This window comes from Mizuhopecten yessoensis, unplaced genomic scaffold (genome assembly GCF_002113885.1).
Source record: "Mizuhopecten yessoensis strain PY_sf001 unplaced genomic scaffold, ASM211388v2 scaffold10757, whole genome shotgun sequence".
Taxonomy (NCBI): domain Eukaryota; kingdom Metazoa; phylum Mollusca; class Bivalvia; order Pectinida; family Pectinidae; genus Mizuhopecten; species Mizuhopecten yessoensis.
The window spans coordinates 68555-140643 of NW_018408706.1; the positions used below are offsets into that span (position 1 = coordinate 68555).

At 35.5% G+C, this 72089-nt stretch overlaps 5 protein-coding genes across 5 annotated transcripts in view; 4 read left to right on the plus strand and 1 right to left on the minus strand.

Annotated features, from left to right (window-relative positions):
* Positions 1-11455, plus strand: part of LOC110462176 (protein artemis-like) — a 19683-nt gene extending 8228 nt beyond the window's left edge. Inside the window, exons 7-12 of the mRNA XM_021516015.1 lie at positions 2042-2255; positions 2681-2788; positions 3619-3894; positions 4638-4761; positions 5904-6186; positions 6376-11455. Coding sequence (XP_021371690.1) covers positions 2042-2255; positions 2681-2788; positions 3619-3894; positions 4638-4761; positions 5904-6186; positions 6376-8326 — 2956 coding nt within the window. The 3' untranslated portion in view covers positions 8327-11455. The remainder of the gene's footprint in view (positions 1-2041; positions 2256-2680; positions 2789-3618; positions 3895-4637; positions 4762-5903; positions 6187-6375) is intronic.
* An 11555-nt stretch (positions 11456-23010) lies between these two features.
* On the minus strand, positions 23011-43465 carry LOC110462177 (beta-TrCP-like). Its single transcript, XM_021516016.1, has 14 exons — positions 43364-43465; positions 39933-41107; positions 38041-38106; positions 32208-32352; positions 30803-30963; positions 30357-30447; positions 29835-29899; positions 28981-29106; positions 28092-28181; positions 27615-27703; positions 26851-26929; positions 25619-25812; positions 25124-25181; positions 23011-24239 (listed from the first exon to the last, which is right to left on the minus strand). Exons 2-14 carry the CDS (start codon positions 40770-40772, stop codon positions 24096-24098), a joined length of 2148 nt encoding a protein of 715 aa, XP_021371691.1. The 5' UTR covers positions 40773-41107; positions 43364-43465; the 3' UTR covers positions 23011-24095.
* Positions 43466-43486: 21 nt separating this feature from the next.
* LOC110462178 (ragulator complex protein LAMTOR5 homolog) lies at positions 43487-48975 on the plus strand. The gene is made up of 4 exons (XM_021516017.1): positions 43487-43599; positions 45376-45437; positions 46375-46489; positions 48581-48975. The coding sequence occupies exons 1-4, from the start codon at positions 43565-43567 to the stop codon at positions 48642-48644; spliced, it is 276 nt and encodes a 91-aa protein (XP_021371692.1). The 5' UTR covers positions 43487-43564; the 3' UTR covers positions 48645-48975.
* Positions 48976-56244: 7269 nt separating this feature from the next.
* Positions 56245-72089, plus strand: part of LOC110462183 (glycine-rich domain-containing protein 1-like) — a 19861-nt gene continuing 4016 nt past the window's right edge. Inside the window, exons 1-3 of the mRNA XM_021516023.1 lie at positions 56245-56342; positions 67690-69220; positions 69792-69945. Coding sequence (XP_021371698.1) covers positions 67746-69220; positions 69792-69945 — 1629 coding nt within the window. The 5' untranslated portion in view covers positions 56245-56342; positions 67690-67745. The remainder of the gene's footprint in view (positions 56343-67689; positions 69221-69791; positions 69946-72089) is intronic.
* On the plus strand, positions 57781-60659 carry LOC110462184. The gene is made up of 3 exons (XM_021516024.1): positions 57781-57995; positions 59701-59886; positions 60356-60659. The coding sequence occupies exons 1-3, from the start codon at positions 57917-57919 to the stop codon at positions 60520-60522; spliced, it is 432 nt and encodes a 143-aa protein (XP_021371699.1). The 5' UTR covers positions 57781-57916; the 3' UTR covers positions 60523-60659.

A 72089-nucleotide genomic window follows, 5' to 3' on the forward strand; every position in this document is an offset into this window, starting at 1 on the left:
ATGGTGACTACCTATAATATATATATCTGTTGTCACTGCCCTTCACAATGAGGACAGGTAAGGGACATGGTGACTACCTATAATATATATATCTGTTGTCACTGCCCTTCACAATGAGGACAGGTAAGGGACATGGTGACTACCTATAATATATATATCTGTTGTCACTGCCCTTCACAATGAGGACAGGTAAGGGACATGGTGACTACCTATAATATATATATCTGTTGTCACTGCCCTTCACAATGAGGACAGGTAAGGGACATGGTGACTACCTATAATATATATATCTGTTGTCACTGCCCTTCACAATGAGGACAGGTAAGGGACATGGTGACTACCTATAATATATATATCTGTTGTCACTGCCCTTCACAATGAGGACAGGTAAGGGACATGGTGACTACCTATAATATATATATCTGTTGTCACTGCCCTTCACAATGAGGACAGGTAAGGGACATGGTGACTACCTATAATATATATATCTGTTGTCACTGCCCTTCACAATGAGGACAGGTAAGGGACATGGTGACTACCTATAATATATATATCTGTTGTCACTGCCCTTCACAATGAGGACAGGTAAGGGACATGGTGACTACCTATAATATATATATCTGTTGTCACTGCCCTTCACAATGAGGACAGGTAAGGGACATGGTGACTACCTATAATATATATATCTGTTGTCACTGCCCTTCACAATGAGGACAGGTAAGGGACATGGTGACTACCTATAATATATATATCTGTTGTCACTGCCCTTCACAATGAGGACAGGTAAGGGACATGGTGACTACCTATAATATATATATCTGTTGTCACTGCCCTTCACAATGAGGACAGGTAAGGGACATGGTGACTACCTATAATATATATATCTGTTGTCACTGCCCTTCACAATGAGGACAGGTAAGGGACATGGTGACTACCTATAATATATATATCTGTTGTCACTGCCCTTCACAATGAGGACAGGTAAGGGACATGGTGACTACCTATAATATATATATCTGTTGTCACTGCCCTTCACAATGAGGACAGGTAAGGGACATGGTGACTACCTATAATATATATATCTGTTGTCACTGCCCTTCACAATGAGGACAGGTAAGGGACATGGTGACTACCTATAATATATATATCTGTTGTCACTGCCCTTCACAATGAGGACAGGTAAGGGACATGGTGACTACCTATAATATATATATCTGTTGTCACTGCCCTTCACAATGAGGACAGGTAAGGGACATGGTGACTACCTATAATATATATATCTGTTGTCACTGCCCTTCACAATGAGGACAGGTAAGGGACATGGTGACTACCTATAATATATATATCTGTTGTCACTGCCCTTCACAATGAGGACAGGTAAGGGACATGGTGACTACCTATAATATATATATCTGTTGTCACTGCCCTTCACAACGGGGACAGATAATTAGGGACAGTCAAGTTGACTGTCTATATTATAAATCTGGCCTCCCCCATCCCCCCAAAGCAATTACAGGTAGGAATAGTCAGGATACCTGCCTAATATATCTCTTTGCTACTCTCTATCACACAGTAGAGATCAGTCAAGACACACACTTCAAATTACTACAATCACCCACTCACCACAACAGGGACAGGTTGTTACAGTCAAATTTGCTTTACCTGGTATGTCGACTTTAAAAAAATGTAATATTATGAATTATATCAACTTTCTGGCTATATGCACTTTCTGTATATTCATGTAACTGTCAGAACACAGGTGGTATTTAATGACCGTATAGTAATAGACTTCTCTATAAGGTAATAAACAATACAATATAATCATGCAGTTCAGATATGAACTCGGAGAGTTCATTTTCTGAGTTCATGTAGTTCATATTTATACATAGTGATCACTGATGGAATGCATTTTTTATGCTCATAAGGAAATACTTTGTTAGGGGAATGCATAAATTCAAAAATCAGTGTCATATGGAATTTCATCAAATAAATAGTATTATAACTTATTTGTAACTTATCGAAAGTCCAACACCTCTTGCAGTGTGAAGCCCATCCAAAGCCTGTATGTGGACACAACCTTTTGTCATCCAGACTGTTTCCACATCCCTAGCCGGCAGGACTGCGTCGAGGCTGTCAGTGGATTGGTCAAAGAGTGGATAGCCAAGGGTCAAGGTCATGTAGTGCATTTTACTCCGCGGTCACAGTACGGCCATGAGCACCTCCTGAAGGAAATTTCCACCAGAACTCAACTTAAGGTATTGGGCCCGTAGAAATCTTAATCAGTAAAATGAATCTAAAATATATTGTATTTCAGGATAATTTTATATAAGGTTTATCTTGTTCATTCCCAACATGTCACTGTTGTCAGTCACAGGATTTGAAAGTTTTGTCTAACCCTTTTTGCTGTTTTAGTATCCCTATAAAAGCAATTGTGTATAGAAACTTCCCCTCAGTTAAACTTTTGCCCTATGCCAGTTGAAATTGTTATTTGCCCACTGTAGTTAGGCTGATCTTCACATTCAATCAATATTTTTATTAAAAGTATTTCTTATGTTTTCTGTGATAATAAATCTGCCCTCATTATGGAGGGCAAACAATGCATGAGCCAAATATTTTGAAAATAATTACCCTGCAACTTATAAAACAGGAAAATATTTATCTGTTTTTACTTTTGTTACAGGTCCATGTGTCAAAATCCAAAGTAAGAATATATGAACAGATTTCAGACCTGAAAGGTATCTTCACCTCTGACCCCGACGAGACACCAATCCACGCCTGTCTAGGGGAGGTTAGCAGTTAACATTATAAGTTTTAATGACTTGTTCTCCTTGTATTAACTACATCAGCCAAATGTTCAAAGTCTGTTATCATTTTATGAATAATACATTGTAAACCTGCAGTCTTTCATGAAATTTATTTCAGTGCTTTAATACATAAGAATTTCAATACATGCAGAATTAATTCCAAATTGTTTTATTGTATGTAGACTGCTTGTTGTTTGCACCAAAGTGTTTTTCAATTGTTTATCTGTAACATGTACATACTGACATTATTGTTTTTTTACTGCAATACTATTGTGCTCTCTATATCACCAGACTAGTGTAATAAAGCACTTGTATTGTGAAGTCAGGCCAATGACAGCACTCTTGGTCCTGATGTAAGATTTATTGATACCTTAAAGTGTGCTTTCAATATTTTCAAATGTAGTCAAGTAACAGATATTTCAGTGGGTTTTTTCATTAAACGTTATATTAATTCTGTTTTTCTTGTAAGGAATTATTCACCTATATATTGTGTGTATTCTCATTCATGCATCATACTCATGCAAATGTAAAAGTCACCCCATGCTTATAAGATATATCTTTTTGGTATGAAAAAAATATTGATATTTTCCTATAAACTAAAAACTTGAATCAGTAATATGTAATACGAAGCAGACATAACCTGTTTAGAAGAGAAGCAACACATTTATCTGCTGTATTTTAAGAGGACTTCTGTGTACCGCTAGGTATCCTCCTGACACCTAGAAGGGGAGTGTAAACATTCCTCTAAATTAACTTACCGGACGTTGGTTCCTTCCTCCTAATCATGAGTTATCATTTACTTTGTTGGTTACAGATGTTTGCAAGAGGTGACCGTGACTCTTTACCCTGCGGCTACCAACCTCCCAAACATTCCAAGTTCAACAAGATGGTGATCTTACCCTCAACCATGTACTTCACCAAGAAGATGCGTTTGAACTTGGCAAACATAGTGGAGAGGACGCACGGGATCTACCGCGCCTGTTATTCCTTCCACTCATCCTACAGTGAGGTGCGCAGCCTTGTCACCTATCTCAGACCAGGAAAGGTCCGTCCCAACGTTAAGCCGCCACCAGACTCATCTTTAGGCGAGGTAAACAGGATGATATCTTGCTATTTTCATTGACCAACTTACATTTGTCTGTTTCTGAACAGATTATGATACGCAACAGTAGTTTTTATAGTAGTTTTTTCCTTTAAAAGTTTTTTAAAGGAAACTTGAATTGGATGTTAATTTGGCCCTGTCTGTCTGTCATGTTTTAGTTTCAATGTATTAACTGAACTAATGATGGTCAAATTTCAATGGTATGCACATACATATTAACATGTTTGAGACTGAATTTGATAGTCAGTGTGATGGATGCATATTTATACATGTACATTCTGATTGGATAATTGGTTTCCATGCAATAATTGCCTTGCTAATGTGTCAATGAAATTTGTTATGTAAGACATGTTGACATATCTCAGGCTGAGTTAGATTGTGAATCACAGGGGGATATATGAATTCCACAAATTTGTTGTATAGAAAAAAATCTGTTTTCCAAACCATGTGATTACATTGGATAAAGAAATAATGCAAACCTTTCTTTTCATCAGACATGTACTATTATTGTGTATATTTTTCAATCTAATCAAAATTAGATCATTGCTTTGCTCCCGTTTACTGATATGTTGTGTGACATATCATTAAACGGGAGTGATGCAAAGTTCTAACTTCAATTATATTGTATACTTTTTAACTGATATTTCCTTTTCTTCATCATTATCCATGGTTTGTCCATTAAACGATATAAAAAAAATGGTCCAAATGTCTTCTTTTCTTCCTTTGAACAGGTTCAGAAGAGGCTTAACCATTTCCTGAAGTTAGAACATGACGAGCAGAAATATGAAACGGTCAATAAAACGTTTGGTACCCTTAAAAAAAGGAAATTTCGGAAAAGAAAATTATCAAGATTGGGTGAGTTCCTTTTAACATTATACAATATCAAAACTGCTTTAAATTTAATTTAATGGTACACACAGTAGGTATGCAGTACAATGAAGTATAGTTATTCAATGGATTTGTCAATATTTGCTTTCAATACCAAGTAAAAAGTATCACTTTGTGAAAAATACGTTTATTGGGTTCAAATAAAATATATTTTGTCTGTACATTTAAGGTCATGATCGGCGGTAAATGGGGATTATAACTACCACATGGTCCACTTGTTCCATCGCTTTACTTTTAGGCAATTATCGAGCGGGTGGATATTTTACTGTTTACATCACACTGTAGTGATTGATACTTTTCTGCAGTAAAAATGAATTGTCATGGCCTGGTGAACCCATTGCTCAGCAACATCAAACGTGTGATACATTGATGACGAGACCTTAGTTACAATTCGTAAGGTGGTGATGTTTTCTGAAAAATAGCATGTAGGAGCTGGCTTTCTCTACAGTAGGTAGGTAAAGAGTAAGACAGGATGCAGTTTTTGTCTCGCTGCCACGAAGTAATGGAAGCGAGGCTAAGGTGTTGCTCTTCCGGCGGTGGTGGCGGCAGCGTCAACATTAAGTTTTTGCGTTTAACTTAGTTTCACTGAAAGTAAAAGTGCTATACCAACCAAACTTGCACCATAGATGCATCTTAGGTCGTAGTACATCTCAACCCATGCATCAAATGCTGGATGCGGCCTACCTTTCATGGTCCACTGACATTGTCAGCATCTCCATCACCATTGAGTTTTTGCGTTTAAGTTAGTTTCTCTGATATGTGCATTGATGGCCAAAGCGAGACACAGACGAGACATACCAATCCGAATGGCTTGTATAAGATTTTAAGTTGGGGGAGGGGAGTGTTCCAGGTTGAAAGCTCAGCGAGAGTTACATACAGTGAAGCATGGCATGTGAAATCCTGTTGAATATTCATTGAGTTATCAGTTATAGTGAGGCCAGTAGACAGTTGGGATGGACGGTAGTCTATAAAAAAACAGTAAGGCTGCAAATTCAATGTGTATCATTTAACAAAAAGTTTTCTCAACTTTTATATCATTTGCATCCACTAGGCAGTAAAAGTGATAACCAGTTATACATCCTTTCTGTAAAAGTGTCCTCTTTTTCCAGGTTCAAGTGACTCGGATGACCTTGTGTTTGGATCTCCCGACCTCAAGCGTATCAGGAGTGTGGAAGGAAACATAACCCCTGTGAAAAATCAAAGAGGGACTGGCCCGGAAGGGGACAGAGAGGGAGTGAATGTGCCCCCAATGTCTCCACAGGAAGCTGTCACCCCCATGAAGAGTGAGATATCTGATGTGCACAGTTCCTACGCTGGCAGTAACCATGACGATAGTGAGATGAGCGATACTGGACTGCTGTGTGAATCAAGTGATGACCAGCAGGAAAACAGGTGAGAAATCACTTAAAATTTGTAAGAGATACTACTACAATGACCAAAATTAAAAATAATGAATTAATATTTCTAAAGTTTGGTGAAAAGTCTAGTTTACCTCATCATTAAGTTCTCAAAATTTATTATACAGATCACAATTCAAATTTTAATGCAATTCAATGTTATTTGTTTTATTTTTCCTTGCAGTGGCTTTAAGGGAGATGACCTTTCAACTCCACCACAGAGCCTGTTAGATGCCATAGATTCACAGAGTTCCTCACAGGAAGTTAACTCTTTCCGAGTTACCTTCCTTGAAGATGAGGAGCAGACAGTCGGACAGCAGGCATGGGAGTCACCCGACATTCCAGATTTTGGCGAGGAAACAACAAACTCAAAAACACAGATCAGGGAGGAATCCATGCTAACTGACAGAGACAGTGAGGAGAAATCTGAGGTTGTGAATAAAGACAGTATTGGAGATAAATCTAGTCAAAAGGTAGACAATAGTGTCACAAATGGAAGAGAAGCAAACACGACAGCCAATTCTTGCGAAAGTTTGAAGTTGCAGGGTTATCAGGGAGATGTAGATAGTTCACTGGAAGAGACGGATTCAAGTCAAAAGTTTTTAAAGAAGGATGTGAGTGATTTTGAAACATCGGGGAATGATCATCATTCAATGGAAACAAGCAATGACGCTAAGGAAGACAAAGAAAACTTGGATAAAGATGTGGAAGTATCAGTAATTGAGTCTCTCACCATGTCTTACTCCGATGATGAACTGTTGGAGCAGACCTCAAACAAACACTTAAACTCAGAGTCTGAACTTAATCACAAGGATAAGTCTAGTTCTGAGTGTAGCAGAAATGAAATAGTGGACATTTCTCAAAATTGCAATGAGAATTCTAGAACTGTATCTTCTTCTATTAAACAACAACCCAAAGATACTGATTCTACTCATTCTAAAGACTTGAAGAAAAATGGCAGCTATGATTTGTTTGAGGAAAGTAATGATGGATTCTGTGTGGGTGAGATGGAAGGAGAATGTCAAATAGTCTCAGTCACAAGTATTCAGGGCCCATCTGAAACGGACAGGAAAGTTGACAGTGAAGGTAAAAAAAGTGACAGTTTTGATTGTGAGAGCAGTGAAATAAAGTTACTAAAGGACAAACAAGAAAATCAAATCGATACAGGTGTACAAGTATGTGAAGGAAATCAGACAGATACGAAAAAGCAGAAACTGTCTCAGGAGATGTCTGAAAAATCGGAAGGTTTTGAGGTTACAGACTTAACAGAAAACTATGATGAACAATCTTATATCAGTGACAAAGGAAAACAGGATGTTCAGCTGGTACCTACGTCACATGCATGCCAGACAACCAATGAGAAAATTGTGTCGGACAAGAAACATCCTAGTATGTCAAGGAAGGGAGTACACCGACTGTCATCGTGTGACACTCCGGGAACCTCTCGTAGTGTTTGTCAGTGTGTACTTGATGCTAATCCTCAGCCAGAGACCATTCTGGTGGAGATTCAGGAAGACAATGTCGGAGAGCAGGGGGTCAAACAAAAAAGGCAGCAAAATAAACGATCCCCTCAAAAACCCTCGTCAAAACTTCTCACCAACACACAAACAAACAATATTGTTATAGCGATTTTAGATTCTGATTCAGAATCTGACGAGCAAGAACCATGTGGTCATAAGGGGGATGTCACAAATGTCCATGGCAACGAGTCAGACAGTGACATGACCTTACCTCCAAGTCAGGAGGTCAATAAGGTCACAAAGAAGGCCAGGGAAATGTTTGATTCAACAGATGGTAAGGATGAGGATGTCATGATTATAGACGATGATGATGACACAGAGGATGATTCTGATGATAGCACATCAGTGTCTTCAAGTAACAGCGATGAAAGTCTGAAGAAGATATGCCCAAGGTCAAGACTGGACAAAATCCAGCAAGCACTGTACAAAAGAAACAATGAGAAAATGCCAGAAGATATCACCATGTACCTTGCGAATAATACAGCAGACAGTGACAGTCTGCAGTCTGACGACAGTGACTGTGCCGTCATAGACCTTACACAGAGCGATAGTGAAGAGGACAGCAAGGAGGAGGAAATCTCCCACTCAATATCCCATCCAAAAGAGGAGTCCTAGAGGAAGATTGTCATTGGTTGATATTGAGTGCTTTGGTTTTATCCTTACCGGTGTCCTTGATGCAAATTTTAGTAATAGTGTCAAATTATTGATTATTTATTGTTTGAGATATTTCATGTACAGTGAACATTAAATTCTATACTGTTAATGTTGTGCTACAAAAGTTAAAGTATTACTAATGAATTTATTATGAAAACATACCGCCACAAATATATTGACACACTAGAGCTGCATTTGGCATCAGGAATCGGAGGATCATCCACCCAAAAATTCCACTCTGTCATTGGTTTGAAAAAACTCCGCACTCAAAATGTTTGGCTCATTGGCCATCTGACCTGAACATTTTTTCCTTTTAACAAGTTCTTCTAATGTATTTGTACAGAATGCCAAACAAGGTAAAATGCTATACTGGTGATATTCTTATAATGTGGTCTATGATATATTATTGATATGCAGATGGATAAATCTTTGGAAGATATTAAAAAAAAAGGATAAATATGTGTCAATCATTTTCAAGTGGTTTATTAAAAGTATTTTGTTTGATTAACTCTGAAATAGTGTACATTCTAATAATGTATTTGCTGCAGAAACCTTAATGAATCACCAGAAATAGGTATACAAATGAGTTTGCTTAATTTATATCCTGCATTTTTATAATGAACTAGCATCTATTTATTTTCATATTCATTTTCATATTCTGTCAAATTTTGTTTAGAATTTTATCATAGTGCAAAAATGTTTTTTTTTTTTTTTTTTTTAAATGCATTATTATCATAATGAAATTATATTTACCTAAAGTTTTATTGAGAAAATGACATAAAATTGTGTATTTTTACCCTGATGAAATTATGCCTAACTGTAAACTTCATTGAGGGGAACAACGTTCTGTATCTTCATGTCCTGTTAAATACTGAATGTTTTATTTTGATGTGTCAGATGCTGATATTATATATTTCAATTCAAAAAGGACAAAATCAGCTTCATAGAGTGTACCGGGAAATTGTCATGGCAGTTTAATTTTCGTCTTTTCTACGCTTTGAAGTGAGAGCAAGTAGATGATGACAGTGAATATTAGTAGACTGTAGCATACCTATTTATTACATGTGATACGCAAATTAACATATGTATTACAAAATCCACATGCACACACTGGGTAAACATGGAATGTATCGATAAAGGACGAATATTGGACTTAGAAAATGTTTCCCGGTATACAGTGATATATAAGTACATGAACTGGAAACTCATTTACATCAAGATCAATTATGAAAATCAGTTATTAAAAGATTTTTAACTTCATCTTGATTAATCTGTTCTGTTGTTCTGTTTTGTTGATATTTTCTGTCATCAATGTCTCTGGACAATTTACACTGCCCTGATTTTTGTTAAAAATGATGTTGCTTGTATTTCACATTTATTATATTTACATCAGATTTTGTGTGATACATGAATTTGTAGCGTATGAATTATAGATTTTTTCCCCAGTGCTGTGTATACAATATACACATGTTCCATGTCAGGAACACCCATATGGGATCTCTCTCATGCATGGGTGCATCTCACCTGGTGACCCCCAGTTGAATTATTTTTAAAGGAGTGCATCAAAACAAAACTTTTAGTTCAAAACATCCAGTTCCATATATCGGCCGACATTCTGAAATGTGATATCATTTAGATGTAATAAGTGATGTCATTCAATTGACACTTTGAATTGGTCTGTGGAAGAATATCTACTAGCTGCCAAAGCAGAGTCGACATCTGACATCGCCTCATGGAAATAAACAAGTACTTAAACAAACTTGATGTGCAGCTTTTGCAAACTGCTTTACTTTTAAGGGTAAACCCTGGTGTATTTTAGATTTGTAGTGGTATATCATGGTTATACTGTCATAAATTGAGTTTTACTGGCAATGCAAATCTCAAAATACTGGTGGGTTATCCCTATTCTAATTCATAACAGCTAAAATTAAGGAAAGAAACAACGATTCTAAGATTTTTTGGTGCGTTTTCTCCAATATCTGGGTTTCTTTATCTGCCGTGGTTGGTGAAGTCAGAAATATTCAAAATAAGACAGAATTATACATTGATCTTTAATTTCTGGCTCGCACTAGTGTTTGTCACATCATTAACCCATTCACCCCTGAAACTTCAGAATGAACTATTCCAACCTTTGAGTTGGAAAGGTTCAAATGTGTGTTCAGGGTTGAATGAGTTAAAAGTCAACTTCATGATCTTTCGGGATCATTGACATCATAAACAATCGCCATCTGGAATTCATATGCAAAAGAGAAATTTGTAGACAGTATATCTTGGTTATACCTGAAGTTTGCAAATATTTTCGATTGCCTTGTTACATCTTAAATGAATTAGAATTAAAGTTTACCTGCATTAAACCATACATTTTCCTCTTCTTTTCAAATTTGTTCTTGAGGTTTACTTATACAGTATTTGCCATGTTGATTTTTAACCTATTCCAGGGTAGGAGGTTGGAGGAAAAGATTCAATCATTATGTAGTATCGGATATAGGGGAAATTCTACCCTTTGGTGTCATCACTACACATACACGTAGTTATATATGATAGACTCCTTTAATTATCTTCAATACTGGGTTCTGATCATGAATTGAGCCCCACTGAACCTAAGAGGTTAGTTACATATTGTATGAGAATGTTTTGTTACAGAGTTTGGGACGTTGCTATGCCGTTTCCCTGTCATGGAACACACTGTGACTTTGTTATCAGGAAGAATTTGCAATAAGCTTGTTTTATTGTATCGATTTGCTGACATTGCCTCGTTATTTGACATGAGATATTTTCCCTTTATTTTTAACAGTATGATCTCGTTTACCTCCATTTGTATGAAATGTACAAAAATATACCTGAATTTGAATACATGTTTATAAAATGTTGAAAATTTTTAACTGAATGATATGAAATTCAATTACACTGTTAAAGCTAGTAATTGTATATTTTCTGAAAAACAGTTGTTGATTCAAAGAACTTCAAATTATATATAAGGCAATCATTAATCAGTTGAAGTTCTAATATACATGTAATTTTGATGAAATTGTGTTTGAACCCATTGCAAAATTTTGTTGAAATTTACAAAATTCATTTGAGTATTTACAATGGAATAAAATTGTTTTGAATAATTTATTGTTGTTTTTGTCTTGTTTTGTTAATTAAAAGACTTGTCATAATCATCAAAACATTGTGATTGATTGAGGTACAGTTCGTAAACAAGAGGTCTAGATTGGCTGTATTACTCACCTGGATATCTGAGCATACATTGCAAAAAAGAAGATCCCAAGAAGGGCGATTTTGTAAATGTTTCCACATTTTGTGATCTGCCTTTGCGCATTCGGGGTACAACTCTTTTCCATATATGATATATTAGATTTCCTGGCCAATGTTGCTTCTTGGCAAATATATTAATAAATTTTGACAATAGCCTTGAGGGAAGATTTTTAACACTGTGATTCCCAAATTCTTTTCATTCATAGCAAGTTAGGGAGTTCAACTTTTTTCACATTATGATTCATGGCTGAAGTCCCCGGGAGCCAGCAGGATCCTGGGTCAATCATGGTAGCATGAGTGTATCTGTCTCTTCATGCTTAAAAGTTGCATTCATGATTTGGAATCTCAACTTCTTTCATATTATGACCGAGTAACTGCTCGGTGACATGGCCAAGCTATAATTGATCTTGTCTTTTAGTTCAAAACATCCAGTTCCATATATCGGCCGACATTCTGAAATGTGATATCATTTAGATGTAATAAGTGATGTCATTCAATTGACACTTTGAATTGGTCTGTGGAAGAATATCTACTAGCTGCCAAAGCAGAGTCGACATCTGACATCGCCTCATGGAAATAAACAAGTACTTAAACAAACTTGAAGGGCATGTGTATGCAGTAGTCCCCACCTTGTAACCATAAACACCATTACTGAGCATAAAGAGATGAATACATTATGCTTCCCAAGATAGATCTGGGGTCTGGCCCACCCCTGCAGACTTAGTCCCTGAGCCATAACTTAGAAATGGTTGAGATTCCCACCCTATTTATACACTAGTTGGTACTCCTATAACATAAGAGGCCGCTGGTAGGCGCCTGTCAAAAGTATCTCGCCGTGTAGACCTCTAACACTGTTGGAGTACACTAGTTGGGTGTTCATATGGCATGAGCTTACCTTGGTCTGACAAGGCTAATAAAAAACAACAAAACACTCATTACTGTTGGGGATTTTATATGGAAAAATTGTAAAACATATAAAACATGGTCATAACCATAATGTCTTGTTCCATCTCTTTTTAAAGAGCAAAAAGAACAAAATACGACAGACACAATGTACAACTTATAACGACAAAGAAAAATAACATCTTCAGACCTTCTTACTGAAGTCATACAGTCAACTGGCCTGTATATAGTGTCACAGGAGAGGGTTTAAAATAATACAATGATAATCACCAACACACAATACACTGTAACCATACATTACTGATACACTGTATTGATTGTTACACTACACTTTCTTGTATACTTTTAATATATCATAGGTATAATGGATACACCAAATACTATAGACACACCATATATACACTATGGGTAAACCATTAACACATCAGATACACTATGGGTAAACCATTGATACATTATAGATGCACTATAGGTAAACCATTGATACATTATAGATGCACTATGGGTAAACTATTGATACATCATAGATACACTATGGGTAAACCATTGACACATCACAGATGCACTATGGGTAAACCATTGACACATCGTATATGCACTATGGATAAACCATTGACACATCATAGATACACTATGGATAAACCATTGACACATCATAGATGCACTATGGGTAAACCATTGATACATCATAGATGCACAGCACTATAGGTAAACCATTGATACATCATAGATGCACTATGGGTAAACCATTTATAAATCATAGATGAACAGCACTATGGGTAAACCATTTATACATCATAGATGCACTATGGGTAAACCATTGAGACATCATAGATGCACTATGGGTAAACTATTGATACATCATAGATACACTATGGGTAAACCATTTATACATCATAGGTGCACAGCACTATGGGGAAACCATTTGTACGTCATAGATGCACTATGGGTAAACCATTTATACATCATAGATGCACTATGGGTAAACCATTGACACATCATAGATGCACTATGGGTAAACCATTTATACATCATAGATGCACAGCACTATGGGTAAACCATTTATACATCATAGATGCACTATGGGTAAACCATTGATACATCATAGATGCACTATGGGTAAACCATTGACACATCATAGATGCACTATGGGTAAACCATTGACACATCATAGATGCACTATGGGTAAACCATTGATACATCATAGATGCACTATGGGTAAACCATTGATACATCATAGATGCACTATGGGTAAACCATTGACACATCATAGATGCACTATGGGTAAACCATTGATACATCATATATACACTAAGGGTAAACCATTGACATATCATAGATACACAATGGATGACACCCTGGAAACACTACAGACATAACGTTAACATAGATAAACCATAGACACACCATAGATATACCATGGATACATTGGATTAATCATGGGCACTAAGTAAGTACTCCATAGACACACCATACATACACCATGGATATATCTCTGTAACCATTAATCCACAAAGGATAAACAGTAAGACATAAATATCAAAAGTTACCACAGATCCAGTATGGGATACCATCAATAAAACACTATAACCTACAGCTATGGACAAATCATTGATACCATGGATAAGCCGGGATACACCATGGATTAACTGGTCCCCTATGGACACATCCTTGTCACCATGGATATCTATGGATACATCATATTGATACACAATGGAATTCTATGGACACATCATTGATATCAAAGAGATACAGCATATAGGTAACCATAGATAAACAATAAGATATATCACACACAGTTCATGTAGATGCCAAGAGATATGTCTAAAGCATGGGATATTGGACAGCTTAAACATGGAAACTAAGGAAAATGAGTCCAAAACATTAAGAAAATTTTGTACTATAATGATGCAGAAATGATTTACCACCAACTTGATACATTTAAGTCAGCACTTGCTCTGAAGGGGCATGGTAGAATTATAATGAATAGCAATGTCAATGCCAAAAGCAAAAATGAAATCTCTAAAATTGACTTAAATAAGTCCAGTCACCTAAAATTAGGTCAGTCCACTAAAATAAGGCAGAATTAGTCAAAAGGCTTCATTTAAATGAGTCAGTGTGACTTTCAATACCTTTTACTCTTCAGGATTTAAGCTGGATTAATTATCTTAGTTCACCTTGGATGTGGAAAATACAGGTTTTTGAACACATTGCAACCGTATAACTAATCCCATATACAGAAGATTGGAATTCATTTCTTTCTGGTGTATTGATGTATCCATATCAAAGTCATATCTTTCTTGTGATTTTTCAAATTGTGTTTAGTTAATGAGGCATTTTTTTTCTGCAGCTTCTTAGCAATTTCAAATGTATGAAAGTAAAACAAAACTTTTATGACATCAACGGATTGAAATGAAAGAAACATGCATGTATACATGTAACTCTATACTGACATTTAGAGATAGTCTTACATGTACAGATAACTCTGTATGGACATGGATACAGATAACCATGGCCATATACTGACATGCTCAGGGAAACCTATACTGACTTAATATATATAGGTTACAATTATTGACATGTATACAGGTAACTCTATACTGACATTTAGAGATAGTCTTACATGTCCAGATAACCATGGCCATATACTGACATGATTAGGGAAACTTATACATGTTTACAGGTAACTCTACATTAACATGTATACAGATAATAACCCTATACTGACATTTAGAGATAGTCTTACATGTACAGATAACTCTGTATGGACATGGATACAGATAACCATGGCTATATACTGACATGCTTAGGGAAACTTATGCATGTTTACAGGTAACTCTACATTAACATGTATAGAGATAATAACCCTATACTGACATTTAGAGATAGTTTTACATGTACAGATAACCATGGCCATATACTGACATGCTTTGGGAAACTTATACATGTTTACAGGTAACTCTACATTAACATGTATACAGATAATAACCCTATACTGACACATATACATGTAGCTCTATATTTACATGTATACAGGTATAACCCTATACTGACACATATACAGATAACTCCATACTGACACATATACAGGTAACTCTATATTGACATGTATACAGGTAACCCTATACTGACATATATACAGATAACTCTATACTGACACATATACAGGTAACTCTATATTGACATGTAAACAGGTAACAATATGCTGACATGTGAACAGGTAACAATATGCTGACGTGTGTGAACAGGTAACTTTATACTGACACATAAACAGGTAACTCTATACTGACACTTATACAGGTAACCCTATACTGACATGTATACAGGAAACTTTATACTGACTCATGAACAGGTAACTCTATACTGACACTTATATACAGGTAACCCTATACTGACATGTATACAGGAAACCCTATACTGACATGTATACTGTAGCCCTATATCAACCTGACATTGACATGCATACAGGTAACCTTATACTGCCATGCCTACAGGTAACCCTATTATGACATGTACAGATAACCTTATTCAGCAGGAACAGGTTACCATGTGCTGTCATATTTGTGTTACCCTATACTGATCAGTATACAGGTTACCCTATAACTCCATGTATCAGTCATTGTAAGGTTATCTGCACATGTAATTATAGGGTAACCTGTATTCTGCTCAGTAGAGGGTAACAAATATGTCAGTACAGGGTTACCTGCATCAGTCATTGTAAGGTTCTCTGTACATGGAGTTATAGGTTAACCTGTATACTGATCCGTATAGGGAAACACAAATATGACAGCCCATGGTAACCTGTTCCTGCTGAATAAGGTTATCTGTACATTGAGTTATAGGGTAAACTGCATACTGATCAGTATAGGGAAACAAATATGTCAGTACAGGTAACCATGTACTGACATATTTGTGTTACCCTATACTGATCAGTATGCAGTTTACCCTATAACTCCATGTACAGATAACCTTACAATGACTGATACAGGTAACCATGTACTGACATATTTGTTACCCTATACTGATCAGTATACAGGTTACCCTATAACTCCATGTACAGATAACCTTACAATGACTGATACATGGAGTTATAGGGTAACCTGTATACTGATCAGTATAGGGAAACAAATATGTCAGTACATGGTTACCTGTATCAGTCATTGTAAGGTTATATGTACATGGAGTTATAGGGTAACCTGTATACTGATCAGTATAGGGTAACAATGTACTGACATATTTGTGTTACCCTATACTGATCAGTATACAGGTTACCCTATAACTCCATGTACAGATCTAGATAACCTTACAATGACTGATACAGGTAACCCTGTACAGGATATGTGACCCTCTATATATACATTGCTGAACTGACAAGCAGGTCAGGTTACAGTTATACCTGCTGTGGTACATAACAACATAAAAAATCACAACCACTGAAGACAAATGCTTAAACACATGAACAAAAATACACTTACACAATTAAAATTTAGGTTTTCTCATCATAAATACTTGTAAGTTAAAATATACAATTTGTTTACATAATAATACATAATATTATATGGTTATTATAGAACTAGGGTATCTATCATTTGACATAAATATCATAGTTACAGACAACAACGAGATGCCAATGTTATGGTGATGATGAAGTGACAACATCGCTGTAAATATGTGTGATGAAGTGACAATATCGCTGTAAATATATGTGATGAAGTGACAATATCGCTGTAAATATATGTGATGAAGTGACTATATCGCTGTAAATATGTGTGATGAAGTGACTATATCGCTGTTAATATGTGTGATGATGAATGACAATATCGCTGTAAATATGTGTGATGAAGTGACAACATCGCTGTATATATGTGACGGTGAAGGAACAATATCGCTGTAATTACGTGATGATGAATAGACAATATCGCTGTAAACATGTTACAAAGGTTAAACTAATGTAACAGTGCTCTAACTGAAATGATGTCTTTCCTGTAACATGATGGAAGATAAAATCGTAGAAGGATAATTAAAGTAAAGAGTACCATCAGATATGAATTTATTATTTATTGTCATTATTAGGAAATTAGGAAATATTTGTTCAAGATGTTTTACTGCAGATGCATTCAATACAAATTACATCCTATGATATATTTCACAGATTTACAGATGTTCGAAATTTGAGCATACAGAAATAAAAAAAAAACGATAATTGATAAAGAAAGTGCAAGATTTAAGAATAAAACACTTTCTACACAATTCAACTGGAGAGGTTAGAACCTATAATTGATAAGGGAATGTTGAATGTATTCATAATTACTATACCCTACAGTGTGGTTTGTAAGGTAACATTATCTTTTTGAATTTTGTAAATTAATCACGTAAGTGATAACTAGTACTATAATCATCAGCAGTATTAAACTTAATATAGGGCTTCACTGCATACTGCAAAATGGCTTAAATTATAAAATTAAATGTACCATTTTTTGCCTTCAGAGCAGCAAAGCATAATTTGCACATTGTTGAATTTACAGTATTTAACTTTTTTGGGAGTGGAATTGATGAGAAAGAACATACCGGGCAAGTCTTGTTTTTCTTTCGTTATCTAAAGCTTTGTAAACACTAAGACAAGATCTGTCTTACAGTATCTGGACCATTAGTATTCTGATGTTGTCATATCTGACATCAGTTGTAATGGCCCCTTGACTATAAAAAGAGATACCTAAGATTTTTTTTAATTGTAATCCTGTAGGTTTTAGATTCAAATTAGACAGGTTTCACTGAATAGAAATTTCTGAAGTTTTGAATCTGCAAAGAATTTAGAATCACAGTGAAGATCAAAAGTTACACAGTATGAACCCTGTGTAGCTCATTTCTAGAAAACATAATCAGTATGTCATAAACATATAAAGGAAAAACTACAATTATCATGACAGTTGAAAATATGGGTATGATATATTTTAGTATAAGGATCTGATTAACTCATTCACCCCTGATCTTTCATAATGAACTATTCAAAGCTTTGAATTGGAAGAGTTGAAATGTGTCTTCAGGGGTGAATGAGTTAATGCATCATCTTCGAAATCCAAGAGTTTCCCTCTCTTTACACATATTGTCTCTACAGCCTTGGAATATATCATTACAAATTTGAAGGCATACATTTAGCCATTTAATTGGTGTCTGGTATAATTGCTTAGCTGATACCTGTCCTTTGAAGATTAAAGGGAAGCAACACCATCAGCTGACTTCAAAGCTGGTCAATTGATTCTTTTGATGTATACATCAAAGCATCCCAGATACTTCAGGGGTTAAGCTCACTTTCCCTCTCGGCACCCCTGGACTATGTCTTAGCAAAATCGAAGACTTTGTGCTTGATCCTATGATGAACATCAAAAGAATTTGTCGGTCGCCACTCCTCTGTAACCTTCAAAGGACAGGTATCAGTCTATTACAATTGGTCAGGTTTTTTTTTACCTGAGACCAATCAAATAGCTAGCCGCCTGCCTTTAAATTTGCTATGACATATTCCAGGTGTGCAGAGAACGAAAGTGAGCATAATCCCTGGAGTATCGAGGATGACATAAAGGTATCAAACTTTTCTATTTGTATCATCTGCAAGGCAGCACAAACAGAGCCTTCAATTTTGTAATTCAATGGGTGCCCAGAAGATATGTATAATGAGAGCAGAGCCCTTGGTTTCGAAGATGGACTAACATATCACTACGTATTTACACATAGTACAGGAAATACCACAAATATATACAAACAACAACACCGTAACAAGATCAGTAATTCTACAGCAAGACTTGATAACAATACTGACAACAGAAATGATTAAAGAGAAAATAACAAACAATGTACTTGATGTACCAACAGAGGTACGGTCAAATGTAGAGATGACCAATGGTCAAATGTAGAGATGACCAACATATTATGCCTGTAGTGCTAACCAACAACAATAAAACAGCAGCCACATTTTCACAGCATGTGGCTGTACTACACTGAAATCGTTAAAACATATAATCAAAACCCAGAATGGCCAAAGTCACTCTTCCTAAATTCATTTGCAAAATCACTGCACCATGACTGCACTGCAGCAGATTTATGTAGTCGAGGTAGAGATAGCATATCTAAAAGCTTATCATTTTATTATAAGCCTGTTCGGAAAAACGAAATGTTTCTAAAATAATCACAGTGGTTCAACTGCATTGTTTTTAAACAATAGGTACACAATCTATGTAACTGCATCATTATTTCTATTCAATCTAAGTTATTGGATCGAAAATATGATTATTGGAAAACATTTAAATGCGGTAACTTAGTGACTAGTTTTATTGGACCGGAAGTAGGCTAAAGCAGGGTTACGGTAATGGACTCCATATGATTACTGTACTCTAATTATAGTATTGGATCAAAAGCAGAATTTCTGCACTGCAGTTATGGCTACTGGACTAGAATTATTAGACTGCATGTAGAATTATTGGTCTCAGTCAGGGTATGTGCACTGCAATAAAGTCTTATAATAATATAACTTGAAAAAAGAGGTTGAAGAAATGTAGATCAGGGTCAATTATGTAAACAAACTTGATTTCCCTTTATGCCAACAAGCCACAGACTAAATATTGTGACTCCTAGCCTCCTTGGTTTGTTTGATGTAGTATGAACATGTGAATACTTTCATCTGCTGTGACCTCAAATTTACATTCAGGTCATATCTTTGAACAATGAAAAAAATACCTCACCAAAGCAAATTACCGGTTTTGTTAAAAGAAGTTATCTGAATTTGTAATACCTTTGACCCCTGTGACCTTGTATGTGTGTCAAGGAATTTACTTGAACAAATTAACTTAAAGACATTTCTACCAAACAAGCTACAGGCCAAATATCATGAATGAAGGCTTCACTGTTCATTACCCAAAGTTGTTACAAATCTTTAAAACAATTTGACACTTTTGACCTTGAATATAGGACAGGTAATATATGAACAAACTTGACAGTCGACCCTCAGTGCCTCTAAGCTACATGTACATGGTAAATACCATGATTCTAGGCATTGCAGTTCTTGAGAAGAAGTCTGAGGTAATTTCCACTTACTACTATCTAAGAATAGGTTATCATACCTGTATGAAGAAGACCCAGTTAATTAAGTCAACAGAGTGATATTTAGAGAAATGATAGGTAACCCATCAAGCAAATAAAATATTTAGAGTTATAGAGAATACATCTTGTTCTCCATAACAAAATACAATGCACCACCTAATCAATGAAATATGTATCTGATTACATGCAGGTTAATTGGTTGTTACATGTATCATATTCAAAATCTCACTATCTATTCTGACACAATAAACAAAGAAAAATATTGAAGTTATTGTTTCCTCCAAAATATAAAAACCTCCATTTTTTTTGTGTGAATATGACACTGGAACAGCAATTGCAGAAAATGATAGACAGATTCACAAAAATGATTAACAGCAGTGCACCTTAGAGATGTATAAACTGATCACTTCACAGCACAGAATAGTCCGAGTCGCCATCATTCATGCTGGAGTCCTAATTATAGAGGATTGAAAAGGGAAAGTTTCTATACAAGATGCATATAAACCACAAAACATACAAAATAAGTAATAATTGGTGTTACTGTCAAAAACCAAATTACTGAAATACATAGATGAAAAACAGGGGAACTACTTGAAGATACAATAAATAGCATACCTTGGTATGTAAAAGGAAAGCACCATTGATCAATATGTAAGAAAATTTAAAACTAAAAAGTATCTATAGTAGAACCAGATATGTGAGAAAACTACAATAGCTTTAAGGCTATAAGCTTCTTCACAAACAAATAAAACTATCTATGTTTTGTAGAATTTTACAAAGACAACAACTACTAATTTCAACTAATTAATAATAATTAAATAGGGTATTGTAGTGGTAAATCATTAGAAGCACCAATATTAGTTATTTCATAAATGGTTAAACTACACAGTACACTAAAGTCTGGTCATTGAAATACCAGGATTTACAGTTTATTCTCACCTGTCCAGCACTAGGGTGTGGGGATAAGGTAGAAACTTCTACCCAATGCACTGGTCAGAATTAACAAGTTTAAATACATTTATTAATACTAGTAATGAGCAATACAAATAGTAAAACAACCATTTGAAAAATATCAAAGTTGAAAATAGGTTATGAAAATAAAATTGTGCCATTTATCATTCATTATATATACACTAGTACTGTCATGTTATCAAAATATGGCGTCAATCTGCAGTCAGAGATGTGAAAAAATCGGAAGTAAAAGTCATTGGAGTACTTCATGTAGACCTCAAATGCAACATGGGTGACAAGCCATGACCAGAACTACTTAAAGGACACACACTGCAGGACTGAAGAGTTCCGCTTCCTCTTTGACATTTCAATGGCCAGCTGTTTAATAATTATGATAATGATGACAAAATATCAGGGTGAAATAAAAACAAGAAGCAAATGTCAAAGGGAGGTAACACAGCTGAACCTGATTAATCTAGACCCAATAGCACAGAAAACTCTCATTTACTGAAATCTAATATTCAAGACCTAAGTTTTTAAATTATTTATAAGTGATAATTCTTAGTTTGTTAATCCAAAATATCTATTTATTGGAACATGTTTTTGGGGAACTAAAGAGTCTGTATTAACAAGGTTCAAAAGTGGTTCATATAAGGTCAAAGTTCAGTCAAAACAGGACAGTATGGTACAAAGCCACTAAATGCTGCAGGTTTTACAAGGGTGAAGATCTGTATATTTTAACATTCTCATACAAAACGTTTCACATTACAAAAAGACAACCAAGACAGACAAACAAAATGATTTTTTGTGTCTGGAAGGTTTTTCAAATGACACACCGGATATTGGGACTATATAGATAAATATGATTTCTAGGAAACTGTTGTGACTATAGCATTATAATATCTCGCATACATTGTAGGTTCCAGCTGTAAGCTGATGATTTGTATATTATAGTGTTCCGTACCCAATATAAGAATATCTGAAGTCTGTATAATACTAAATCAAAATAGAAACACAGAAATCAGCCAATCAGAGTGAGGTTTACATATATACTAGTCACAAATTAACGATAAATATGATTTAGATAAGAATTGTTCTATTTATAAAAAAGTTGCCTCTGAGGGTGAATTTTGAGTATCATGTATCCTGTTTGGTAAAGTACAGATAAAGTGTGTTAATAGCTGAATACCCCTAATTATATATACAGGCTAACCCGACACAGCCTACAGCTGTTTGTGAGCATATATCCCTTATATATGATGCATTAAGAGGTGTTTGTTTGTGATGTCTTGTTTGAGGTTACAAAGCTGGATTTCCTTGTGCTAAACTTTCCTAGTTTGTATTATGTACTAATCACAACCATAGTATACAGGGGACTAACACTAACCACATCAGCCCCTCAGTAGGCAAAACAAATACGGCTACATATTATTAATTGTTTATCACTAGCTACAATCTATGTACTATTTGCTTAGGTATCTCAATATTCCTCTACATACAGCAACTAAAAAGAGGTCATCTAAACACCACTTCTCCTTATGATATTGTTGCTGACTTTGTGTACTTATTTGTATTATTCACTGATAGAGGACTTTATTTCGTATACTATTGATATTAGATTTGAAACCGCAATTGATGTATCTAGTATGGCTGTTGGTGTTTTAGCTTACCTTATTATTTACAATATGCATTTTTTACTTAAATCAAGTTGTAATGTAAACATAATAGTATCTAGCAGTTCTCCAAATCTTAAACATAATAGCCTAATATATGGACAATATTATTATTATGATATGAAGAAAAGGTTAATGCTGTTTCCAAAATACATGATCTACATATCAGGCTACTGTAACAGGTTAATTTGACCAGTATATCTTACCTATATGTAAATGGTTCACTCAGAACAACAGATAACTTGCTATCAATGATGGCCTTCCCAGGATTTCACATACACAAATGTCTTGTGATGTTCATAAATAGGTTTACATGTTAGTTGGTTACAAGGGGAAAGTGTGTGTGTGTGTGGGGGGGAAAGAATAATGACTGGGCGGATTGGGAGTAATTATGCACACATAAAGGGATGAAGAGGGATAGCACAGGGATTGGTGGATGGGAGTATATTTGGGCAATACTGCCTGATGGAAGGGTGATGGAGGAAGTTGGAGAAATTTGTAGATAAATAATTTGAAATCTGTCGACAACAAAAATATTTTAAAAAATCACCAGAAGTCATAAAATGAGCAATTCAATTTTGCCAATTTTTGTGAAAAAATACACCTTTGTTCGATTCATTTATCAAGAAAAGATATTTATATGTAACCAACAAAATAATTATATTTCCTCACTCACTATAGCTATGGTAAGCTGTCCGATGCACACGAGTATTGAAGTTTACTACTGTAAAAGTGTATTCCTGAAGTAAATCACACTAGCTGACATTTGAGCCCGTCATGTAGTGTCTCTGGCTGGCGACGCCTACCCTGCCTAGGAAACCACCAGTCACTGGTGTTCCAACAGCAGCCCATTGTCAACAGCAGCTAAAGTCCCAGAGTTTAACAGTTTTGTCGTACGATCCTGACACAATGATGAAGTCATTAAATTGAAGACAGGTCACTCCGTCTGTATGATTCCTTAGTGTTACCAGTCTCTTCCCCGTCTCTAGGTTCCAGACCTAGAAACACAAACATTAAAACATAAGATATAGGAAATACTTTCATTCACTTCTCAAAATTTTAGAGAAATGTCTGCCTCATTGTCCAGTATACTGGATAACATTTTGGGCACTACTTTCCATGTTGTCTAGTATATTGGACAATACTTTAGAGATCCCTTACCCTGTTGTATAACTTACTGCGGAAGATTTTGGGTACTCCCGTCTCTGTTGTCTAGTACTAAGTATACTGGACAAGACATCAAAGAATACCTCCCTGTTGTCTGCTAGGCTGGACAAGATTTTCAACCCTTCCCTGTTGTCTTGTACAATGCATATTAAACAAAATTTAAGAGATACTGCAAGCTACATAAAAAACAAACTTCCAGTTCCTATTTTAAGCAAATTAATACAGAGTCCATCTTTCATTCTATTTAACCATGCCTAGAGAAAGCTAACAAAGATATACCCCTCCCCCCTTCATTTTATCTATGTTTCAAACTTTGTTTGCAGAGGATATAATACCCCATTAACAAATCCCTCCATTCATGCACATTAACATATGATGTTCTTTCCCTGTGCCAAGTAACAAAGAAATCCAACAAAATGGTTAAGGAGGAGTTGCGATAACAAGGTTTCTGGAGCAGAGATTTAAAGTTTCAAGGGCTATAACTCCAGGAAAAATAGTTGAATCGCAAATTCCTTCCTTCATGCAAATCACAAGGATGGACAGACCAACAAGGTGGTTCCTATAACCCTAACCCCACCCCCTCCCCTCCCACCAACCTTCATTAATGGCGGCTATAAGACATTTTACCAGTTCAGGTTGGCTGGTGTGCAGTGAACTAAATACTAGACAAGACGTTCACCAGGAATGTAGAGCTCTGAGCTGACATTGACCTTACCTTGATTGTCTTGTCATCAGCAGCACTGACAAGTCGCCAGCTGTCGGCCTGTAGGCATCTGTAACATGTAAAAACATTGTCAAAATGAATACAACTATCATGTTGATATAAACTTTACCTTAAAGGCTGACGAGCTATTACTATGATTGATAATGGTGACCTTTTGACCCACGTGTGATTAACCATATGACCTTTCATCAGAAAAGCTTTATGTGACCCTCTTAATTTACCTGAAATCTCTGACTTGTATGAATGTTAGCAGTATACAACCTGTTACTTATTTCGAAATATGACTTCACATTACAAATCCAGTGTGACCCTACAGATTCATCTCACATCTCATGACCCCTGCATGACCCTGTTGTTTTACACAACCCCTATATGAACCTGTCACCTAATATGCTCCGTATGATTCTCTCATTTCATGACCAATTGGACCCTCATCTCATGACCCCTGTATAACCCTGTTACTTCACCCCTTTGTGACCCTCTCACCTTACGACCCCTGTGTGACCTTCAGCTGCCTTCCAGTCGATGGTATTCATACACTCTCCACTGTGGATGTCCCAGAACTTGAGGTTACAGTCAAGAGATCCACTCACAATGCGTGTTGAGTCAAATTGTAGACACGTGACCGCGTCCTGGTGACCTGTCAGAGTCCGCACACAGTCCCCAAAGTAGTTCCACACCTTCAGGTAAAACAAGTGTATTAGTCAGCTCAGAGGCAGTATACAGAAACTCATGAAGAGTGAAGTAACAGAATAAAATGTTCATGTACCAGGTGGATAATATGTAAATAAATAAATTAGGCAATCCTACACTCCTTCTTTAGAAAAATGTGGCAGCGTTCTAGGGTGGATCCGGGGTGGATTCGCTAGAGCTCCTCAATAATAAAACATAACGAAAAATAAAGGATGCTCAAAAACTCAAAAAAGAACGGTTTGTAATTTTTACTTGTTTGTCAGCTGGATATGTGTACAGGGTTTTTTGCCTAATTGTTTTACCGTCAAAACAGGGCACCTTCCCCTATCCAAACGTGCTGTTTTTACACAATATGAAGCAAAATGTTTGAATACACCAGGGGTATTCCCAATTTTTTTTATAAAAAAAATATGAGTACTTTCAAAACTTGTATAGGCAGACTGCTATATAGAATTTAGTTAAAATAAAACACTCAATCTTACAAACATGCACAGAGGGAAATATTCATCTGTTATCTTTCCTGTTTCATACAAAAAATGATAAAATCCTAATTTCTGATTGTTTAACTAAATGGTTATGATGTCGAAATAGTCACTGTCCTTTAACAACAGTGCCCTGGGCACTGTACATTTTTGGGAGCATTGATTTAAGTAACATTTCCCTATCAGCATCAGGCCACCCAAATTATCATCATATGAACTCAGATAATAATAGTATTTATATACATTTCCCTTGAATTTTAGGTAACATTTAAATCCATTTGATGTACTAAAGCATTAGTGCCTTCTGTTGAGACACTCTGATGTTAAGAGTGCTGTCTCAGGATATCATGCCTCATCAACAATATGAGACCAATTCATTGTCCTCAATATATAGAACATGCCAATAGAAAAATAAAGGAATAATTTTGAAATGATTGCAATACAGTTCAGTAAAGCTCAGGAAAACCTAACCAGGTAAATGTGAATTGTTTACCCGTACATGGAAAACAGTAATACATGACAATTGTGAGGTGGTTGGCCTACCTTGATTGCTTTGTCACAGGATCCAGACACTATTTTGGTGTCACTAAAGTGAACACATAAAACAGCAGCTAAATGACCCCTACAAACATAAAAAGATCCCATACAGATTAACAAACAATAGTAGATCTCATATACCCGTTTCCTTCATTTAACACATTTTTAATCAGAGAAGAATTTTTCAGCAAAAGTGTTAATACATGATCAGAGATAAGCTGTATAGAATTTACATATATAGCCAGTGGTTTACACCTTTTGGTGATAAATTTCATGAAAAATATTTGTACAAATGTTTCTGTTATATAAACTTGAAATAATTTATTTTAAAGTCAAAGATTACATTTCAGGAAAATGCATTAAAGGTAAAAAAAACAAGAGTGTACTGATAGTGACAGAAGTAATGAGAAAAACTACTTCGGAACAATCTTTAAAAAAAAGACAGTTAAATCACTCGTACAAATCTATATACACATTGATAGTCTATCCTTTAATTAAAATATACAGATGATGGATTGTGATATGTTTATCTACTTGTGAATTCCAATAACAGCTAACTATCTGCAATGAGACTCAGCTCTGTGACATCATCAACATAACACTGTATATAGAGATGTAGAAGGAGTTTCAACATATTTTTCTTGTGATGTCGCTGCAAATCATTGTCATGGTGATGTCACTAATTGTCTGGTTCAGTGTGTTAAGCTGGAGAAATCCTGTGCTGGGAATTTGTCCCGAGTGGACAATCTTAAACTTGACAAAGATCTCACCTGAGGGTCATCCTACAATGGCCTGTACGTAGGTCCCACACCTTGAGCGTCGTATCATATGACCCACTGATCACCTTATCATCGTCCACCTGTCAACATTTTTTTCAGAATTATGCAGATATTCAGTCTTATTTTCTGCAGAATCAATCCACTTTACAGCTTTGAATTCCACTTATGAACATATTATGTATTATAATATTTTTGAAAAGTGAGACAATTTAAACAAACTGTCTGCAAAGGCTATCTAATTCAAGGGATAAAGGCAAACAGACTTCTATTGGGAGGTTTACCTTGTTGCATTGGAAATGTGAACATCTTTGATAAAGTCACCTTTAGGGTTTTGCATTGAAAATTGTTGTTTTCATTTGGACTCCATTACAGCTTTCCTTGTACCTGAAGACATGTATGACTTATCTATAGAAACTCTCTTATAATGCTCACCTTTACAAATCTTACCTAAGACATTGTATGACTCACCTGGAGACACCTGACCGTGTCTGTGTGTCCCACCATGGTCACTTTACAAGCAATACTAGACCAGCTTTCCTGGGTGGACAAGTCCCACACCTACAACAGGTACATTATACAATTACCAAATATATTCTTCAATTAACAAGAATTGCATGGAAAGTGCTTTTTTTATTTCTTTTCATTCGATGAAACACTTGTAATATGACAGTTTTATCAACACCTGTTAGTTCATTTAAAAAGTAAGATGCTTCCCAATAGCAAATAAAATTGTATTCCCATAGTATGAAAAGCATCCCTTTTGAAAAGTATTTCACAAAATACAATGTAGTGCATAGAGATTTCATCACATGTGTATTTATTGGAATATTTTTGATATTAAACCCTTTAAAGTTTTCAAAATTATCTTAGATTTCATTAAAGATTGCTCTATATGTTCTTAAGTATAATATTTTGTTCACATTTGGTTTGAAATATTTTCATTTTCCTGCAAATGCTGCCATACAACAATGGGTGAACTTGATTTCGGCGTGCCATCATGCCAGTTTTATTGGCATACCAATACGGCACCTGTGGTCTGCAAGATTTCACTACTGGTTTGGAGAGAATAGTGTATGATCAATATTTGTTTCTTTAATGTCACCTTGAAATCACTTTGTCAGCCAATTAAATTTGTGCTGTCTTGTCTGATTGTAACATGCCTGTGGTAAGCACTAACATTCACTCTGCAAAAGGTATTATCCGCCATGTAAATGGCATGCTAGAATCAAGTTCATCCATGAAAGAAACCCATTAAAGGGCGTTAAGGGCGATAACTCCTACAGTTAGGGTATAAAACTGTGTTCTGTGAACAGAGTAACTGATACTGCTAACTGCAGATTTAGCTGAGGTTACAAACCTTGATGGACTTGTCTGTAGAGCCACTAACTAGCCGTTTCCCCTCTAGGTGGAGACACCGGACTGTCCCACTGTGCCCAACAAGAGTCTGGACAGACCATGGAGCATTTGTACGAATGTTCCAAACCTTTAACAGAAAAAACACAGATTAATCTATACTTAGATTTTCAATATATACCTACTTATCATTCTTAAAATCTAAATTGAATGTAGTAAAATGTCATGTATTTCTACTCTTAGACTAATAATAGGAATGTGTATGTATGCATCTGATTATTTCAAATTGAACACAAATCTTTTAACAAAATAACCAGGAATGCTTGAAAAGTTCCTTGATATGTCATCTCTGCTTTTGAATACATGTATTACCTTTTCCATAAAAACTAATACTGTAATACTGAAAATATAGTGTGTTAAATACATTTTCACTGAAATGTATTCAGCATTAATATTTATAATCAAAAGTCTTTCAGACACAGAGTGCTGACTGGTATTCCAATCAAATTTATTACAATGTATATCATAATAACAACTACCGGTATACAATGTATATCATAATAACAAATATACAATGTTTATCATATTAACAACTACCAGTATACAATGTATATCATAATAACAACTATACAATGTTTATCATAATAACAACTACCGGTATACAATGTATATCATAATAACAATTATACAATGTATATCATAATAACAACGTTCTATTATGTACAAATGTAGCATGTAAAATACATTTGGATTTCAAATTTTCAAGGGACTATAAATAGTCCCACACATTTTTTTACTTTTGGCTACCTGGTATTATAGCCTATATGTAAAACTGTCCAGCTTGCAACTGTTTCTTACCTTGATTGTCTTATCTGAGGACCCGCTAACGATACGAGTATCGTCAAACTGTACACATGATATACCTACAATTTTAGGAGCTTTTTGTTATAATATTGCATCATACTTGTTAGATATGAAATATGATGTAATACATAGGGTATGTCTACCTAGTATATATCAGAAATAATATTTCTTCTCTTTATAGAAAATTCAATTGTGGCATCAGTGTAACACATCATACACATTAATGTTGTCGTAAAAAACATTGAGAGAGACTATTTATTACGTTTCTGTTTATATTTGATATCATATTATGTGATTGAATATTGATACTGACATTTGAAATCTGGACTGTTTGTTGGTACACAGTTTTTAAAATAGGAAAATGATGGTATAAAACGCATATTATTAACAGCTTACATTCAAAATTGGAATTAATCCATTTTATCCTTAACACAGTGTATGCAAATAAATACAAGTGTATTTTTTGTTAATATGATTAATGGAAATGACAAATAACAAAATTTTGACAGAGATTACCTTGAGAATGACCTTCAAAAGTCCTCACTGTACATCTACCACTGAGCCAATTGTTACGCAAGCGGAAGCGCTCAGCAAAAACTTTCTTCCACTAAAACAAGACATCCAATAATTAAAATTTCTAATAAGTTCAGTGATAAATCAAAATGTGCGCACTCATCAGTTGGCTACAAATTAGCACCTTTAAATTTAAAGAATATACTTTAAAGTTACAAGCTCAAAAGTTTCTTTAGACTTTTAATCTTCTCATGTATTTTTAACAAATTTTTCAAAATATCTGATTCTAAATCAGCTCTTTCTGTATAAAAGACAAAATGCAGCAAAAGAAATAGCAACTCTCAAGCCCTCAGCTACCCCCTACAGCCTCTGTACCAATATTCCCTGGACTGAATGAAATATGTTATTTTTTAAATCAACTTTCAAACCTAACTCATCCTACAACTCACCATGATGCTTCCCTCAGACGACATGTGACTTATGACCTGCTGGTGTTCTGCAGCCTTAGAGAGCCGCCATTTTGGTTGACAACAGAACTTCCTCCAGAAAGAGGCTTCCTCTGCTACATGTCGCCACACCTTACACACCTGAGCTGCATGGCACAAACTTACTGCAGAAGAAATGGTATATTTGTTATATTCAAGTGTAATAGGAGAAAGGGAAATACAACGGCCAGACCAGGGTTCGAACCCGGGACCCTCTAAACTTTTAGATGCATACCCTTCTAGTTGAGCTAGCCACCTGGTTGCGACGATCGACCCAGACCAGTTCTGCTTCAAATGTTGTACTGCGTTTAATTAATGTACAATAGAGCTGTACATGATATAATGTTTTGATATATCATGACACGGCATGTTAAAGGTCTAGGTACAAATTAACTACATATTATCCATACTGTCGCTATGCATACGTATCTAATTATGAAATTCCCTTCAGACTTAGCACTGACTGAGCACATCAAAGATCTCTTATTCATTATACCTATCTAGCTTATAATGGTACACAAGTTTAGGTGAGAACAAAAACCCATCTTAACTCATTCACCCCTGAAATTTCATAATGAACTATTCCAACCTTTGAATTGGAAGAGTTCAAATGTTTCATCAGGGGTGAATGAGTTAATGATGTTATATACTTATTGGTGTATGAATTAATTAAGGTTACACAGTACACACTAGAAAATCTATGTTATTTCTTATATACTGCTGTTACTGTAATCAACTTTTTACACTTGTTACTTTGTGTTATTTAAACAAGTGTGTCACCTGAAGGCTGCATGCACACCAGTAAGTTGATGTTATATTTACCTGGCTACCTAAGTCAGGATGCACACCAGTAAATTGATGTTATATTTACCTGGCTACCTAAGTAAGGCTGCACACCAGTAAGTTGATGTTATATTTACCTGGCTACCTAAGTTAGGCTGCATGCCAGTAAGTTGATGTTATATTTACCTGGTTACCAAAGTCAGGCTGCACACCAGTAAGTTGATGTTATATTTACCTGGCTAGTTGATGTTATATTTACCTGGCTACCTAAGTAAGGCTGCACACCAGTAAGTTGATGTTATATTTACCTGGCTACCTAAGTTTGGCTGCACACAAGTAAGTTGATGTTATATTTACCTAGCTACCTAAGTTAGGCTGCACATCAATAAGTTTGTGTTATTCTTACTCGTGTCTAATATAACCTTATCAGGTATGTACCTAACAAAATTATCGTACAAAAGCAGAAAGTTAGGAATAAATCAGCATTCCATAATTATGACATCATGTTTATCAACAAACTATCTAGCTGGATCATCATAACTAGTATATTATCATAGTTAAGTACAAATTCTATGGTATATGTTACCTGGGTCGAGGAAGGACATGATTTTACTGGCGATATCTGCAGGCAGCCATGTAATAATGTCCTGACAGTTTGGAGGACAGCCCCGGTGAAGATTAGGGCCCATTTTCACAGACAGCAAGTGTAGCTGGGGCAGGTCGCAATCTCTCTGCAACACACAATACAAGGCCATGGTAAGAGATCATAAGGTCCAAGATCAGTGTTAAGAAACACAATTATGATCAGAGAATACTTATTTAGGAAACATGTGGTTGAGGGACACCTATGGCCAGGAAAAATATACTGACAAATAACACCTACTTAAGAACGATATCATACATGTATGTCAGCATCAAAAGGAAAGATAGAAGACAGAAGTTTATCAACATATGTTCAGCCTTTCTCTGGTCATTGCACAGATTAGAATTATAATGATTTATCCTTTGCCATAATCTTCATACAAATAGGTACATATTGGTTTAGTAATTATAGCTAAAAATATAATGATATTCAGCTGTTCCAAAGCTATCAAGTTTCTTGAAGTAATATTTGTTCATAAATTAAAGCATCTAAATGATTTGGATCTCTTCCTGTGACCTTGACCTTAGGATAGACTTGACTTATCTTTTATCTGTAATTATGATGCATATCCATCGATGAAGATGTAGAAACAAATATGATACACTGTAGTAGAAAGTGATGGCCTGAACAGTTTTGTTGTGGCCATGATCATGAAAGTACCACATCTTTCATTTGTAAATATTCAATTCCCTTTGCCCAAAGATTCTCTAGAACAAGTTTGGTTAAGTTAAAATCCCTTCAATGGTACAAAAGGAGAAGGATCTTTAATGTTTTCCTCTATTTCCCCACTCATCTGCCCCAAAGGGTTCACACACCTCAGTTTTAACAAAATTGATTCTTTTGTCCCTAAGCATGCTTCAAACTGCATTTGGTTTAAATCCCTTCACTTGTTTAGTAGGAGAAAAAAATCCTCTATTTCCCCTATTGGGCCCCGCCCCTCCGCCCCTAGAGGGGCCACACCCTCTGTTTATACAAACTTAAGTCCCCTTTGTCCAAAGATGCTCTAGGACAAATTTGGTCAAAATCCTTCAATTGGTTGAGAAGAAGAAGATTTTTAAAGATTTACCTATTTTCCCCCTATTTGGCCCCGCCCCTCTGCCCCCAGGGAGACCATACCCTCTGTTTATACAAAACTGAGAACCCTTTGGCCAATGATGCTCCAGACCAAATTTGGTCAAAATCCCTTCATCGGTACAAAAGGAGAAGGATCTTTGATGTTTTCCTCTATTTCCCCTAATGGGCCCCACCCATCTGCCCCAAAGAAGGGGGTCCACACACCTCAGTTTATACAAAATTGATTCTTTTGTCCCTAATCATGCTTCAGACTGCATTTGGTTTAAATCCCTTCACTTGTATAGTAGGAGAAAAAAAATCCTCTATTTCCCCTATTGGGCCCCGCCCCTCCGCCCCTAGAGGGGCCACACCCTCTGTTTATACAAACTTGAGTCCCCTTTGTTCAAAGATGCTATAGGACAAATTTGGTCAAAATCCTTCAATTGGTTGAGAAGAAGAAGATTTTTAAAGATTTACCTATTTTCCCCCTCCCCTCTGCCCCCAGGGAGACCATACTCTCTGTTTATACAAAACTGAGAACCCTTTGGCCAATGATGCTCCAGACCAAATTTGGTCAAAATCCTCTGAGCCGTTCAGGACTAGTAGCTTTTTAAAAGAAAAAGTTGAAGGACGCCGGACGCTGCGGCATGGGATAACCTCACTTGGCCCATTGCATTATGTAAATCAGACAGAACCAATAAGTATTGACTCATGGACATTTTAGTTCTGCTATACAGTATGTAACTATACATTATAATGCAGTCTTTCTCTGACTTTCTAGCACAAACAGCCTCCAAAATAGAGATCTAGTACAGCAGAAGGCTAAATACTGCTTAGATCATTTATAAGATAAAACTTGTGTTATCAAGGACGGTTTGTATCGTTAAAAGCCAGGAAAGTGTTAAATTTCGAACCAAGTTTGTTCTTGACCGGATACTATGTCACTGAGAATACACAGTCCATATATACCAATCAAATTCTGATGTTTCACATGATGTACAGAGTAATATACATTACCTAGCTGTAGCCAAAGGCTGATGAATACCTTCCACAACATATCATGTCACTGTTGTACTGTACTAGCCAATTACAGAGTAATTAGAGAACTAATTGGTCACAGTATTCGTGTCTGTGTCACGTGCACTTGTATTCTGTACTGAAAGGAGTGTGTGTATGTGTATATATATATATAGTCCGGAGGTTACTAGAGTAGTTTCTCACTGGGACAGGAAGTACATGTATGATCATTAATACTGCACCATATATCTGCTGACAATGGAGCTGGTAATGATACTGGTCAACCTTATAAGTTTGCATAAAATTCACTGACCAATAATGCTATATATATTAATCCATTCACCCCTAAAGTCACATTTGAGCCTTGCCAAATCGAAGACTCAGGACAAGTCAAGTTTATAAATGTAGGAGTGAATGAGTTAAGCTTACAAAAGTACTCTGGCTAGTAACAATATCTTTCCGCATGTTATATGCACACTAGTACTAATATTAATACCCGGCCTCCTCTGCCCCGGCAAATGTATGAAAAAAATATCTTGTCGTCATGAATTGCTTTATTACATTTTCAATAATCAAGAAAATAATATTTGAAACAAATACTAGTCACTGTTTCAGTGTATTTATTGCACTTTTAATACAATGATATTTGACTTTTTGTGATTTAGATATCATATATGAACTACATCAAAATTGCAACTATTTTGAACTTGGAGATTATATGTGGGTCAGTGACTATTAGGAGATGCTCTTTTTTAAAACAAATTAACGATGATATACATTGTATTGTGCAACGTTATAATAATACAGAAAAGGACATAGACTTTTCTAGTTACTTTTAAGGACATTTCTGAGATGTTATTATTTGTAGTCAACAAACCTGAAAATGTGAATACAAGCTTAAGAATTAGCGACATACTTTCCATTGCTGTTGTTATAATTACTACATTCTCACTGTAGTGTATGGAGCCTGTACGTTTAAAAAAGTTTGGATTGTTTAAAAGATGGTGGCTGCCAAAACAAGCAGAAAGTGAGTTCTACTTCAAAATTTTTAGCAATCAGCGGATGCACTGAAGCAATCCTCTCCAGAAAAGCGTCTTTATTAAAGTACAGTGTTTGCAAGGTGATGGGAGCATCAGGATGTTCAGTCGACAACGAGTTTGAAATTACTCAAAAAACAAGTTCAAAAATTAATTCTGAGCACATGATATAGGTTGAGAAACCTATAAAGATTCATAATAATCTATACCAGTTGCAAAATGTCCTATAAACAAAGAGGTGACCTCAGACCTAGAATTATATTTGTGGGATTTGGTCACTCCGTTACCTACGACTGTGTACGGTTGTGACATCGGATTAAACTTGTAAAACTGTAAGGTCGTGACTGCATATTCGGGCATCGTGATTGAGCGGATGGGACTTCTATCACTTAAATGCTGTTTGTCTTTATAATTACATATACAAAGAAACATATTTTACCAATGGAGCTGCACTATTGATACAATTGTAGCTTTGGGGATGAAAATTCACAAAATATCATTGACCAGTTCAGTGCTCAATCACAAAAAATCACCAGTTGATCAGGGATAGAACTTTACTTTTGAACAACATTGTATACCAATGTACGCCTGAACAACCCGATTGCTGGCTCCGGTCACTTAGCTTGAAAACACTACTGTAATATAGATCCTTTTTTGGAGTGGAATTTCAGCATTTTACGACACTCTGATCTTTTATAGATTGCTTCAGTGCATCCTGATCGCTCATGATCACCTTCTACTTAGTTTGGCAGCTGCCATCCTTAAACAGTCCTAACTTTTTTCAACGTACATGCTACACTACAGTGGTACTGTGAAATCACTAATATTTGTAAGATTTTTTAATTTGATTTTGTTGGTTATCTCAATCCACAAAATAATAGGTGCATGAAATAATTATAAGTTTGATATTTAAAGCAATTCTCCATTTGAGTGGGTACTCATAATTCACAAATTCACAAACCCACGAAATGGTGTTTTGTCAATGCAAGAAACCACAAAATTAGGATTCAATGAAAATATATCTGATTTCACAGTGATGTATTTGCAGTATACATATGTATCTGTTCAATTCATTAATAGTAAGTCATGGATGCATAATTCAGAAATGTGCAGATGCTTTGATTAATGTTCTGCTCCTGAGAAGCAAGCAATGATTTGATATTTCGCCACCTGCTTTGACCTTGAATTTGCTGGTACAGATCAAGATTGAGCTATGTTGGTTCACTTATAATTATATAGAGGAGGCTAAGTAACTAATAACCTCTCACTTAGACTGTTATTGTCTATATGAAAACTTCCTTAATCAATTATTAGTGAAAATGTATAGATCAAGCTGCAAATACATCAAAGTTCTACAAAACAAATATCTTTTCCTTTATTAAGGTATAGTGATGAATAAAATGTGGCTTATGGGGTGAAATCTGAGATGTGACAATAACTATGTGATAAATGACCTACTTCTGTTAAACGCTGTAGAAAATGTTGAAAATTAACCTCCTTAGATGCTTAATGGTGCAGAAATAGCTCACTAAGAAATCAACTTATTGTGCATGGCACACCTTCTACATTCGTTGTAAAAGCAATGAAATTACATTTAAGTGAATCTCTTTGAAAAATGTAAATAAATGTAACTGGCCAAACAATATTATTCTTTTCCTGTTCAGTGAAGTGGAAAAATATAGGTCAGTAACGGTGCAAAATGCGACAATATAAAATATTGTTAATGTTAATTACAGCAGTATATGTACTGATATACGTAGCTGTTGTCATGGGGTTCAACAACGCCAAACCTTTATATCTTTGTTGTTTATTGTAACATAACATGAAGATTGGTGAACCTGTATAAACATACTAGAAAAGTTAATGTGCGCAATGAACTTCCACCCCTAGGTAAATAACAGCACACAAAGATTGTGACCCTGTATGTCACGACAACACTTCCACCCCTGGTTATATAACAGTACACAAAGATTGTGACCCTGTATGCAATGACAACACTTCCACCCCTAGGTATATAACAGTACACAAAGATTGTGACCCTGTATGCAATGACAACACTTCCACCCCTAGGTATATAACAGTACACAAAGATTGTGACCCTGTATGCCATGACAACACTTCCACCCCTTGTTATATAACAGCACACAAAGATTGTGACCCTGTATGCCATGACAACACTTCTACCCCTTGTTATATAACAGTACACAAAGATTGTGACCCTGTATGCCATGACAACACTTCAACCCCTGGTTATATAACAGTACACAAAGATTGTGACCCTGTATGTCATGACAACACTTCCACCCCTAGGTATATAACAGCACACAACGATTGTGACCCTGTATGTCATGACAACACTTCCACCCCTGGGTATATAACAGTACACAAAGATTGTGACCCTGTTTGTCATGACAACACTTCCACCCCTAGGTATATAACAGCACACAAAGATTGTGACCCTGTATGTCATGAAAACATAAGTTAATTATCGCCAGGACATCAAAATCATTCACTATTCATGATCAGGGACGGATTACAAGATATAGGTCACTGTGACCTCAAAGTTATAGTTGAAGACAAACCTTTGACTCTGGAACTAAAGGAACATAATGATAAATAAAAGCTATTGTCTGGCAATAATAAGATTAAACCATGTAAAATCAACTCACAAGCATCCCTTTTAGAACCATGTTCTTCTGAGAGTCACTGCAGTCATTGAACCATCGAAGTATAGTCTGTAAAATAGGGAAATGATATATTTAAACCTACATATTACACCATAGTTCATGCACATACGTTCATTATTTCTTAACTATAACAGAACTTACAGCTGCAAGTAAATACCATTAATTGTTCTAAACTGACACGAGTTCTGTAACTGCAGACTGAATATACCCCCGGCCCCGGGTATGAACCTTCATATCTACAATGTAGATGACTCTTAAAACATATGTGTATGGAAGAATACTAAATTCCAAATATATCAGTTCATAATGGAGAAATGAATAGCTGTAAAAATCACAAGTTCAGATCTCCTAAAGTATGAAAATTAAAGCAACAGAAAATTTTCACAAAAATACTTTAAAAGATGTACATAGTCCATACATGGAAATGTTAGAGACTGGTTTGCATATTTTGAAACACATAAGAATGTAGCTTGACAATAGATATATAGCCCAATTACCATGATGATACAAAGTAGCCTGAAATGAGATTCAGTAGTGAATTCCATTATTTAGATTATATATAATTTGATGGAATGGGAATTCAAATGACTTTGAGATTCTTTAATCATTTGCAATTCAACCAATCAAAGCATGCATGGTTACAGATTTTTAAAAAATACTTAGGCTGGAAAAATCAAAAGAAATTTACTACTTTTGCTTTTGCTGTAATTAATGTCATCCATGTAAAGAATGGTGATACCATGCATGTTAACGACAATTATGTAAACTGAGCTATTATATATAATTACAATGTACAACAGCCTAGCTGGCATAGATACTTAGGTGATAAATGGTATCATTACTCTGCTCACAAGTGATGATTGATAATTTGTATAATTTGTATAATTTCCATTCTGATTCAATAAAAACACCAGATCCAAATGTGGTTCATTAGGATTTCTTACACCAAAGGATAAACAGAAAGGAATAGCCAGGAAGTGTTGATTTACACAGAAAAAAATAATACCCATAAATCACACTGTAAACAAAATAAAATATTTATGATAATCAGGTATCAAAAATTGTTGGCAGTGATGTTTTTTGAAATTATTTTGATTGTGTCCCAGACAAAAAATTATGAATTGCTAATTAAGGATCCCTGTTCCACTGCACTGCCGTTTTCCCCATACAAAGTACCCTCCCCTTAACTCCCGTTTAGATATAACTGTAGCACATTTGGGCTAGTTGCTGTTGACTAGGTAACTCAATCAGTAACAGCGATAGTATAACAAACCAGACAAAAATTTTGAAGTCCAGGGTTCGAATACAGCTGAATGTTTTTTTTACACCCAGAACACTATAGCTATTGTTCATTATATTTCGTTTATTTCATATTTATCATTTTTCATAAAAGTCCCGCAAGGTAGCTTTGATGGGATCCTTAATTCAATTCTATAAATATTTTAGATAAGAATTTCAAAAAAAAGATTAATTGAGTCCAAGTTAAATGTGATAAGTCTAAGAACTCAAAATTGCTTTGCTTTGGGAAGGTGAGCTAAAACAAAGTCTACCATAATTTTATCTCTTGCATGTCTGAATCGAGTTCCACTAGCAAGGGGAGATAATTAGCTAGTAGAAGAAGGAAGCCGTTCAATTCTTTCATATATTCATATAATTACCAGGTATGTGGGGCTGGTAGCCAGTCTAATTGAATAAGTGTGACACTTTTTTAATTGACACACTTATTCGAGACTTGAGTTATATACTGAATATTTGTTCCAAGCATGCAACTGCAAAAGTAAGTAGTCTGTATACGTACACATACATGTATATGTGCTCACTTAAGTTAAAGGTTATTTATTAGAAGTATATAAAATATTGATAGCAATACTTACTGCAATTTTTTCTTTGAAAACGGTAGGTTTAACTCCATCCTTGTTTCTGCAACTGATTCGGGAGCTACCATTTGGGATGGCTTCCTTCTTTTTCAGGGAGACATTGAGGAGTGGGCTAAGAGCGAGGTCACACATCGGCAGGTGTGACCGTTGTATACTTTCACCATCTGATTGAGATAGAGGCTGTAAAGTTGTCTTACTGGAAGAGTCATCCTCGCTGTCACTTGAATAGTCGCTACGTCTGTATTTGTATTGTTCCTTACGAGTCTTGGAGAAATGACCCCAGGAGGTTACCGGACAGGTGGACCTAAACTCCCAGCCAGGATCTGATGGTTCTTGATCGTTTCTATGGAATACCATGTCTGCACTGTCTGGTGAAATATTCCCGTCCATTTCATCCCCACCATCAACGTTACCACTGTCAGCAGCACAAGTACAAGCATTTCTGTGATGCTGATGGGGCTCCTTCCATTCAGACTCACTAGAGCCAGAGCTTGCATTTCTAGAGTCCATAGAACAAATCCCCTGGTCAGTCGCATAGTGGAATGAGCTAGATTTACATATTTCTGATGTCTTGGAGTCCTTTTGACACAAATACTTGTCACTGGGAACAGATGACAAGTGCCTAGCACATCCCCTCCTCTTGGCTCTGTCCTTGTGTTCATGACTACTGCTGTTACAAACAACAGGGTCATCACCAAGGTCAGAAGCAGCGTTGTCATGGTTACTGTATCCATTGCTTGCGTTGCCACTTCCATTTACAGTCACAGACATAATGAAATTGAACTCACAACTCACAAAATCATTGAAAAAATAACAACCTTTGTTTTTGAATGGCATAAAACACCATTACTCCAGATGTCAAAATGGACATTATAAATATATATTCATATATATAATCTATAGAAGCATGCACCATATAAGGTAAATTCACAACCAAAGAAACTGATATGATTCAAAATATGTTTACATCCTACTTTTATAAGAAATTGCAAACGAATGCAAATTTCTAAAATTTGTGCTTTCTGTTTCACATTTTGTTATCATTCATATACTAAGTCTGTTAAATACACATAGTTGTTGGTTTTTGAGTGTCTGATACCCTTTTGAAGATGTCTTCCATTATAAGCTGCTTATAATGAGCCAAGATCCTGCACCGATCCCTGCATCATTACCTAGTGAAAAGAAATTAGAACTATTAAGATTTAAAAAAAAAAAGATTAAAAAGTACCACATATAGCTTATGATTTAAACATTGTTTATATACAATCCTGGTATCCAGAGCTATACTGGTATGCATTTATGAACAATGTTAGCACAATTTATAAGCGAAGTTTCGAATTTTCAAAAATAATTTGACCAATTATTATTTATTTATCGAAAAAGGGAATCTAAAAGTAATTGTCCAGTTAGTATATCCTTGACTACACAACTTTATAAGGGTTGGAGCTAAATATTCCAGTACTTGCCATGGTATATCCTTTTTAATAGTTGTGTGCACGTGGCACATGTACATTGTACGTTTCCCAGACTATTCTAATGATTCAGTATTATAATACTGTGTATCACAAATGTTCATGAAGTCATAGGAATTCTCATTTAATGCAGCCAAACGTGCACTCACACCAATGCACATCTACACTCCCATTAACATGCGGTCACACTCACACCAATGCACATCCACACTCACATTAACATGCGGTCACACTCAAACCAATGCACATCCACACTCCCATTAACATGCGGTCACACTCAAACCAATGCACATCCACACTCACATTAGGTGATTAACATGCGGTCACACTCACACCAATGCACAATCTAATTAAAATTATATCTTCACATCGCTCCCGTTTACTGATATGTCGCGTTGAAGATCTAACAACATCCCGTAGAGGGTCATGTTCAGGCGACCTTTGCATTAACCAATCAGATGAGAGCTTACGCATTTCTGTAAGTGATGATGTAATGATTTCGGAACACACTTGCTATGATAAAAGACCGAGAGGTGTCAAATGAGCATCGAAAATGGCGGCGCCCATGACACCACGCCGTGTCTATCTACAAGACAACGTTTGTACAATTTGTGGATTTTGCTTTGAAATAAGAGAGACTTCCTCTTCTGGTGATGTTGTCGTTAAAAAGTTTAACAACCTGAAACTAAAATTAACCAATGACAGGCTTCGCAATATTCAAACTATCACTGGACCAGACGAAAAAGTGGATTTTGGGCTACGAGGTGTCTGCATTAAATGCTACAGGTCCTGCTTTCTGATTGGTTGAAAGAAAGAGTTATGTCGCGTTTTGATTGGCTTGTTATAAATACGATAATGCTTTCATGTTGACCTCTGACGTGACCTTCTATGGGATGTTGTTAGATCTTCAACGCGACATATCAGTAAACGGGAGCGATGTGAAGATATAATTTTAATTAGATTGACCAATGCACATCCACACTCACATTTTATTTAAAATAAAACATGTGGCCACACTCACACCAATGCACATCACCACTCACATTAACATGTGTCCACACTATATAGCTAGCATGTGCACCCAGATCATGCATACCCAAACCAACATCCATGTCCATGAAAGATGAGTGTGTATCCACTGCACCACTCGATAGACCACCCATCTAACCCATGATCCCTGGCTTCCAAGTAGATTCCTACATTGAGGTTTATGTAGCAGACCAGTTTTTTATGCCTCTGCCAGGGAAAAAAATATCAGATATCTGGCTGAATTGTTATAAATTAGATTCTTTTCCAACTGAGATAAAGAGAAATATCCAAAGCTGGGCTGGAAGAAAATGAAATAGGTTGTATTTTACCAGGTTACAACTGTGTCCAACTTGTCTAGCTAAGTACGCTTATGGCTGATGATGTATATCCTGATAACCACATGTATATGTCATAATTGATCAATGACTGTTCAACTATCATGTATCTCTGGTGAAACACTGATGTCTCTAAAACATCACTTAAATAAGTATACATTACAATGTCCCACCACTTTACATTTCTGGTATTTATTCCACCAAAACACAATAGCATTGGTATCAAGAGTCCATTCTGCCAGTTTGGGAAAGGGCAGGTGTATGTACATGATCATGTATAGGCTAGTGTCCATTACATGTACAATATATATAGCAGGGTGGAGTTGTCAGTATCGTATATATATAACAGTGTTGTCACATATCTAGGTCGTAAACGCTGGTACCGGTCGGGTGCACAATCAGGACGATCAAGTATCATTTTAACACCGTTTGCATTCTCATGACCATGATGAGTGATGTCAGAACTATTTCAAAATTGTCATTTTAGAACAATTGAAAGGCGCCTCACTCGGCAGTACTATCGTGATCCAATGCCCGTCTTTTATATCAGAGCAACATACTACATACTCTAAATAATAAAATATACTTGTACCTTAGTCGTTTTCGTGTTAATATCATGATGGATTCCATTTCAAAATATGAAACGTATGTTTTCTTCTGGAGCGAATTATGTTGGAACTCTCTACTGTGACCCCGGTGTGAAGGTAGAAAGAAAGCGGCAAACATTTACTTCCGGTATATTTTTCGCACAACAACAACGTTAGGAGACAGCTAAAACAGATTTACAAGAATAATGGAAAAGACTCTGGAAAAATCGATGGACGAAACGTACGACAATTCTTACATGTTATTCACTCTGAATTGTACATGAGCTCGTATCTTTTCAAAGCATGTACTTTTACATGGGTGTCTGACGTTTCGGCCTACTGTACAGTAGTGACCAATGTCCCGTGATGCAAGTAGTATACTGATTATAGCATGTCCCAAATATATCCCGAAACCAAATGTCATAGGATTTCAGGCAGGTTGGTCATGATCTATCGGTGTCAGGTCGTTTCGGTAACAAGACGAAAGTCGTTTCGGGACATGTCAAAAGTCGTTTCGGGATTTTTTCTTTTTTTTTTATCTTCTGTAGTTACCATTGTCTTTTTTCTTTAAACATATTTTAATGTCAACTTAATTTAGACAATCCTTTACCATTACATATGACACATTTAATAACACATGAAACAATATATAATATTCACACAGACACAAACATCTTTCAAATTATATATATTGCTGGATTTGATGAATTGATATAGGCCTACATGTCTAAAATATATTCTCCGTGTTTCACGTTTTTATTTCATGAAATTTAATTTCATTAGGGTAGCAAAAATATAATGCTTAAAACGTACATTGTTAGAATCAATGTTAACTCATTCGTCTCTTAATGTCTTAATAACAATAACGGAGAATAAAGTGAATTGAAAACATATTATTACAATATCAAACGAGGAATTAACCTATCAGTAATGAAAGAAATTGATGTTGAATATCATAAGTTCCTCTAGATCTGTATTTAATAATGAGATTAAGTTTCATCAGGTAACAACACACTGTCAATCGGGTAAATGTTGGTAGGTATCCCCTCAAGCACTAGCAATCTGTTAACACTATAATGATCCCAAGCATGGGTAGGTCATGATACAGGTCATAGACTAAAACCATACTTGTGTATTTACATGACTTTTTATGGCGCAGGTCGAGCAGACCTCGCTGGTAGGGGGACCCCCAACCCTTGGAAAGCTTGACTTGCAGCATTGCACAATGATTTCAAATTTCAAGTTTTCATGCCTTTCTACAGTAATGCAAAGATCTGTCAGTGTATTTAGTTTGTTTTATTTTGATATCTTTGAAAATAACTATGTAAAAATATTCTATAGTTTGCTACTATAAGAAGCTGTCTGCCACTATAAAATAATAATTATGGACAATAGACCATAGATACATCTTAGGTAGTACATCTCGCCCCATGCATCAAATGCTGGATGGGATCTACCTTTCATGGTCCAGTGACTTTGTCAGCACCCCCATCAACATTCCTGGTATTTGGGATTTATATTGAATTAAACATGTCCACTGTAGAAATATACAAGTTCTTTACGCTGAAACTGCTATAATTAGTTTTAAGATGGAATGAGAAATCCTAGATGTACAAATTGTTTGAAATTGGAATAATGTGTAGGTGAAAAATATGAACTACATGTATATCTTATTGTATATATCATATTTCAATTTTAATTCAACAAGACATATGTTCCATTTCAGATTTTGAGTCCATGATAAATGAATGTAAAAAGTTGATGAGTAAGAAAATGGAACTATTTTTTCTTGAAATTCTGATATTATGAAAAAGGGCTCCAATGCAGACAATATCAAGAATAACTTAAATCACAATGCAAAGAATCGTTTGCAAAACAAATGAACTGAGCAACTTTAACTCGAGCTTAAGACAATGTACACACATATCTTAAGACCCATTTGCTGTACAATTTGAAATATTGTGTTGAATAAGAATGGTTTGAAAATAATTCTAAATCTTCAATGTATTTTGTACAGGTTCCGAGTCCCAGGTGTTGCAGGAGTTTTGTGTGCTGATGAGCATGGCCTTTGTTTATCATGTAAGCTTGCATTTACTATTTGATTGCATTTAGTCATTCTGTTGTCTATATTAATGTCTATAATTGTATAACTAGCCTATAGGTAAATGTTTAGTTTGTTTTGAACACAAACAGGAATTGAAAATTTGCAAAAACATGTTTTCAATATGTGTTTTTGTTTAAAAAAGACTGACCACTTATTATTCATACCAAACTGATGAATGTTATTCGGAATAGCCTTTAAGTAATTTGTTAAAGTGTTAATCTGTGCTTCTAGAGGATACAACATTCAATAAATTTATCAGCAATTCAGTAGAGCTAAAACTTTGATTTCTAGATTCATTTCTGAGTGAGAATCAACCTATGTTTGAATAATTTACAGTCAGCACTGAAGTTTACCTCAAGTTCAGAAATTTATCAATACAGATATGTAAAATGCTTAAGGGAAAAACAAAATTGATAAAGTTTCACAGGCACAACTCAGTGAATTTTAATTGCTAATAAACAAATGTCCCCCTATAGACTCTTTAAAAAGTTTAAATTTTCTTTTATTATCAAAACTTACAAAGCAAAAGTCACGTTTTATTTACCTGTTTTCCTGAAATTCATTAATCTGGACATATCCTCCAGAGACTAGAGTGTCTGGATTAGTTAGGCTCAATTGCTCACTAAAATTCTCAATGACCTAAAAGACTGAAATGTGCAAATGCCTGTGCTTCTGCTTTGATGGAAATAGAGGTAAACTAAAAATCTACCTAAAATTGAACTTGGTATGTATTAGTATAATGTGGTGCAGTGGATAGCACACTCAACTTTCATCATGATTGCCGGGGTTTGATTCTCGAATCAGGCGTGGAAAAATGGAAACTGGTGACCCATATCTTCTGTTATGATCTGTCTAATGATGGTTACCAGTAAAAAGGACACAAATTCACAGCATATTTTGTCATGTTTACAGCCAAGGGGATTGCCCAGAAAGAGGCTGCGGGACAGCTAGCCAGTCTAGCGCGACAGGCACAGCAGCTACACCCCACCAACCCAAGCCCTGTCATTGCTATAGAAGCTGAAGGAGGGTGTGTATAACAAGCAAATCTATACAATTTACAAACAAAAATATGAGTCATGATCATTCATTTATAAATTCTATTTTTCTTTTTTATTAATAATAATTATTGCCTGTAGGAGGTTAATCAGTTAATGCTGAAGCAACACTTACAGAGAAGTTATGTGCGCCCTTAATCTGACATGTTTCAGAAGTACCTGGTACATTGGATTATGCATTGGAAAAATTATGATTTTATGTAAAACAATTTTAAAGCTGTTTAATTATATGAATTTTAGTATGTTATGCTTGAGTTAAGGTCGAATGAGTGTATTGATAAACAGAAATAGGAAGTACATCCCTAGAAGAAAATCCAATGTACGGAGACAGTATAACAATTTCTGCATATTCTAAAGTTTAATCTTAAACTGATGAATATTGTATGTTTATTATTGACAAAACAGTGTGTTCTCTCAATATTAAAGTATTTCAAAGAAATCCAGGCATTAATCAGTTGTTTTCTATCAATGAGTCACATGTGTCCATTTTTCTGTACTTCAGGAAACTGCCTACTTATTTCACAACTGTGAAATTTTTCAAGAAAGATAACTCTAAATCTTACATGCAATTACTATGATTATAAAATGTCACTTTTTTTTAATCGTTTATAGATAATATATTTTACACAATTTCAGCATTCATTAAATTGATATTCATTAATGCAATACTAATCTATGTCAGTATCATTTTTGTTGGTATTATTTTGCAAAAACTTTTTTTTTTCAAAATCCGCTCCTTTTTACATAAATTTCCATTTAAAATCCTTAAAATTCTGACAAACTATATATTTTTTTGTGGCAGAAATGTTCTTTACTTCAAAGCAATATAACTACAAAATTTGAAGAAATTCTTCTGAGAAATGGTGACACAAACCTATTACCTTTTGAATATAATAACATTCACTTTTCATAAAATCTAACAGGTCAAATGCATGTATATATGTAGAATATACATATATATATGCATTTGACCTGTTAGATTTTATTAAAAGTGAATGTTCGCCATTTGAATCATAATGTTGATGACTAATGCAAAAAATGCTGTTCAATCCATATTTGAAATTAAATTCCAGGGATAAATTGTCATTTGTGTGCCTGAAATGAAGTCTGTATGTACGTACATTGCATTACAGAAATTAATTTCATATTTGGTCATCACTAGTGAAATTGGATTATATTACAAAAACAATAATAATTTGGAAAGAAAAAAACAAGATCTTGTGGGACTTTCTATTGAATGAACATTCATGAAGTTAATTCTTTTTCTTTCTTTTTTTTTAATTGAGAAAAATTGAATTAAAACTTTTTCTCATTTGATGAAACAATGTTTTATTTGAGATGTAACGCACAAAAATTAATACAGCTACATATATATTATATAAGGACAAACAAATAGTTTTCCCCAATGATGACAAAAAGAAAGAACTCAATGCATTATTGTTATCTGTAAAATTTTGAGAGCTCATTTAACAGATTTTCCAGACCTAGAACAAGATATATGTATAAAGAAAAGTAGATGTTGTGAGCATCCTTCTATTATAAAAAAAAGTAACGAAAAGGAAACAAGTAATATATCAGCAGTGTATATTATGTAACAGGAGAGTATAAATTTGAACTTTGCAACTCCGAACATGAAGTAAATAGTCACTCTTATTTTCTCTGCTACCTGGTTATTGGTAGTATATCTGACAGTTCTACCCAAAAGGATATTAAGGGAAGGTTATACAAAATACTACAGTAGAATTCTCTGGTATTTTGTCTGCATTAGGACAGGAATCACAAATCGAATGCAGATCACAATTTATCTCTCATTCTAATGTACTGACCTTTGTTGGCATTCTTATTACTAGTCCGAATTATTCTGACGTTTTATCGACTTTTTTCATATCGGACTGTCGTCGATTAACATCATTAATCGACGACAGACCGATATGAAAAAAGTCGATAAAACATCAGAATAATTCGGACTATCCTATTACATACAGTATATACATGTACCATCATCATTTTCAACTTCTTGCTAAGAAGAGTATAAAGTAAAGTAGTTTTACTTTCCTTTGCAGAACGATTTTGATAAAGAGTGAATCAGAGGTGACCATGGCTGTTTACAAGGCACCAATATCATGACAGATCTATTCTTGTGATACAAAGTTGGATGCTTCAGACTTGCCTGTGTGAGAGAAGGAAATGCACATACATACATGTTTGAATCATCAACCTCTTTCTCGGACGACCTTGTCTATAATGAGAGCATCTACAGTTATCTGTTGTGGGTAGTGTGCAATTTCTGGAATCCTTATCTCGGGAAGGGGAGGTTACTCTCTGTAACAGGAAAGTATAACTGACACTTAATTGTCAGTGGTAATAAAAATGTACAATGTAGATAAAACTATGTGATATGTCATTTATATTTGTGAAATGAATGCAAATATTTAAGAAATAAAATATATTAGAAAGATCCTGTTTTCCTAATTTCTGTTTGACTGCAGTGTTTGTTGTTTAACATTAAGACAGTACACATACAAACATCTAATAATCTTTTCTGTAGGTGAAAGGTGCATTCTTATAACTAGGTCTTTCATGACTTACCTCGCAAGTCTGTCAGAAGCTGTCGTTATTATGGAATCAAATATTCAATCACGTAGCAATTGATAAATGTGCCTACATTTGTATTAGTAACTTCAGTATTGTGCTTTTCCTTAGCTCACTTTTTTTTTTTTAAGTACATAGAAATTTAAGCTAAAAACAGTACACATGTACATATATAATTATATAATATGTAAGCACAGATGCAATAGCCACAGTGGGGTTTGGTGTTAAGGGTTTAATGGCCTTATAGACAGCTGATTATATATGGTCATTTAAGGACGTGCCTCCATGTGTGTATGTTATGGTTTGGAGGCAGCATATGTTGGAGTTATTGCATTCTTGCGATAGTGCGAATCTTATGCCGACTGTATAGTGCTATCTCACTGATACATGTATACAATGCTGAAGGCACCCAGCACAGCATTCCGCCAGATAACATTATACTAACAACGGATGAACCAGTTGTTGCCAATTACCTAAACGCTTAACGTTAAACAGGGAATAACAACTACTATTTTGAGGACTTTGATATGGGGACGGAACCCATTGCCTTCCTCAAATAGGTGAACGTTTAACATTACAGCCAAAAGTAAGGTTTTGCCAAGCAAGGCGCTTGGAAACAAATGGTAATTAGAAGTAGAGATAAATAGAAGTGTCCCAAATGTGGCAATGGGTACAGCAGCTTTATGTTTGTCGCTTTTGTGTCCCCAAGTAGCACAACGCAAATTTCAATTCTGCGGGAGGGGGAAGGGTTCTCACATTAGTCGCCTCCTACGATCTTTTCTCTATCCCCGGACCTGCAGTGCGGAAAAAGAATTTGTCCAATTGATGAGGCAATCTGCCTATTTATCAAGACACAAACAAGAACATATCACTACAAATAACAGCGTGAAACGGAGGTTCCTCAACAAGTGGTGGTTGGTTATCATGTTTATCTAACTTGAGTTTTCCAATTGTACAAAGACACAAGCTTTACTGAGTTGTCTTTTACAATTTGAAATTAAACTAACTCTACTTGGATAAACATGATAATCAACCATCACATGTTTGGGGATCTTTTCCCCCTTCAACATTCAGATATTATATCTAGAAAAACATGTATTTCTCTTGGGGACACATTTATTCCTGTTTCTGATCGTGGAAACAGTTGTAATGAACTAAGACATCCCATTGGAAGATGATTTGCAAAGCATTGTCAATGACGTCATAATTTTAAGATTATTTCTAGGGTAACCAAAAATGTTTACCAACTCCTCCAGGTTTATCCAATGATATGGGAATGAGGAAACATATACATTGTAATGGTTGTGAGAGAAAAGCAGTTACTGTTCTATATATATATAAAACAAGAGGCCCAGAGGACCTGTATCGCTCACCTGAATATGTTTAAAATAATTGGTATGAAGTTTAGATATAGCACTCCATGGTAGGTGCTGTAAGTACATATGAAATTTCAGAAAGATCCATCCAGTACTTGAGATATAGGAGAACAAACTGAAAACAGAGCCCCACCCCTATGCATACCCACCAATTATACAAAATTGAGTCCCTTTGACCCAAGGATGCTCCAGACTAAATAAGGATAAAATCCCATAATCCCAATGGTTGAAGAAAAATTTTAAAGGTTTTACTTCTTTTTCTCCAGTTGAGCCCCGCCCTTCTGCTCCCTGGGAGACCACACCAACTGCTTATAGAAAATTGAGTTCCCTTGGCCCAAGGATGCTCCAGACTAAATTAGGATAAAATCCCTTAATCTCTATGGTAAAAGAAGGATTTTAAAGGTTTAACCTTTATTTCCCCTATTTAGCCCTGCCCCTCTGCCTCCAGGGGGGTCAGACACACCGTTTAAACAAAATTGTTTTCCTTTCACCCAAGGGTGCTTCATACCAAATTTGGACAAAATCCTGTCATTCCTACAGAAGAAGAAGGATTTTAAAGAATTTGCTATACTTCCCCTATTGGGCCCCTGACCCACCGTTTATACAAAATTGGTTCCCCTTTATCCAAGGATGCTCCACAACAAATATGGACCAAATCCTTACATTCCTACAGAAGAAGAAGGATTTTAAAGAATAATTTGTTATATTTCCCCTATTTGGCCCCCGACCCTCAGCCCCTAGGGGGGCCAGACCCACCGTTTATACAAAATTGGTTCCCTTTCATACAAGAATGCTTCAGACCAAATATGGAACAAATCCTTGCATTCCTACAGAAGAAGAAGGATTCTAAAGAATAATTTGCTATTTTCCCCCTATTTGGCCCCCGCCCCTCAGCCCCCTGGGGGCCAGACCCATGGTTTATACAAAATTGGTTCCCCTTCACCCAAGAATGCTTCACAACAAATATGGACCAAATCCTTACATTCCTACAGAAGAAGAAGAAGAATTTTAAAGAATAATTTGCTATGTTTTCCCTATTGGGCCCCGCCCCTTAGACCCCTGGGGGGCCACAACCACGGTTTATACAAAATTGGTTCCCCTTAAACCTAGGATGCTTCAGACCAAATATGTAACAAATCCTTTTATTCCTATAGAATAAGAAGGATTTTAAATAGTTTGCTATATTTCCCCTATTTGGGGCCCGCCCCTCAGCCCCCAGGGGGCCAGACCCACCGTTTATACAAAATTGGTTCCCCTTGACCCAAGGATGCTTCAGATCAAATATGGAACAAATCCTTTCATTCCTACAGAAGAAGAAGGATTTTAAATAATTTGTTATATTCCCCCTATTTGGCCCCCGCCCCTCAGCCCCTAGGGGGGCCAGACCCGCCGTTTATACAAAATTGGTTCCCCTTCATCCAAGAATGCTTCAGACCAAATATGGAACAAATCCTTGCATTCCTACAGAAGAAGAAGGATTCTAAAGAATAATTTGCTATTTTCCCCCTATTTTGCCCCCGTCCCTCAGCCCCCTGGGGGGCCAGACCCACGGTTTATACAAAATTGGTTCCCCTTCACCCAAGAATGCTTCAGACCAAATATGGAACAAATCCTTTCATTCCTACAGAAGAAGAAGGATTTTAAAGAATTTGCTATATTTCCCCTGTTGGGCCTCGTCCCTCAGTCCCCAGGGGGACCTTTCCCCAAAGATGCTTCAGAACAAATATGGTCAAAATCTGCTCAATCGTTCATGACTAGTAGCGTCCGTCGGACCAGGTGAGCTAAAAAGCACATTATTATGCATCCAGCGGACATTTGTTTGATACAGTTTAAATGATCAAAACAATACATATACATTTATTTGATGTAACTACTATTGGTAAATGTACTGGATCTGAAATATTACTCCTGGTGCACGTTACCTTCTCTGCACCCTTGGAATGTTCATGGCAAAATTGAAGGATTAAGGCTAGCTATTGATTGGTTTCAGGTGTTGTAAAAAAAACCCTGACCAATCGCTAGAAATATACCTGTCATTTGGAGATTTCAGAGGAGCTACACCCAATTGTACAGGCTGTCAATGTTCACAGCGTGTTTCCACACAATTCCTTTCATCTAGATTAAAGACTTAAGGTTTGCCTTCTTGTATTTTCTGCAAAGTGGCGCATCTAGAGCCTTTGATTTTGTCGTGACATACATTCCAAGAGTGTACAAAAAATGCGTATAAGGAGACCGGAACGGCTTGGATTTCAAAGTGTTTTTTTTTTTTTTATCATATTCAAGGTCACAAGGTTCAATGTGTTAAATATTTGAAAAAAACCCACAAGACACCTAGGGTTATAATATGTGGCCAAATGCATGCTGGATGAAGATTTTAAGTTTGATCAAATAAACAACCTTCACCTTTGTTCAAGGTCACTGGGTCTAATCAACTTCTTCTGAATATAACTAAAATGCATGGAGGGTGATGATATTTGACAAGCAGTATTATGATCAATAGACGAAAGGCTATCGTGTTTGTTCCGATGCTTGACTTTAACACACTTTCAAGGTAACGAAGGTCAGATTTGTTTAAACCTATAAACAACTAGATACATAGGATCATGGTATTTGGCCATTTAAAGTGCTATGATATGTGGTGTAAATAAAAATCTTCAAGCAAGTTAAAGCTCCTTATGATGTGACTTAATTGGTAATGAAATATTCTATCGAAAACCTGTAATGGATAAAATAACGATACCTGGCTTATTCAAATAATTGTTTACATGAGGCAAATACGTTATACATGTATATTTTATTCACAGAAAAAGGCGCTTCCTCTAAAATTAATATGCTAGGTTTGTGTCAGGGGTAGTAATATAATACACCCCGTCATGTTTGCCAAAATATCGATCCTTTATTTCAATTATATTTTTTCCCTCTGTGACTGTTCTAAACTTGATGAAAATGCTGGCAGACAATATTCAGAGTTTTTTTATGGACGTTTGTTTTTTATTACGGTAAGGTATATACATTGTACGTATTGCGGTACACTTATTTGTTATACCTGGCTTATAATAAAAATAAGTACGAACTTTTTCAGATAGAAATGATCTAATGTAGACTGATATATCTGAAAGTCAGATGCATCTCCAAATAAAAATGCATATTGATCAAGCCGATGTATAGCAAGGTCACTATGGCCGACTTATCAACTACGTGCTAGTTATGTTTGTATGTGTCATTTTTTATGTGCAGTTTTAGTGTTACACAATACGTTAAAAAAATGTGGAGAAAGTTAAAAAAATAAATATCATGTAGACTTGTCAAAAAGAGGCAATTTGTGATTTTAGTTTCCAACTTTACCCCTCGTATCTTGGAATGGTCTCCAAGCTAACCGTAAGCTCATGTCATATCATGCAAACTATAAAACTTATTAGTGGAAGCCCTCAGAAAGACTAAATTTGCCCTTAGTTAGGTGTATTACTGATGCGAAGGATTGTCTGATCAGTTCAAAAAAGCACGACCCAGTATAAAGGTTACCTAGATTGCGTGTCCTGCACATCATACAGCAGCCTACAGTGAGCAAATGACAAGGATTAGACAAATACTTCGCAGTGTTAAGTCTAAAGGAAACAATAGAAATAAAAAAAATATCTAACTAGGTCGTATGAATATAACCACAAAATATGTGTTTTAATTAACAAGTCATTGCGAGTCATTGTGTTTTTTATGGGTTTTGCTCACCTGGCATAAAAACCATCGACAGCTGTCTGACCTCCCAACGTCAACTATTCATTAAGACTTCTTCTGCCTATCCAAGAGGTCTTAGGTGGTAATATTTCGCAAGTAGCCTGCTGAGATGAAGGTCTTTTTTTAAATAAATGGCCTTGGCATACTTTCCGGGTCTCAGGGATCATGTATAGGACTTCTTCTTAAGAAGCAAGAGCCCTCGGGTGATCTATATGTGATCTACACGTACCAAACCCCCGTCAACAAGGGTACCTAAATACTGTCTTTACCATAATACCGTGTTGTCGTCAACACTTTACCTAAGTATCATCAACCATTAAATCTGTAACTTTTAGTGTGTTACAGTAAATGCTGGTCTTATCAATGTTTCCAATAGAATATTTAACAATACTGACAGGCCATTGTACATTAATCACAGGCGGTGGCGCCAATGCAGTGCCATTCTGCATTTCATATTGTCTACAAACCTGAAATTCAGTAACTTATAACAATAAGAAGTTTTCATTTCAAAATCATTTTATTGTTGAAATTAACAATAGGATTGGGCACAGGCATATACACGCCCTTTCCATATAGAAAGACATACATTTCAAACATATACTGCATATAAATTGAAGATGTTATATATTAAGTGTAGGTAGATCATAACCTGTAGGGTAGGCCGAACCAATGAGCCAGATTTATATATATGTACGTAAAGATTATCAGTCTAATAGCAGGGATATCCGATATGTTAACAAGGTAGATCTAGTGTTTGGTCAGGTTACTTTAAAGTCACTGTCACTACACACAGTGCCATATTTACCAGTTACACTAGAATTGCAAGAAATTAATGATACATAATATGATATGTGGTACATTACAGCTGAAATCTTCCATATTTTTCTATATAATCCGGGACACAAGGAGAACAAATGCATTTGTTTCAATACTTTAATCCATATCTCCCTTTGTGAGAAAATTAGTATATAACATGATATTGTCAATTTCATTAGATAATAAATGGAATAAAATCTGCCTTTCATTTGCATATCTAGGGTAGGCAAGGTAGATAGGTTTAAATTATGATGTATGATATCAGAGTTTTAATTTGATAATGTTAAATGTTCTATTATTTTTAATTGATTTCACTTCGTTCCTTTTTTATCTATTATATGCATCATACAGTGTATTTTGTATCAAATACATTTTTATAGGTCCATGTTTTCCGAGATAATTTTTCTGAAATATTGATCTCCTAAGTAGACAATTTGGTTATTCACTGTGTTAATGCTCGACATCTACTTGTCACTAATAAATCTAGTTATATTGCCACAAACGAAACCAAAACACTACCCCCATTTTGGTGAATTGCCCTAATTTGTAGGAGAAATTGTTTAATTTGATCATTACTTGAAAAACGATTGGTTAAGTGGCAAGAAAGTGAAGTGGAGCATTAAAACACGATAAATAGCCGGGTATTTTATACAAGTTATATGTAGGTATCCAGGGTTTAATTTACTGTAGTGAAGAGTTTATGAAGTCATTTATTAATTCAAGGCATACACATAATTTGAGATTTCGGACGATGATTATCGTTTTAATTTTCTAGAAGATAATGACGGCATGCTTTGTCGGATACCGACGGTCGATTGCACCACTGGTCTTAACTTATGGAAAGTTAAAATAATGAAGAATCTGGCAGACATGTACAGTAAATGTTTTTGTTTTTGATTTTGCTTCATTGAAATCAGAGACGTATAATACAAATCGAAGCTATTACATGTTTAACCCTTTTTTCCCTTTGCATGCAATATTCTTTCCTTTCGTTTTTATTTATTCTAATTATTTCAGATTTATTTATTTTATTATGTTTGGTTTTCTTCGCATTCTACATTGTATATGTATTTCCTTAAATATAACTGATCGAGTGGCTTATATTGTTAGGTTCAGTGACGACATAATATAATATGTCAGTCTATTGCATGCTACCTATAGAGAGTTGTCGCTCTTAGCCTGGTGTGTACATCCGGTGTCACGTTGTTTACATTGGATATCATTCATCTGTTAGCCTATTTACCAGTGCAAGAATGTTTTGCATAGAGGCTGTATAGTGTAGCTGTGAGATATGTAGAGTCAGTGACAGGTATGTACACATTATAACATATATATATATATATTAAATTAGAGTCTGTAGAAATAACAGGGGTTATCAGGGTTAAACACTAACTTTTTTTGCTTGGTAGTCCACAGGACTAGTTGAATAGTTTATTACTGTTCCTTCGTCAATGACAATGTAACTAGGCCTAGTCCAAGATTTCCTTGTAAGGAAACATCGCGATCTACAGCACGAAACATAAAAAGTGATTGACTGTAGTGGACTAAAAATAACTACTGCCATAAAAATATGGTGAAATTTTAGGAAGTTTTTGACAATTATCATGGAATATATCTTATTTTTAGCAGTTTTCTAAATTTCAAAAAGGAATAATCTTATTTTATAGTTAGATATTTCACAACTCCAAAGGACCAGTTAGGTTAGGTGATTCACTAGTCCTTGCTGAAATCTACTAGTCCAGAGGACTATCGACCCCTGGTTATAACTGATTCTTTTAACCTACTCTGTTCCCCAAATGTGATAGTATTAATTAGGCTAATTGACGATCCAATCGTTTCACTAAAAACCGTGTGTGCATAAACCTCGATCCCTCTAATCTTTAAACAAAATCTCAGACTAGAGCATAATTAAGTGTTAGTCTTGCTCAAGTCCGATTTTAAGGGCGTTCACAAGTTGTTTTTGTTGGATCCTCAGTTTAAAACATGGGGTTCGGGTAGGTAGTTTATATCTTTTCTAAGTATAAACCTATATTTTATTCGCAAGAAACTATAGCAGGGCCCTTTATTCCACCAGATCCATGTATTACGTACGATGCGGAGATTATAAAATTTTACATATCTGATTCGATATGACCGTAGCCTGCATGCGGGGGAGGGGCCCAGTACTTAGTATAGTACCGGGGCAGATTATAGGCTCAAAATGACCGACACTGAAAACAAAACTGTTGATTATGTAATTATAACAATCATCTGCGAGAGTTAATTCCCCTTAATTGATTGTGAATGCCACATGCCTACGTAGAGAAAGACTGCTATTTTACTTACATACATAGTCATTCCTTTCCATCATAAATACATATATATAGTGCTTACACGAACAGCTACGGTTATATATTTCCTCACTACGTACCTTTATTCACATTTTCTATCTATTCACTTGAACTCAAATAATCAAGATGATTTTTTTTTTTTAATCAAAATTAGCCTTCGGTCAAACAAATAATAAATCAGGAGTGCGGTAATTACCGAAACCGCTTTCAGATCTGATTGTAAGACCCTAATACACTCAGTGGCGGATCCAGGGGGGTTTCCATGGTTTCCGGAAACCCCCCCAGCATTTTTAGACAAAAAAAAAAAATCCCAACAATTTTTTTTCTCAATTTTTTTGGTTGTTGCTGTGGTAAACCGACAGTAGATCTACCGGAGTACCACTGCAAAGATTTTTTTGGGGGTTTCCGGAAACCCCCCTAGCATTTTTTTTTTGCCAACCGATGTTGCCGTCCCGGAGTAGAACACTGGCAGCATCAAGAGTTATTGCCCTTCGAAAGAAACTCTTCATTTACTGAACAGGGAACCGCCATATTTGATTTTGTTATTTGCAAAATGGTACGTAGTCGGCAGAAGTTTTCCAGCAAAGATGCGAAAGGCGTATCGGCGATCACCAATTTTTTCAGACAAACAGGTAAGGTCAAATGAGATCTTCATAATCATGTATCTTGATATAAATGTGCAAGCGCGCGTGATCAGGTAACGATTTGTACAAATCTGCCGAGGTATGGCTTCACAAATCATGCATTTTGACCCGTGTTCTATCTGATCTATTTAATGTTTTAGATTATTTTCGTGTTCGGATAAACACTTGTATGCGTCACATTAACAGATTGTTCATTATTTCGATAACAATAGGTCGCTGTTTATTGATAAATTGATGATGCAAGTTGCAACGAGTTATGATAGCTCCGTAAACAACTCGGATAATCGGCGTCCGATTAGACGTGTTTTATAAAGAATATTTACAAACAAGTACTCGAAATCATTACAAAAAAACATTTCTTTTAAAGTTATTGCCAAAAATTATGCATATTTATAGATTTAATTGGTCACAACGGCACCAATGTGGCGTATTGACTCAATCGTTATTGGCTGGACTGAATATAGAAGGCGCTATATAAGTATATTTAGAGCTCGAACCTGTCCATTACTTTAAAAAAATTATACAATACAGAATAGGTAGGCCTATTGTTTCATTTAAAACGCTTGAATTCACTACTTAGTACATTGTGATCTTGTTATAATTCACCGCCATAATAGGAAACAAGTCTTCACTATTGTTTCCTATTTTATTTGGGTCTTAAGTGTTTTTTTATTTAATTTGTTTTGTTTTTGTTTTAATTTTTCCTTATCTATATTCACTGGCTTCGTATCCTGTTTTTTTTTTTTTTTTTAAATGTTATCTTTCTCTAGTAAATGAAAAATAACACTTTTATCGAATAGATATTTCTCTATACTATATATATTTCACTGGTAAAATGTAATAAAATAAAATTATTTAGTGATAAAATGTATGCGAAGTAAAACAAATAATTTTTATATCATCACATAAAGGTGTACCAAGATCCATACTTTTTCTTTCTTATGTTTGTAACTTGGTTGAATGTTCTAGCCTATATATGTTTGTAAGTGTATATGAGTGTGTCTTGTTGAGCTATGTATTAAATTTATGACCGGAGAAGACTTATATAGGCTTAAAGTTTCCATATTTACCTCAAGGTAAAGTTTACGATGAGATGTCACACTTCTTAACCCCGATATAATTTTCATAGCTTCAATTTGAACAGATTCAAGCATACTAAATTCTCCAATGGTACAGTTATTCCAGATAACATCACCATACTCAAGCACAGGTCTTATATAAGAATAGAATAATGTTTCCAATGATTTTCTATCAATTTTATATTTAGGCATTCTCAATATGTTTAGTCTAATACAAGCTTTATTAAAAATATCATGAATATGATCCCCCCCATGTACCTTTAGAATTAAAAAGTAACCCTAAATGTTATATATAGGCTAAGCCTGTTGTCTCATCCAATTTTTCATTTTTTTGTCCAATAAAATTTGTTGAAATCCATACTGATTGATTGGTCATTCCCTACCTACAGAGTTCTCCAGGACATCCTAACATATATTGTTTACAACAACAAAATATCCCCCCCCCGCAAAAAAAACACCCCAATTGATAATGATATTGCAGTTCTTACAGTAATATATGTCTTACTGATGTGTACCAGCAGACTGGTTATTACATTGATTGAAATATTATAATAAAGAGGCTTAATAGTCTGTTTTCTTAATTGTTACTATATACATATATATTATTCTTTCAGATCATACAGCATCCTTATGTCATCCCGAAGAAAGTCGAACGTCGCGTACGTCAGAAACACCAGACATTGACACATCAGACACCTCCTCATGTCAGCCAGAATCAGCTTGTATGCTGGATTCCTTCAACTGCCCTGGGTCTATAATTACCACGACAGAAGTCAGCAATATCCCATCAGCCTCATCAGGTAATTAAAAGCATAACCAATTTATATGATTATGTTGCACAAACACAGATGTTTCAATAAATAACCAAACAAAGCAGAAAATGCTATGTAGTGATAAATGCAACATTGCTCTAATAATTAGTCACTTTCCATTTAATCAGAACACATCGGTTGATATGATATAATTAGTATTATAGTATAGATTTATCAAATAAGAAGTCGCATAAATGCCATGTATAAATGTATTGTTATTGTAAGACAAATAAATGTCAATGGTTCAGGTTGTTTTGATGATGTATATGTGCCCATTATGTGGATAAACATATATATGTTAGCAATAATTATATGATATATCCTGAATATATTTTGTGTTAAAAAAAGTCTTCCCATGTTGTAAAAAAGACATTTGTATGTCCCCATCTTATGTTTTAGCAAACTTATTAATTAAAATACTATTTACTTCAACTAATGTACAGTCTTTAATTTGCAGGTTTTGGTATTACCAGTGTTGAAGCTACCAGCGTATGTGATGGCAGTGACCGGGATTTGTTTAAATACATAAACAGAGTTTTAAGTAGAGAGGACATATATTTATTGTTGTCTTGTGTAGTGTTTTTATTGAGGTCTTTTAAAAATATTAATTGGTTTCTTGTGTAGAGTATTTATTGAGGTCTTGTTAAAATGTTTATTGATGTCCTGTGATAGGATATTTATTGAGGTCTTGTTAAAATATTCATTGTTTTGTGTACAGTATTTATTGAGGTCTTGTTAAAATATTCATTGTTTTGTGTAGAGTATTTATTGAGGTCTTGTTAAAATATTTATTTTTTGGTGTACAGTATTTATTGAAGTCTTGTTTAAATATTTATTGATGTCATGTGTGAGAGTATATGTTATACATTGAGATGATGTGAGAATGACTGAAAGTAATTAAATGAGATCTTGTGAGAATATTTATTGAGGTCTTATGATAGAGTATTTATAATATTGTTATATTTGGTGTTAAGAGTGTGTATATGTGAAAATGTTTGAGGATACATGAATGAATGTTGGTGTGTGGGTGTTAGTGGGTGTGTGTGAGTGAAAGAAGGATGTGTACATTTTCTTCATTTTAGAATTCATCCTTGATTTATTAAAACATTCTGAATGTCAATTACTAGTTTGGTTGTTATTTGATGATTCCATGAACAATTGATGTGAAGCCACTAAGAACTTGAAGCATATACTAAAGCTATACAAAGTCTTAAGATAAGCATTAATTACTTACATAAAAAAGGTCATTTTTATTACTGTAGCATCTTTGTATAAACTTCCAGAATGCTTCAAGTAATTTTGGTACTGTCAATTTTGATGCAAAATTCATATAAAACAGACAAATTTAATAAAATGTGAAGGCAGATTTTCAGTGGCCAGAGAGCACCATTTCACACTTAGGAATAAAAAAAAATCCGGGGGGGCATGCCCCCGGACCCCCCTAGCAGACTCCCTCGCTTCGCTCAGTCGGTTGCGTCGCTTCGCTCGGCAAATGTCTCACCCCAAAACTTTTGGAAACCCCCCCAGCTTTGCGTCTGGATCCGCCACTGTACACTCCTAAAAACTTTGGTTTAATTCCTGAACACCTAACCACTAATACATTGTCATTTAAAGTAGAATAATCTACCGTAAAATTCACCTCGTCAATCCGGACGTCCAGTGGTTTTGTTGGAAAAACTGCGGGATTTCACACAATATCGACGATTTACAGCGGAAATCATCTAGGACATCTTTCTAGAAATGTTGAATGGCGGAGACAACTTATACCGAATACAGAACGAGTGTAGGAAATTGAAGTTAGTGGAAATAAAAAGATCGTAAAAGGTTAGCAGAAATAAAACGATAGTAAAAAGAGAAAGCAGAAATAAAACGATAATAAGAAGTTAAAAGGCCTAGCAGAAATAAAAAGATAGTAAAATATAGTTCTATCTAGACATTGCTCATACAAAACACCGGTAGGACTTAAAAAATAACTTCATTACAATTTATTCTAAAACTTAATGCTCTTCGCGTTAATTCTTTATTGTCTGAAATCGAACACATACCCGAATTTCTTAATTCAAGAAATCACAGTCTTACAAGGGACAGTGATACCTTACTAAACAGTTACATAAATTGTAGAAGATGAGTTGGGCAGGTATTTCATAATACCGTATGTTTAGTGTTATGCAAATATACTGCATAACATTCCTTGTTGTATGCCCTTTAGTTGTATTTAAAATTCTGACATCTAATCCTTATAATGTTATATTTGTAAGCACTAACTGTGAGTATGCAAAAATTGAAAAATTTGAAAAATGAGAATTGTATAAATGTACAAATTGCATCCTAGCGAAAGGTGAACGCCGACACATCAAATCAACATCGGTACTCTAAACCAACATCATACCCATTCCTATAGCTTATAATCAATACGACGAAGTCCAACTTGTACCATATATCACTTTTATCAATCCCGTAGCTTCCTTACATAAACTATTATGATGCGGAAATTAACCATTTTCCCGAAGATTGATTTTGGTAGACTTTTTAATACAAACTCAAATACAATCAATTAAAAGGAAACAGTCGTAAAATATTCTGTTGCAATTTTCTTGAGGTTAAATTACAGAATGACCAGACTATATATAATTACCAAAGCCTATATACATAGTGTGACCTGTTGAATGGCACGCGTCAACTCTATTAAAAAACTGTACGTGCAACTATATGAAATCTAGCTACTGAAACAAAAACTTTTTTTTTTTTTATTTCATTGTATATCAATGGACGAAGGCTTGAAACCTCTAGGTTCGTATCAACAAATATCTAACAAATAGTTTGTGTGAGTTTCAATAGCGGCATTATACATTTGTAAAACATAGTCTTATTGTGTTTCACGTATCATAGATTGATTATTTGAAATGTTCGTCAATTAAAATTTCAAACTCACTTAAATTGTTTGAGCATGAACACAACATGTACAGGTATATCGTCCCAAGCATCTACGACTTAAAATGTGAAAAAAAATCTCCTTAACTCGGTGTTGCATCGGTTTTTGTACATCTTGGAATTGTGACCTGGTGTTCTGCCATTCAGATTTATACCAAAGATTAACCAAAAGTGATCCTTTCATCCAAAATTTTGTTAGTTATTTAAAAAAAACTACTATTAAGTCCCCTTTATCCTTATTTCAATGTTAGGAATTGTAGAACGTTCAGATGCTCTCCAATGGAATTCCGAAAGTTCTTTTTATCCTGGTAAGAGTTTGGTGGCTATTCGCTGATCATTCTCTATTAGTTGTATGTCTTTAATTTCTTCTAAATGTGGTCTGAAAATCGATTCATCTATATATCTGAAGGATTGGCTTTGTTGATGAAATATTGCATTTATGTTCCGAAGTCTAGTTTGTCAGTCACCATTACACCAAAATCTTTTTCACTGGTAATGCTTTCTAGTGTTTTTTGCTCGCCATTCTGGCCCGTAAGATGATAGCTTCTGTCATCGAGGATTGATTCTTTGATACGGAATACTTTACATTTATGTGAGTGGAATTTTTATAACTTGTCGTATGACCATATTTGGATTTGATCTAAATCTGATTGTAGATATATCATATCATCTTAGTTACTGATCTTCCGGTATAGTTTGGTGTCATCTGCGAGGGAGGGAAATGTACATGTAGTACGAACAAGATGGGCCCCAACACTCTTCCTTGAGGAATTCCACTGAGGACGTCAAAGGCTTTGATGATGATTTATGTTTCAACACATTTTGATGTTTATTACTCAGAAAGTCTTCTGTCCATTTTATTGTTTTATGGCTGACCCCATATTTATATTGCTTAAATTGTATATAAGGCGATGATTTCTGTACAATTCACTTTGTTTTAACTTGATATTCACTCGAGCTTCCTCTGGTCCTGACACCAGACATAGACATTTTGATAGATAGATGTTCCACACCAGGCATCTATCTGTCAAAATGTCTAAGTCTGGTGTCAGGGACAGAGGAAACTCGGTCTAACTAGACATTTATAACTTTTACAAAAAAAAATCTTCTACCTGCTGCGTGCCACTCCTACTTGTGTGTTTATGACGGATATTTCCTCCGATCACTTTGATCTATTGCACTTTTATTGTATTGCAATAAACCGTGTTAAAACAAAAATGGGAGCGGCTGTTAAGCTGATGGTTGATAACAATAGGCTTACCGTCTAAAAATATATCTAAATCCATTGGTAGTGTCAGAAGCAATCGCTAGTTGAAAGCGCTGGGTCAGATAGCCGGCGTCGGTCTGGTATCTGTTTGGCGACAGCATGGGTTTCCCGCCAGCTTAACAAACACACATCTATTTAATAGTTTAAGTACCTTAATGTCGAAAGATGTAACCTTTCCGAATAAAGTATCTTGGTAATGATACAGTACTGAACGTATTCACATTGGGTACATTACACGGTTACGATTCCGATCATCACAGACAGAACGTCATCATTTATGTAACAAGTATTTTTAGTTTTACTCCAGAGGACACTCATGCAAGTTTATAAATATGCGCTAATAATGAACATTTCTTAAGTAATCATCAATGGGTTTGGTGCTGGACCTTTATTATTTTATTTTGTTTACATGTTATTGGTTCCATTATATACGCCTGCACCTAGCTTTGTGGACATGAGTTCTGAAGAAAGGACCTGTTACAGGAACAAAAGAATTTTGCCCACAAAGCAATTTAACCATTACTGGGTTATATTTGTAGCTCCCTAAAACACGACCCATGAGATATTTTTTTTAAATTAAAAAGGTCCCCAGGGCCTGTGCTATGAACTATTTAGTGCCGCCTTCGTAAGGTGTACGACAGGGTTCACTTTTTTGTCCAAAAAACTATCAAAACAATGTTTTACGCTACCAAATAATATTATATTATTAAAAATAGGATCTGCTGCAAATTATGAACTGAAATATGTAAGAAAACATTGCATAATAAAAAAGTAATAAAAAAAAACCTCTAAAAATGTTGGTATTTTCATACACGTTTTTGCTACATCAATTGTTTTACGGAAGTAAAACACCAATTTCCGGTTCTTGTACACCAAAAATATTTTAATATTATTTGGTGCATTATGTTGAGATACGATAGCGAAAAGTTCAGAAAATTTGAGAACCGGTAAATTTGTCATATAAATGTCAAATTGTAGCAACGTCTATTTCCAAATAAAATCCAACAACCTTATGACCTATAGTCATGTTTGATAATTTAACAATACGTCGCACCAATTTATTATCGCAACTGATCAAATTTTCATCAATAAGGTCTGCTGCTCATGATGAGCCCAACTATAAAGCTAGATGTTGCAAAATAAAAAAAGTTATGCAGTCTCACACACATAAAAGTTTAGTATGTTATGTACATTTTTAGTTGTTTCGCATCTTTACGGAAGTGATAGACATATTTCCGGTTTTTGTACACCAACATACTTTGGATATTATTTGGCACATTATGCTGACTGACGATAGCAGAAATTTCGAAAAAATCGGTAGCCGGTAAATGTGTCATCTTAAGGATAATATGTTGTATGACCAATGTCAAAATAAATCTTCAATAACTACAGGTCATCAGCTGAAGCTGGCACCTGGCTATATCACAGAACATCAGACAGATCGGGGGTGATTATGAGATATGGGTGTACCAACATGCTGATGACCTTCTGCGAGGCCAATTACATTCTCGCCACAGGTCGCAGGCAAAATACAATGTCTGGATAGAGTTTGACCTACACGCATCAGAGGATCCTGTCAAGGCATACTATTGTGTGTGTCCTGCAGGAAAGACTCATGTCGCATTAATACTGTATTATCTAGGATACTATACACATTTAACAGATACTTAAACGCTCCAGCCTAAAGCTCGTAAATTCAGAGACTGCATATTGTGAATGCATTCAAAAAAGAAATTTTATTCAATTATAGCCTTTGGCTGAGGTCGATACCTGGATTTATCAACCCGAGAAAAGATATAATGACCGAGGACGCAGATAAATCCAGGTATTGACCGAAGTTAAAAGCTACAATTGTTTTATTATTTTACAAAACAGTAATGCAAGCAATCTGAAAAAAAAAAGAAAAAAAAAATATTCGGAAGTGGGATGGTGCATTGTTTGGAGACACGTCATAATTCTATTTTTATAAACACCCAGTCCTTCAACAAAAATCACGCGCTCCAAGTCAATATCGGTTTTTATCGGTGAACACGTGATGCACTTCTGGCCAATCACTTGTCGGGAATAATATGAAAAAATAATAAGACCTAAGATTGAACTGAGAAAGCAGAAATCAGAAAAATGTTTTGAATGACGAATTTTGACTATGTGTTGTCAAATTAAAAAAACAACAACAGTAAATACAACAATCCATGAATTGAAAACTATAACTCTCCTAAAAAGAAACAATTTTATGGGCTAGCATAGCTTCAACATATTATACTGGTACACCAAATGTTCTGACAAATTGCCTAACTTTTGCTGTATGCCCCCTTTAACCACCTAGTTTAGTTAAACAGTCATACTCTACTATAAACCATATCATCCACCTTGATAGTATTTAATTTATTGGAATGATTTTGGGTTAATTATGAAAGAATTGCATTGATCTGAAGTTATTGAAGATTTATTTTGACATTGGTCATACAACATATTATCCTTAAGATGACACATTTACCGGCTACTAATTTTTTCGAAATTTCTGCTATCGTCAGTCAGCATAATGTGCCAAATAATATCCAAGGTATTTTGGTGTACAAAAACCGGAAATATGTCTATCACTTCCGTAAAGATGCGAAACAACTAAAAATGTACATAACATACTAAACGTTTATGTGTGTGAGACTGCATAACTTTTTTTTATTTTGCAACATCTAGCTTTATAGTTGGGCTCATCATGAGCAGCAGACCTTATTGTTGAAAATTTGATCAGTTGCGATAATAAATTGGTGCGACGTATTGTTAAATTATCAAACATGACTATAGGTCATAAGGTTGTTGGATTTTATTTGGAAATAGACGTTGCTACAATTTGACATTTATATGACAAATTTACCGGTTCTCAAATTTTCTGAACATTTCACTATCGTATCTCAACATAATGCACCAAATAATATTAAAATATTTTTGGTGTACAAGAACCGGAAATTGGTGTTTTACTTCCGTAAAACAATTGATGTAGCAAAAACGTGTACGAAAATACCAACACTTTTAGAGTTTAAGATTTTATAACTTTTTTATTATGCAATGTTTTCTTACATATTTGAGTTCATAATTTGCAGCAGATCCTATATTAAATAATATAATATTATTTGGTAGCGTAAAACATTGTTTTGATAGTTTTTGGACAAAAAAGTGAACCCTGTCGTACACCTTTGGAAGGCGGCACTAAATAGTTCATAGCACAGGCCCTGGGGACCTTTTTTTATTTTTTTAAAATATCTCATGGGTCGTGTCTTAGGGAGCTACAAATTTAACCTAATACTGGTTAAATTGCTTTGTGGGCAAAATTCTTTTGTTCCTGTAACAGGTCCTTTAATGTTTTAACTGGTCAACAGTTTTCAATGGTTTTCTTTTCTGTCATTATTCGTTTAACAAATTGGAAATGTCAGAGTTTGAAATTTAGTTGTAAGGACCTATACGGCTTTGAGCAAGCTGCTGACATCCTCGAGGACTGTCTGTTTATGAATAGTATCGATTAGAAATAAATCTATATCTACATAAATGAGTTTGTGCGTTAAGTGATACCTTGACATCTGGTTAACCTTTTGCAGATAAACATAGAATATAGGAGGGAGTACCAAACAAGAAAATTCCATAACGGTGCATAATGGACGTACATGTTCATAATAATGATGCACAAGCTAAAGAAGGCAAAGCGGCCGTGGAGGAGGCGCGTAAGCTACAGTTTAGTTTTGACTTGGTAGAGGCAGTGCTTCACCATGTGGATTTTCTTAGCAGAGTCGACCAGTATTCTTGTTTGCGCAAAGGAAAACATCTTGAGGAAGCCCTGCGTAGATACGAAGAGTTGTGGCTTCCACTGGCAGCTGAACATAAAGACAAGGTGCTGTCGGCACCGTTAGACATTGAATGGGTTTGGCACTGTCATATTCTGTCCCCACTTGCATACAAACGCGACTGCGAATCGTTTGTTGGGGGAATAGTGAACCACCGTCTGCTGAGTAGACAAGACCGGAACACAGCTGTAGAAGTGTCGAAAGATTTGTGGATGCAGAAATATGGAGAGAAAGAGCCGTTTAAAATACATCTGCCAATGGGGAAAGAACTTAAGGAAGAGGAGGGAGAAGACTGGACATTCACGTCTCAGTTGAAGTATGATGTGAGAGCTGCTGCGGGACGTCAGTCCCTCTTCTACTACAACGTATCTCTGCCTCACTACCGGGACCGCCAATTCATCGGCAGGTGCGTGCATCGCTACCAGCAGTTCTTATACTTAATGACATTGGTCAAGAAAGCATTTCTGGTACCATGCTACGACAACGATCTAGTTTGGCACACACATCAACTTTTCCCAGTGACTTACCGACAGGATACGGAACGCATTCTGGGAAGAGTATTGAACCATGACGATTCTACTGATGACAGGTCGCCTGGTTCTACGTTGAATAACTCATACGCAAACACATGTAAGTTGTGGAAGGAGGCATTTGGACAACACTATAGCTCCCCGGGAGCGATGTACCGGGGACCAACATCCAGGGGCACAATGTCCGACTTCACGACAAAAGAATCAGACATCGATACAGAAGAACTTCCTATATCCGTTTTTATACAATGCATAGCATTGCAAACGAACCCGGCTGGCTATAAGGCCAAGTTTTCTGTACTCATATACCGTTCTATCGCAGGAACCTCCGAACGAAAGCTGATAGTAGAACTCAAAGGACCCAACTTGGTATGGTCAGTGGAACAGTTGAAAAAGGCAACGTTCAACATGGAAAGAGGCGATGCGTTAGATTTCGTTATGGTTAAGAAATCTGGTGTATTAGGTCGAAAGGAGGAGGTGGCATGTGTGACGATTGAAAGCGCTGCAATTTTCAAACATGTGATTTACAGATATCAGTGTAACTTCACTAAAGAGATTGCATTTGATTCCGAGGACTTTGAGAACAAACTTTATGTTGACGGTGGCGTTAGAACGGTCACTGCAACCCAAGTCTGGTCATTTGAGGCTGGTGACTTTGGGGAATATAAAGAGCCAGCTAATTTTGACCTAAAAGACCCTTTACAGAAGTGGCAGGATGGAGAAGACAAGTGCTGTGCCAGCAGCATAGCGGACCACAGGTAAATATGTACACAATGCTAATAGCTGTAAACTGTAGCTTACTGATACCTGTCCCACTGCACTGCGGTTTTTCGTATGTACAGTAACCTCCCCTTAATATCGTTTATATATAACTGTAGCACAGTTGGCCAGGACACATCCGTTGACTAGGAAGCTCACTCAGTGAGAACTATAGTGAAACAATCTGAAGTCCAAGGTTTGAATACCATTCTAGCCCGCAGGGTTTTTAGTTTCAGAAGACTGTTGTTGATAATATTTTATTTGTTTCTTCGTTGCTATATTTCCATTTGCTGAAAGTGCCACAAGTCATAGTTTTCTTTTAAGAAATGATTTCTTGAAGCTATAGTCATACTGGGAAAACTAAAGCATAGTTACAGGTTTTACAGTGGTACTGGGATCCTTAAACTATTGTTTTTTGTAACGAACTTAAGATAATCTGAACCGAATCAAAATAAGCCTGACCTAACACTGACCATTTGTTGTAAAACATTATTTCTGAAGATTACGTGTCTCGATGCATCTTGTTCAGTGTGAGATATACATGTTTGAATCTACTGGTTTCTTTTACAGACTTTTGGATCCTTCTGGGCAAGAGGTTTTCAAGGTGCGCGTGACACACAATGTCAATCATATCCGGTCGTCTGTCCAGATCTATGACGCCGGAAGTAGATTGCTTACCTTGGCAAACCTTGTAGACTCAAGCCAGCTGCCACTTCCGGGACAGGTAAGTAACAATATAAATTACACTCAAGAAAGGAAGCCGGAAGTTGTAATCATTAGTTCGTCTGGACACCAGCACTCGAGCACCTTTACAAGAGCTACTTACCACAGCAAGTAAATAAACGAACCACTGAAATATACTGAATATATCTCCCATTGGACAATTATTACAAAAGCGTCATTGAGTCATGTAACGTTTTCATTACTTTATTTAATAATATAACTGTGTGATTCAAAGTAAGTATTCATTTAAATGTGTGCATGGGATCAGCATCGGGAAACTCTGCCAAAATCGTTTCCCCAATGCTTATATAGAAAAGAACCTGCAGGAATATAGGATCTATTGATTAGAATGTTTTCTTAATCTGTCTGATGGAAATTGACTGGACTTTAAATTCTTAAAACTAAAACCACTTACACTTGCAGGTGTTCCCGACAGTTTCTTATTTAATAAGTTCCACGGTATTTAACTGACAAGCACACCAGAGCAATTATGGTAGAACAAATCTGTTGTGTTCTACTATGCACGACCTACTACTGAATTTACGTATAGATGACATTTCAACATTATAGGAAGTTTCTCCTCTTGTTGCACACAGGTACCAACATAATCACCTACTGTTGCAGCATAGACCAAGTAAAAACCTACAAATTTTCAAATCAAGATTACCCACGCCCATGTTTAAAACATAGACCAGCCACAATACTACAACTTTGAGTCCTCGCCTACCTTGCTCTATTTCAAAACAGATGTTAAACACGCCTACTGTTGTAACATACCTACATCGTTATGGAAACGCTTTCCTTGCTTTATTTCAAAAGAAGATTAATCACAAACCTTCAACTAAATGGCCTCGCCGACCTTGAGCAGAGCTATTGGTATAAATATGTTGACAGTAAACTCAATGACCTCGATTTGAAAGAAGACTTGTCCTGTACAATAAAATCTGCTGGGTAGGATTTCGAAGTCTTTAAAATACGCAGCGATATTGTTTTTTAATACTGTTTGTATGCTATATATTTCTTTTAATGCGTAACAGCTAGGGACGCGTTTCAGTAATGTTTAAAATACCGACAAGCTATCAAGTAGCGAGTACTCTAACTTAATGGAAATTTTCTGTTTTAAACTTGTGCAACAATTAGCATACAGTACTAAAAATGAAAGAAAAACAATCCAAAAAATCCCCAAAGTCTTATATTCTTTACTGTTTTGAAGTAAATGGCGTCCGCCTAAATTATTTTACTTACGTTTGCGACGGCATATTTACTGAGGGAAAACTCGATTCGGTGATGTAATGTAAGTTAAGGTAATGTAGGGTAAAGTAAATGGCACCGCCATATTTACATGTACTTCACTTATATTTGAAATGTGATGCATATTCAATGGGAAAAACTCGATTTGGTGATAAAAAAATAATAAAACAAATCAAGTTGGTAAAGCGAAAATCTGTTTAAGCTTTGAATTGCATTCAATGGCCATTCATAGTCAACACGGGTGTTATCTGGAACGGCGTATTCCATTCAGCGATACAGAGCGTCGTGTAGAATTTGTGTGTCAGTACTTGTTCTGACTAGGAATTAGAATTCAATCATCAAACTTGATTATTTAGTTAAGGTTAGATTAATTTTGCTTCTTCAAAAATAGAACAGCAATGTGCTAGCAAAGTGTTATTTGATGCAATGTTCGAACATTACAAACATTGCGCTATTAAGGCTGAACTAAAGGCTTTAGTTACACGCAACGGTTGGAATAAATGTCCAAGTCATTGCTTGTTAAATCTTTTTATACTTGGTGTATTTCAAATTTCTGAAGGATTACTACAAGGATGTCCGGTATATGCACGTATGTTATCCCTGCCAGACAATACACTGCGCAATTATTGATTAGCTAGAACCAGTTTTAGTAGTAGAAGTTAGAAAGGGAAAGAACTAATTATTAAGCTGTCCGTCAATTAACATATTTCCCTTTCTGATGTGTGTATGCAGGTCACGCTGTTGTCTTTTCATACAGACCTTGAGTTATGATATTGTCATTTTTTGCTAACGCAGTTGCGAGATTTCGGTCGATTATATGTCATCCATAATTTCATTAGTTCTCCAACCTAAATGTTTCGAAAGCCACCAGGAGCAGTGTTAGTATAATCCTCT

Coding starts and splice junctions, on each gene's coding strand:
- LOC110462177 (XM_021516016.1), bottom strand. CDS start 40,772: ATGCCATTCAAAAACAAAGGTTGTTATTTTTTCAATGATTTTGTGAGT. Junction 38,107..39,932: donor TTTTCAAAGAAAAAATTGCA/GTAAGTATTGCT, acceptor CCTATTTTACAG/ACTATACTTCGATGGTTCAA. Junction 25,813..26,850: donor CCTGTGACAAAGCAATCAAG/GTAGGCCAACCA, acceptor TTTTACCTGAAG/GTGTGGAACTACTTTGGGGA.
- LOC110462178 (XM_021516017.1), top strand. CDS start 43,565: ATGGAAAAGACTCTGGAAAAATCGATGGACGAAAC. Junction 45,438..46,374: donor GCATGGCCTTTGTTTATCAT/GTAAGCTTGCAT, acceptor TCATGTTTACAG/CCAAGGGGATTGCCCAGAAA. Junction 46,490..48,580: donor GCTATAGAAGCTGAAGGAGG/GTGTGTATAACA, acceptor TTTCCTTTGCAG/AACGATTTTGATAAAGAGTG.
- LOC110462184 (XM_021516024.1), top strand. CDS start 57,917: ATGGTACGTAGTCGGCAGAAGTTTTCCAGCAAAGATGCGAAAGGCGTA. Junction 57,996..59,700: donor CAATTTTTTCAGACAAACAG/GTAAGGTCAAAT, acceptor TTATTCTTTCAG/ATCATACAGCATCCTTATGT. Junction 59,887..60,355: donor TATCCCATCAGCCTCATCAG/GTAATTAAAAGC, acceptor TTTAATTTGCAG/GTTTTGGTATTACCAGTGTT.